A 61,394-nucleotide genomic window follows, 5' to 3' on the forward strand; every position below is an offset into this window, starting at 1 on the left:
TGCCAATGTCCCCCCTGAGCCCTCTCTTCCCCAGGCTGAACACTGTCAGCCCTCTCAGTGTATCCTCATAGGAAAGATGCTCCAGTCCCTACTGATCACAGTCCAGTATCTTTCTTTTATTGGGGAGCCCAGAAGTGGAGTGAGCGCTTCAGAGGTCACCTCAGCAGTATTGAGTGGAGAGGATCAGGTCCTTTGTCCTGCTGGTTGACTCTCTTCCTACTGCAGCCCAGGCTGCTGTTGGCCTTCCTTGCCATGAGGGTCCATTGCCACAGCAGACACAGGAACTCCCCAGAGCTGCTGAAACTGAGCAGGACACAGCAGTGAGTATTCAGGAGAAGTATCCCAGCTGCTTGTCCAGCTCTTACTCTTCCCTCAGCATGCAGCAATGTCCACTGTTGGAAAACAGGAGTCTTGTTAGGAGATGTGGCCTCCTGTGTCTTTACCTACTTGCAAAAAAAACAAACAAACAAAGCAAGACAAAACAAAAAAACAGAACACTGAGGGGAAGGTAAATGTTTTCCTAGCCCTGCATCTGGGGATCAGTGAAAGTCTCAACATGCAAGCAAGACCAGTCAGTCAGGCACTGAACAAGAGTTTCTGTTCAAATATTTGACCTGTTGCTTTGCTCTTCATGTCTCTCTTCTGGCTCTGAGGGCTCACCGGTGCTTTGCTGGGAGGATTACACCGTGCCTCTGTTGTTCTTTGCCTGACAGAAAATGGCTGCTGGTTGTATTTCTGGGGTGTGTGTTTCTGGGTCTATTTTTCCCCTCTGTGCATGTGTCTCATTATACTCAATCTGTTTTGGAAAGCAAAGAGCTGGACCTGGAGAACATCTTTGGTGGAAGCTGACAAAAGCAGCCATGGTGACAGGCCAATATACTGTGCTTAATGGACTGATGTCACATCAGTAAACCCTGATGGCTGGTGTTTGCAATGAGGCCTTCTGAGGTGACAAAGAAATCTCAGCTTTTGTGGAAGAGAGAGAGTGGGTGATACGTGCAAAGGAGTCATGGGCCAAAGGGAAAGAGAAGTAGGCTGTCACAGAGGCACCCCAAAGTCAGTTTTAGGTGGATCACAAGTTCCAAAACAGACTTTATTCTAGCCAGAAAAGTGCAGACAATAAACCTTCCAGAAACAGGGTTTATACTCTTAGTTAGCACTCCGACAACAGAAAATACCGGTTTGGATATCAGTTGAGGACATTACTCGGGTAGAGCAAAATAAGAATAATGAGGATCCACAGCATGCATGCACACACTCAAAAGAAACAAAACCAGAGCCCCCTGACTCCAGGGTACTGACTAGAAATATTCGCTTGCCTGGGTTAGGCAAGGACTCATTCAAGGATAAATCCAGTAAATCACTACTCACCCAAATGAGGAGGTGAGGCATTCTCAATCCCAGGAAGTTTCCTTAGATGGTGTCACGGAGGCACCCCAAGGTTAGTTTAAGGGGCAACAGGGTCCAAAACAACTTTTATTAAATCAGTGAGAAACAGGGTTTTAGCACTCCAAGAGTGACTTAAATAAAGGTTCAGATATCAGTTGATGAAAATTATTAAGGGGCAGCAACTGATACAACAGGAGGTCCACAGAGTGCATGCACATGGCCTCACCCAAAACAATGCCGGAGCCATCCCTGAGTCCTGGAAGAGTCCACACTTGCCTGAACATGGTGTGGAATTATTTTAAAGAGATACAAGTACTTGTGTTGAGTACGGAAAGTGTACACCCACAATTCTGCGAGGGTAAATTTATAATACACTCGCAGTCCTGCGAGGAGAAATACATGTGCAAATATGCACGGAATATTACACGTGCTTATGTGGGAGCATGGGAGGAAAATACACTTGTGATTGTGTGGGGAAATAATTTATACATGTGCTTGTATTCAGCACGGAAAGTTACACATGCAAATGTGCACTGAAAGTAGATACACTGGCAGTCCTGCGAAGGTTTATTTTACACGTGCTTGTATTAAGCACGGAAAGCACACATGCAAATGAGCATGGAAAGTTACACATACTTATGTGGAAGCACTGGTGGAAAATACACCTGCGATTATGCGAGGATTTATTTTACACGTGCTCATATTGAGCATGGAAAGTACCTGTGCATATGTGCACGGAAAGTATAAATATACTCGCAATCCTGCAAGGAGAAATTTTACTCACACAGGCAGCAGCAAGGCAAGCAGAGTCTCCATCCCAGGGGGAGCTCTCGCCGGCAGCATCTCGTTCTGCTCCAAGAGTCCCGCGACAATGGGCAGAGTCTCGTCGAGAGTCACGTTTTTTATTGGCTGATCAGATCTGACTGTAGGCATTCCAGAAGATTCTCTTCACTCCCACCCTGGCTGTGGGGTGCCCCTGAAGCTTCCAAACATCCCCCACACGGGCCGCCAGCGCCCAGCGCCTCGGCACTCCCTTCTCCTAACGGCCCTGGCGAGTGTGCTCTGGGGCCAAACAAAAGAAGCTGTCAGCCTCAAGTAGCAGAGAGAGGGAGAGATGTGTCTACCCCTTCCATGATGAAGAAGCGAGCGGGAGAGACGGGGTTTACATCCTGCCACAGATGGTGTCCCAGTCTAAGGAGAGGCCTCCAGTTCACAGAGCCAATGCTCTGAGAAGGCCACTCCAAACGAGGCCTTCGACAGGAACCCTGTTTTATAGTCTGGTCAGATCTGGCTGTGGGCATTACAACATGGTCCAGTGCACTCTGGGCACCTCCTCTGCTAACGACCCTGTCAATTGACTTAGGGTCCTGTCAAGGACCCTGTCAATAAACAGAGATTCACACCCCTCCTGCCCCTTCAGCTGGTGGAGGTGAAGTCACCCTGCCCCAGGTACCTCAGTACCACCCTATGTGTGTACATGGGGAGAGGTACAGTGGGGCACAAAAGGTGCTAAAAGGGAGACAAGGAGGAAGACCAGAGCTCTGCAGCCTCTAATTGATGGGTCATTGGGCTACTGCAGGTGTAGCTTTGTAGTGGGACAGGCTGAGCTTTGTAAGTGACAGGAAGCGACAAGAAGAACAGGAGGATTCCCATGTTTGAGATGGGTCCTGTGGGACTAGACAACACTTCTTAAGGCATGTGTAGGGGAAGGGTCAAAGATGGGGGGAAAGAGGAGACTGGGGAGGATCAAGGGGAGGCAAAAGAGAGGGGGAAGAATAAAAGGTTGTACACGCACCTAAGCAGGAGTTGCTCAGTGCAATTGTTGAGGTGCTCCCTGTGCCTGACCACTACAGTCGCCCCTGTCTTGTTATTAAATCCTTTCTTAAGCAAGAAAGGGAAAGGCTGTGTAAACCTGGAGATCCTCTACATCTCTAGGAACATCCTTTCACATCATGAGGTCCAGCACATCATCTGTGAGGACATGAGGTGAGGACTCCACTGTGAGCAGACCAGGAACAGCCCCTTCCCATGATGAGGTTTCCTCAGTTACCAGAGCATCTCATTTTGTAACTGTTTAGAATGCCGAGTGAGCCACACATGTTCTTGCTGGAGGAGGGAGAAACCCAGAATGAGAATTTCAGCACAGGAAGAACAGATCGCTTCTCTTCCCCACTTGTACATTTGCTCCCCCACCAGAGTGGTTTCCGGCAGCTCTGGTATCTTGGGGCTGGGAGGTGCTTTTGTCAGTCTCTCACCCAACAAACAAGCAGTCTGTTGTCGGCATGCACCTTGGGTATCTGGTCCTCACTGCCTTCCTGGGGCAACTGCTGGGTAAGTCTTTGCTTTCTATAAATTCATCCTTCTTCTTCTTCTCCCAAGGAAACTCCCACCAACCTTTTCAGGACCATGCAGGGAACTACTCATGATTAAAGGGAAAACACAAGGTAATGTCACCTCACATTTGAGGATTTGCACCAGTTTTCTAAAGATCCTCTTCATGTTGTAAGAGAGGGAGAGGGAGAGGGAGAGATACCTCTGATCTCTTCTTTCCCTATTCTCTCCTGCTTGATCAATCTCTCTGCCTTTGCCTTCTGACCAACCTACTGTCACCATAGGAGGTCACAGCTGTCTCTGCACTTCCACTTTTCTCACTTTCCAACACAAATGGTGTCCTGTTCTGCTTCCAGCTGGTACATGTCTGACATGGCCTCCACTTTTCTCCTGTTTGTCAGCACTGCCAGAGCTCCCTCTTTCCAATATTCAGCTCAGCTGTGTGTTGACTCCGGAGCCCTCACAAATGACAGTGTTTGAGAATCAGGATGAATCTTTTTGTCATACCTCTGCACGTTTCTCATTCTGCTAGTGGGGTGCTGGTTCCAGCACACGAAGGTCAGGCATGACAGGCTGTTCCCTGGTCCTCTGGGCAGTAGGAGCAGGAGCAGAGAGGAGGAACAAGGACACAGCACAGGTTTCCTCAGATTCCAGCACTGAGTTCCTGCCCAGAACTACTCTCCACTGTCCCCAGGCATCAGGATTTTGCTGCACGATGAGGGATGAGAAGCCTTCCCCTGGAGGGCATTGTATTCATACCTGGTTTGCTTTCCAGAGCCTTTCCCTGCAAAATTCCTGACCTTCACTTTCTTCCAGGCACCATGGGACAGGTCACTGTCACCCAGCAAGAAGGACAAGTCACAGTGAAGCAGAAAGACACCTTCCAAACAACCTGCACATACCAGACACCCAACTTTTATGGCTTGCTCTGGTACCAGCAGAGGAAAGGCCAAGCTCCCCAGCTGGTCTCATATCACGCAGGACCTGGCCTCAAGCGCAGTGACCGTCTCAGCACAACTCTGAACACCACGGGGAAATACAGCGTCCTGCAGGTGGAGGAAGTCGAGGTGTCTGACAGTGCCTTGTACCTCTGTGCTGTGCAAGACACCCTGGTGCAGGGAGCTTCCTCGACTGTGCAAGAACCCCGGGGAGGGAGGGGATGTGTCTGTGCAAGGCTGAGCTTGTGGGAAGGGGCCCTGAGCTGTGCCCTGGCAGTGCTGCTTCCCCTGTGCCCCCAGGGATCTGCAGGGGAAAATCCTTTAATATAATGTTTTCTGTCCATTCCAGACACCATTTATGGAGACATGATCTTCAATATTCCCATACCACACTAAGTCAAGGCAATATCTTCCTCTTGCCAATGCATGGGAAGCTCCACTTTTTGAGAAAGTGCAAGCAGCACACACAATAGCCATTGCATTGACATATTAGTCCTTTGTTCATCTTGACCACTAGCAATAGCCACATGCACATCTGTCCTCCCTGGCAGTAGTAGGGTTTTTCTTGTCTTGAGGAAACACCTTATTACTATTTCCATTGTTCATGGCAGGTGTTTTTAAGAGGTGTTGGACCTCTTCTTTCTCCTATTGATATGCCAGTAAACCACGCCACATACAGACAAAGGAAAGTGCAAGTGAGGTAGGTCCCAGCATGGGCCATCCATGGGCCATCGAGCACCTGTTCTGCCTGGGGAGGCAGCAAAAGCCTCAGCCTCATTTCAGCAGGTGTCTGGTCTCTGCCACTGGAACAGTCGGTTGCGGGAAGTTTTTCTCCCCATTTACTGTACCCTGGTGAGGCTGCACCTGGAGTAATGTGTCCAGTATTGGGTTCCCCAGTTTAAGAAGGACAAGGAATTGCTGGAGAGACTTCAGCAGAGGGACACAAAGATAGTGAGGGGTCTGTAGCATCTTTTTATGAGGAAAGACTGTAAGAGCTGTGTCTGTTCATTCTGCAGAAAAGAAGACTGAGGGGGGATCTTATTTATGCTTATAAATATCTCAGGGTGGTGTCAAGAGGATTGTCCAGACACTTTTCAGTCATGCCCAATGATAGCATGAGGGGCAGTAGGTACAGACTGCAACACAGGAGGTTCCATCTAAACATGAGGAGAAACTTCTTTACTTTGAGGGTGACAGAGCCCTGCACCAGGCTGCCCAGAGAGATTGTCGAGTTACCTTCTCTGAAGACTTTCAAAACTTCCCTGGATCCAATCTTGTGTGATCTCTTTTAGGTGAAACTGCTTAAGTGTGTGGTTTGGACTAGATGATCTCCAGAAATACCTTCCAGCTGTAGCCATTCTGTGATTCAGCAAATCTATGTGCCTGGCAAAATTATGGAGAAGGTTATTCTGGGACTTATTGAAGAACATCTGAATGACAATGCAGTCATTTGTCACAGCCAGCATGGGTTCCTGGGTGGAAAGTCCTGCTTGACTGGCTTACTTTGTTTCTACAAGGTTACCCACTTAGTTGACCAAGGGAAGCCTGTTAATGTGATCTTTTTGGGTTACAGTAAAGCCTTTGATACTGTCTCTCACAGTATCCTCCTGCAGAAGGTGTCCAACATACAGATGGATAATCACACAATGCAGTGGGTGAACAATTGGATGATGGGCCGGGCTCAAAAGGTTCTAGTAAATGCAGTTATGCTGGGCTGCTGACCAGTCACTAGTGGAGTTCTGCAGGGATCCATCTTAGGGCCAGTCCTCTTTCATGTCTTTAGAAATGACTTCGACTCAGGACTTGAGGGATTTCTTAGTAAGTTTGCTGATGACACAAAATCAGGGGGAGCTGTCGACACTCTTGAGGGCAGAGAGGCCCTGCAGAGGTATCTGGATGAATCGGAGGACTGGACAGTCACCAACCACATGAAGTTCCACAAGAGCAAGTGCCGGATTTTGCACCTGGGACACCGCAACCCTGGCTGTACATACAGACTGAGGGACAAGATGCTGGAGAGCAGCTCTGCTGAGAAGGGTTCTGGGGGTTCTGGTTGACAGCAAATTGAACATGAGCCAACAGTGTCCCTGGAGCCAAGAAGGACCCATGTCCTGGGTACATCCAGCACAGCATGGCCAGTCAGGCACGGAGGGCATTGTCCAGCTCTGCTCTGTGCTGGGGCGGGCTCACCTGAGGCACTGGGGACAGTTCTGGACACCACAGGATAAAAAGGTTATGAAGCTACTGGAGAGTGTCCAGAAGAGGGCTACAAAGTTGATGATGGGTTTGGAGGAGAAGCTGCATAATAAGGGGCTAAAGTCACTTGGTTTGTTCATCCTGGAGAAGAGGAGACTGAGGGGAGGATTCATGGTGGTCTACAGCTTCCTCACAAGGGGAAGACGAGGGACAGAGGCTGAGTTCTTCTCTCTGGTGACCAATGACTGGACCCATGGGAATGGCAGGAAGATGTGCCAGAGGAGGTTTAGGTTGCGTATTAGGAAAAGATTCTTCCCCCAGGTCATTTTAGTTGGGCAGGCAAAGCAGGAATCACACCAAGAGCCAGTAGCAGCCCTCTGGCAGCACTTTAGCCAAAGGTTTCTCTCACATGTCAGGAGGAATGCCATCCCTCCCTCTTCTACAAGACAAATATAGATGGTATCATCATTGCAAAGGACCTGAGGTACCTGGTGCTCATTGCAAGGTTAAGCGCAGTAGGGTCAGGAAGTGCATCTGTCCTGCCATTGATGATAGTTATTAAAGTATGACTAAGGCAAAGACATTTGACATTCAATTGAAATGTGCTTACGAAGCCTTTGGCATTCAGTCATTCTGAGATCTGCTTCATTTGGCATAATTCCCTGGTGGAGGACAGTGCTATGGGGTTATCTGCCCTCCCACTTGTATACCTTCGGGAGGACAACTGGTGGTTCATGCAGGAAACAGGATATGAGTCTGTAGTGGCTGTCAAGAGACATTTCCACTGATCAAAAGGGCTGAGATTAAAATGTAAAAGAAACATTTTCTCCCAGAATGGCAGCCAATTCCTGAGCACAAACTCAGCCCACCTGCAGCTCTCTTGGCATGTGCAACCAGTACTCCCGCGCCTGCTGATCTTCATATTCTCCTTTATGCTGTGGTCAGAGCAATTTGATCTCCCTCAGAAATGCACCCTTTCACTGTCCCCATTTCTGTGCTGGATGTCCTCACCTCCCACATGTTTAATTACAATTTCAGCCTTGACCCATTCAGCAGCGGGTGTGAATTTTCCCTGCTACTCCTGCCCATGACCATGGGCCATGACCCCTACATTGGGTGATGGAGGGGAGATGAAGGTGCAGCAGCAACTATGGGCCATCCCACGGGCTGCTCCCAGCTTTACTGCTCTTTCCATTCTGCAAAGCAAATCATCTTCCAGAGCTGAATGAGATGGGCTGTGCTTTAGTTTCCAACAGTGCTGCCTTTTCATTTCCAGATTTGTTCCATGCCCATTCCTCAATTAAGCTTTCTTATGATCCCTGGGATGAAAGGCCCGAGGATTTCTCAGGCAGTAACAAAGCAATGCAGGCAGGAGACACAACTGAAGAGTTTGATGGGTCTGGAGCAAACACATGAGATCATCCTGGGATACACTCTTGAGTTTCTTTGATCTGCCATTCTCAGGAAAATTTAATCTTCCTCAGCTGGATGCCCATGGGTTCACATGCATGAGGACGTGCCCAGTCTTTGTCTTTCCTGGCCTCCTCAGATCACCATTATGGTTCATTTTTTTTCCTTCCCAGGTCTGTGTGCTGTGCTGTTTGGTTATGACCCCAGACCCCGTCTTCACTAACACCGCCCAGTCGCTGGGGTCCTCAGCAGAGTCCGTTAATTTCTCTAGCACCACAGTTCATGCTGTTGCTATGCGTGTTCTTTTCTTGTGTGTACTTGCAAGCTGCCAGGTTTGTGCAGAGGCATGTGGGAGCACAGATTTCTCTATAATTCCATGCTAATGAGCATAAATCTTTGTGTGTGTGTGTCCTTGAGTCTTACACGTCACAAGGGAATGTTCTGCTCATGGCTGGGATATTCTCCACCCCTCTGTCTGAGAAACACCACAGAGCAGCAGGGTCCCAGGGTCAGAAGGAGCCTGAGTGCAGCTGAGTGGTGATGGCACCAGCCTGCTGGAGATCTGTCTGGGGAAGAGGCTCTGAAATACAGTCCCTGTCTCCTGAGCCATCATTTTCCTGCCACTCCAAAGTTCTTGCTCCTCTGTTGCTTATTTCAGGCCACAACAAGGATGGTTTCAGTCCAGTTTGAATCCTTGGTTTAACTCAATGTAACAGCATTGGGTGTGTCTCAGCATGGCTGGCAGTCTCCCCTCCCTGCATCTCCAGGCCAGGACACAGCTGCTTTCCTCAGTGTTAGAGAGTTCAAAAGGAGCAGGTTTGATTTGTGGGCAAGGAAGAAGGCTGAGGGATCCTGCACACCATGTGCTGGCCATCACTGAGTCAATCTGCTTCCAATGCACTCTTAAATGTGTCTGAGATGGAACACAACCCACCACATTAGATTTGGGAATGAATCCCCAAGAGCCAGACACTGTCCCTCTTTCTAAACAGGTTTGTGTTTCAGTGGCTGCATTTTCTAAGCCTCCCTTCATGAATGTCCATCAGCTGGATCTCGGATCTGACTTGTAGAACGTGCAATTGTGGAGTTTCCCCCTTCCCTTTATTGACCTCAGCGAGATCAGTGACAGGGAGCTCTATTGGGAGAACTCAGCCAGGGCTGATTCCCCTCTCCATGAAGCTGCTTCTGAGCTGTGGCTCTAGTGATTCTGAGGGTGAACCCCGATGCTTTCTCATGAAGGATGTGGGGTTTTAAGAGAGACCCAGAGGAGCATGAAACAGCAGTGTGCCCTTGCAGCAAAAAGGAGCAACTGCATCCTGTGCTGTATTAGTGAAGTGTTGCCATCAGGTGCAGAAATATGACCCTGTCCCATTTGAGGTCTCATGTGAAGTACTGGTGCCAGTTTGGGATTGCCTGATCCACAAAGGGAGTGAGTACAATAAAGGCAACCATTTATCTTTGGGTGGTGATGAATATGCATGTCAAAGGAGAATGAGAGAACTGGGTCTGCTTTTCTTGGAGATGTCTCAGGGGAGAATTTCTTACTTTTAATGACTACATTTGCAGAGGAAAACAAGAACATGGGAGCAGTCTCTGGAAGTGCCCAGAAGATAGAGGGAAAGCACAAAGGAGTTTGTGCAATTTCTCTCATGAGAAGCATTAGAGAATGGACTGAATGTGACTCTGAGCAACAGCATCTAATGGAATCTGTTCTGAGCAGAGGAGTGATCTAGATGACCTCTGAAGGTCCCTTCTAACCTACATACTGACTCTGTAATTCCTCCCCTCACCTAGTCACACTGACACCTGCACGGCCATGGGCACATGTGTCCCCACACACCCTCTGCCACAAACCAGCTTTCAGTCATTGTGCTGGGACTACACAGAGGCAGCTGAAGTGAGACTCTCAGCCTCCTCACTGCCAACCGCAGGAAATCAGTGGCTGCTGTTTCCAGCCCCTGAGCTCGGGAAGCTGGTCCATCTCCTGGGTCAGGGCTCAGCTGCCCCAGGCTACAGCTGGCGCTGTGCGGGCTTTTTCTTGCTGGAGGAGGGGCAGAGTCCATTTCCCAGAAGCCAATCTGATGGGCGTGCCCAGAGCCCTGTGAGCCCGGGCGAGACCCCGAGCGTCGCTGTGCAGGACTCAGCCCCGGGGCGGAGCTGGTGGCAGAGAGGAGAGGGAGAGGGAGAAGGAGAGGGAGAGGGAGAGGGAGAGGGAGAGGGAGAGGGAGAGGGAGAGGGAGAGGACGCGGCGCAGCTGGAGCAGAGAGCCGGGGCTGGCAGGGGCAGCGAGGCGCGGACGGCGGAGCGGCGGGATGTGGCGGTGCCGGGGCGCAGGGCTGGCGGGACTGGCCGCGGTGCTCCTGGGTGAGCAGGGCTGGCGGTGCTGGGTGGGAGCCGAGTCTCAGCCTGGAGAGTTCCCAGGGGACCTCAGCACTAACACTTCCGTCTCCTTCATCGTGTCCTTCCTTTCCCCCTCCCTGCATCCCTGACATCTTTTACGATCCTTTCCCACCCCTCCATGTCCCCTCTTCCTATTCTCCCTGTCTACTCTTCCTGTCTTCATCCATTGACCCACACATCTTTGGACCCAATTCTCCATGCATCTACTATCTCTACACCCCACTTCATACTCTCTAAAATTCCTCTCTCATCTCCCCCTCTTCTTTCTTTACATCTGTAGGCATGTTTGCTTTCTGCACTGCACCATACATCATGTTATTCCTCTGTTAATTCAGCAATTATTCTTCTGAATTCAGCCCTCGATGTTTCACTGCAATGCAACAAAATCTCCCATCGCCTTCCTCTGTCACCATACACCCATCTCTGCACCTGACTTTCTTTTTGTCTCTCGATGCATCATTTTCAGATTCCATGCCAGCATTCTGCCCTTCCTCAACAGACCCATACCAGTATAAACTGCCAACCATGTCAAGGAGTACATTTTCCCCAGTTGTTCCCGTCTCTCTCTTGCTGACACTGTTCCTAAATATTTCTCAGGGGCAAGTGCCATCAGACCTGGGTGATCTTCAGTGATCTTTGGTCTTTCCTTCTCCTTTCTCTGCAGTGGCCAGAGGCAGAGCCCAGGTGCAGCAGGACCTGTCGGCAGAGACCGCCGAGGGCACCGGCATCAGCATCAACTGCTCACACCCCAACATACAGTCAAGCGAGGTCATCGTCTGGTACCGTCAGCTCCCAGGCCGAGGCCCCGCATTCCTCACACTCGGTCACAAAGGAATGAAAGTGCTGTCGGACCCGCCGGGTTGGCTGTCGGTGGCGGCAGACCGCCGGTCCAGCGCCCTGTGGCTCGAACGGCCCCGGCGCGGGGACGCGGCGGTGTATTACTGCGCCGTGGGAGACACGGGGAGAGGAGCCGGGGCTGCGGCCGGACACGAACCGCCGCGGGCGGGGCCGGGCGGGTGTGGAGGCGGCGGGGAGACAGTCCCAGCCGGGCCCGCCAGGGGGCGCTGCCGCTCCGCCCGCCGGAGCCACCTCGCCACACAAAAATCACAGAATGGTCGGAGTTGGAAGGGACCTCTGGAGATCATCTAGTCCAACCCACCTGCTAAAGCAGGTTCACCAGAGCAGATCACACAGGAATGCATCCAGGTGGGCCTTGAATGGCTCTGGAGAAGGAGACTCCACAACCTCTCTGGGCAGTCTGTTCCTGGGCTCTGTCACCCTCAAAGTAAAGAAGTTTCTCCTCATATTCAGACGGAATCTCCTGTGCTTCATCCTGTGCTCGTTGCCCCTCATCCTATCTCTGGGCACCTCTGAAAAGAGCCTGGTCTCATCCTCTTGACATGCACGCATGAGAGAATTATAAACACTGATGAGATTCCCTCTCAACCTTCTCCTCTCCAGGCTGAATAGACGCAGCTCCCTCAGTTTCTCTTCATAAGAAAGGTGCTCTAGGCCCCTAATCATCTTCATAGATGGACTTTCTGGACTTCCTCCAGTAATTCCTTATCCCTCTTCAAATGGGGAGCCCTGAACTGGAAGCAGTACTGCAGATTCAAATTCACCGTGGCAGAGTAGAGGGGGACGACAACCTCCCTTGATCTGCTGGTCACTCTCTTTATGTACCCCAGGATACCGTTGGCTTTCTTAGCCTCCAGGGCACATTGTTGACTCATGGTCAACCTGTTGTAATTTAGAACTCCCAAGTCCTTCTCTGCACAGCTGCTTTCCAGCAGGTCCACCTCTAAGCTGTACTGGTACCTGGGGTTATTCCTTCCCAGGGGCAGGACCTTACACTTACCCATGTTAAACTTCATCAGTTGTCTGACTAGCACCAGCATCAGAAATGCCAGGGTGTCACAGCTGCCCCCATGCCCCATAGGCCTGGGAGTCGTCCACAGACAAGTCTCCAGACTCTTGTACTGGGCAAAAACATTCTCCTATCTCTCATCCCCCTCCCACTCCTACCAGGATACAGACAGAAAGACCCCATGACAGCGGTGAGGAATTGTGACCGGAGCGGTGCCAGTGTCCCGTGGTGCCCAGGAAGGAGTGATTGCAGCTGCTGCCCTGCTGGCTCATGGCGAGGAGCAGCAAGTTTCTACTCTGCACAGGGAGGCAGGCAACAGTGATCCTTCTGCCCATGGGCAGCCACACAGCCCTTGCTCCCGCTGCACCGACCGGCCACTGCTCCCATGGAACAGAAGGGGTCTGTTCTCCGGCTTTTTCCTTTCCCCACCAGCACAGCCAAGAGATCCCTGAGCAGGTGTTTTCCGCTGGTCTGTAAACAGAAGGACCCCAATGCTACGATGCTAATGCATAATTTGACTTAGAAAACAACAACCAGAAGGGGGTTCACATTTTGTTACTTTGTTGGAGCTTGGGTATGTAGTTTAAAACTGTGTCCTCCAGATACAAGCTTTCAGGGAGATTTCAAAATGTTCCTGCTAGTGTTCCAAAGTCACTGCATGCATGCAGTTCAGGAGTTCAAGCTCCACACAAACCAGGAACAGGGCATGTCAAGGTCACGGGCACCTTCAAGCACTCCCAACTGTGGCTGAGTGTTGAGACCATGAGCTTGTGTGACAGAATTCAGCAGCTCTGTAGCTGCGGCCCAGGAGACAGGGTAAAAGCTTGGAATTGTCACACTGACCACAGCCCTAAGGGATGCCAGGTTCTTACTTGAAGAGTGAGACAGAAAGAGATTGTTAAGCTACCCTAAGGGGCTGGATGTCTGAGGTGAGAGCTGGCACTGAAGCAGGGACCGGTCAGTGAACTTCTAGGGGTGAGCCCTGTGCCTGACCACTACAATCCCCCCCTGCCTTCTTATTAAATCCTTTTTAAGCAAGAAAGAGAAAGACTGTGTCAGCCTGGAGACCCTCTACATCTCTGGGAACCTTTCTTTAAGTTATGAGTAGGTCCAGCACATCCCTGAGTTGAGGACTCCACTGGGAGCAGACCAGGAGCAGCCCCTTCCCATGATGGGACCCCCAGAGGGCACAGGGCATCTCATTTTTGAAATGTCCAGAATGCTGAGGGAGCCACAGATGTTGCTGCTGGAGGACGGAGAAACCCAGAAGGAGCATTTCAGGCACAGGAACAACACATCACTTCCCTCCCCCACTTGTACATTTGCTCCCCCACCAGAGTGGTTTCCCATAGCTCTGGTATCTCAGGGCTGGGAGGTGCTTTTCTACTCTCACTCAGTAAACAAGCAGATTGGTCTCGGCATGCACCTGGGGTATCTCGTCCTCACTGCCTTCCTGGGACAACTGTTGGGTAAGTCCTGGTTTTCTATAAATGCATCATTCTTATTCTTCTCCCAAAGAAACCCCCATGAACCTTATCAAGGTCATGCAGACAACTACTAACGAATAAAAGCAAACTGCTGGGAAATATCACCTCTTATTTCTGTTTGTTCACTGGTTCTCTCTATTACTGTTGGAAATGAGAAGGGAAAGATACCTCAGATCCTTTCTCTGCCTTTTCTCTGCCCTTTAACCAATCTCTCTCTGCCTCTCTCTGCTGACCTACATGCTGTCCCCACAGGCGATCTCACATCTCTCTGCACTCCCACATTTCTCCCTTTACCATCTCAATTATTAACAGCCGATCCTGTCAAAATCATTACACGGAATTTAAAGCTCTCATCCAATTGACATTAACAGGGTGTCGCATTCTACCTCTGGGCTGGTACATGTCTGTCATGACCTCCAGTTTGCTCCTAGTTGTTGACACAGACAGGGCTCCCTCTTTCCAACATTCAACTCAGCTGTGTGTTGACTCAGGGAGCCAGGAACATATGAGATGACAGGGAATCAGGATGAATCTTCTTGTCATACCTCTGCAGGCCCCTCAACCTGCTGAAGGGCTGCAGGCCCCAGCACATGAAGGTCAGGTATGACAGGCTGTTCCCTGGTCCTCTGGGCAGTAGGAGCAGGAGCAGGGACACAGCACAGCTCTCCTCAGAGTCCAGCTCTAATCTCCTGGCCAGAACTACTCTCCACCTTGCTGTCCCCAAGCATCAGGATTCTCCTGCAGGGCAAGGGACAAGGAGACTTCTCCTGGAGAGTTTTGCATTAATTCCTAGTTTGCTTTCCAGAGCCCTTCCCTGCAGAGCTGCTGACCTTCACTGTCTTCCAGGCACCATGGGGCAGGTCACTGTCACCCAGCAAGAAGAACAAGTCACAGTGAAGCAGAAAGACACCTTCCAAACAACCTGCACATACCAGACCTCGTACTTCAAAGGCTTACTCTGGTACCAGCAGAGGAAAGGCCAGGCTCCCCAGCTGGTCTCATATCACGCAGGACCTGGCCTCAAGCGCAGTGACCGTTTTAGCACAACTCTGAACACCACGGGGAAATACAGCGTCCTGCAGGTGGAGGAAGTCGAGGTGTCTGACAGTGCCTTGTACCTCTGTGCTGTGCAAGACACCCTGGTGCAGGGAGCTTCCTTGGCTGTGCAAGAACCCCAGGGAGGGAGGGGATGTGTCTGTGCAAGGCTGAGCTTGTGGGAAGGGGCCCTAAGCTGTGTCCTGGCAGCGCTGCTTCCCCTGTGCCCCCAGGGATCTGCAGGGGAAGATCCTGTGGTGTAACATTTTCTGTCCATTCCAGACACCATTTATGCACACATGGTATTCAGTATTCTCTTACTATACTAAGTCAAGGCAGTATCTTCTTCTTGCCAATGCATGGGAAGCTCCACTGTTTGACAAAGTGCAAGCAGCACACAAGCCATTGCATTGACATGTTAGTGATTTGTTCATCTTGACCACTATCAATACCCACAGGAACATCTGTTCCCTGCAGCAGTATTTGTTTTTGTCTTATCTTAAGATGGAGACAACTTGAACCTGACTGCATTATGTTCTTTCCCTCTTGAACTTCATCCACGACAGTTGATTCTGAGGTGTTTTACCTTTTCCTTCTAATCTCTCTTACTATGACAATAAACCAAAACAAACACAAAGAATAGCTCCTCCCAAGCAGCTCCCAGCTTGGGGAATCCATGGATCTTCATTCCCTTGTTCTCGCTGGGGAGGCAGCAAAAAGCTCAGCCACATATCAGCAAATGTCTCATCTCTGCCACTGGAACATGGACCCAAGGTGTCTCTGGGGATATTAGAAATTCTCATGGGAGCTCGTCAGTTCCTTCTGCTCATGTTGTATTATGAACTGGCACTTCTGGTTGCAAGTGTCCTGTATCTGCTGGATCAGGAATGATGAGCACTGCTCTCTTTCCCTAATGGGATTTTCTGTCCTTTTTTTATTTTGGGCCCACAGGTGTCTCCTCAAGAGAAACATCTCCATGAACAGCAGCGGTTGCAGAAACTCCCAGTGCAGGACCATGCACTGTCCCAGATTCTGCTGGCTCAGGAGGACACATGCAGCACAGCCTCGGCTGTACAGACAGTCCCTCTCCAAGCTTCACATAGTCACATGTGTGACCTCTGAATGCCTGTACCAGCCTGGGCCCCACACCCTGTCCCCTGGGCAAACACAAAGCCTACCCCAGCACAACAGCACAGCCCAGAGAAAGGCTGCATTGCCATTGACCAGAAGGAGTAAATGTCACACCAGCTTTGAAAAGTGTCAAGATTATCCAAAGCAGCTGTTAAATTGTGTGCCCTTGACATGTAACCATTCTCAGTTCCCTTGGGAGCTGCACACCCCGGTCACCAGGAAGGAAACACCAGGCAGCCAGTGACCTGAACCCATAGCAGGAGCCCCTGAATTTCTAAATTTCAGGTGCAGCTGAGTAGGCTAGACCAAGAAAGCAAGAGCAGGAGGCAGGAGTGAGGATGACCCAGACCCCAGACTCCAGCCCAGGTCAGACAGTGCCCACACTAGCAGGGTGCAAGGGTGCGGGTGCCCATGGGTGACTATTACTCTCTCTCTCTCTGCTGCAGGACCAAAATGGATGGGCACAAGCAAACCAGGACATGGATGGGGTGTATCGAAGACAACTTTCTGATGCAGACATTCCGTGAATGGACATGGGGAGAGGCTCTGTTGGACCTGCTACTCACAAATGAGGAAGAACTATTGGATGATGTAGAGTTCAAGGGTAGCCTTGCCTGCAGTGACCAGGAGACTGTGGAGTTCAAGATCTGCAGAGGACTGACTAAGTCAAACACGGCTACTACGTCTCCCACTCCAGGGGAGCACGTCACAGTCTCAACAGGGCTCTACCTCTTGGCAGTGTGCTGTGAGAAACTGTCCTAGAGCTCAGAGGATCCCAGCAGAGCTGGCTGCCCTTCAAGGACAGCCCCATCCGAGCACAAAGATGGTCCTCTGCTATGTGCAGGAAAAAGCACAACTGGAGGGGAAAGCTGCAAGGAGGGTGAAGGGAACCAAGAAAGGAATCTTTGAGCCTATTAGCAGAAAAAGGAAGGGTCAGCCAATTAGGGCTCATTGCTTAATGCGGAAAGACACCTGGTGACAAATGGTAGGAAAAAGGCTGATGTCCTCAATGCCTTATTCTCCTCAGTTTTTTCTCATATGGCATCTCCTCAGGCCTATCACGCCCCTGAACCTCCCACAGATGCTCTAGTAATAAAGCAGTACCCACAGTAGAAGAAGGAACAGAGAAGTTCTTACTGCCAATCGTACATGCCCATGTTCAAGGGCTCACTTCAGAGCCATCCAAGTGTGTTCAAGGAGCTGACTGGACTCAGTCCCTGAAAGGCAGATGGAGCAAATACACTCAGAAATCTCGTTTATACTCATTAAGGGCCAGAAGGGAACTGGGAGCAGCTCACATGGGATTTCTGAGGGTAAATCATGCCTCACCTCCCTCAATACTTTCTATGAGGTGGTGACTGGTGCTATATGGAAGGGGAGGGGCACCAGCTGTGGCGTATCTTGACTTTCGCAAGACTTTTGACATACCTTCATGGGTGCACACGCACGCACACCTATAAGCACACAGAGATCTGAACACTCACAGGCAAAACCACACAGAACGTCTGTTATTTGGAGCTCAGATCCAACTTGCAGGCAGTGCAGTTGAGGGCTTTCCCCCTTCCCTCCTGTGACCTCAGTGAGATCAGTGCCAGGGAGCTCTGCTGGGAGAGCTCAGCCAGGGCTGATTCTCCTCTTCATGAAGCTTCTTCTGAGCTGATGCCCTAGTGCATCTGAGGGTGGCCAATCTCACTGCTTTCTCATGAGGTAACAGGCTCTGTGGACACAGGAAGGAGAGTGGATGTGTGTATCTAGAGCACAACAAGACCTTTGGCAGCTTCTCTATTGTCATTACAAAAGATGAGATGAATGGGTTCAGTGAAAGGAGGATAAGTAGGGTAAAAAATTGCCTGGACTACCAGGCTCAGAGAGGTGTGACCACAGCGCAAAGCCCAGCCGGCTGACACACATCAGTGAGGTCTAATATTCGGGATCAGTAGTAACACCAATACTGTTTGAGGTTTTCATGAATGCCATGAGTGACAGGAAGTCTGTGGATAACAACCAGCAAGGGGAATGGGAAGTAACTGTGAGACATGGCTTTTGTTCAAAGAACCTGGACAGGCTGAAGAAATGGGCTGACTGGAGCCTCACGAATGCCAAAAAGAGAAAGGGCAAGGTTTTGCATATGACAGAGAGATCAGTCCCTGCAGTCATGCAGGCTGGGGCTGGCTGACAGGAAATAGATCAAGAGAAAATGAGGTGGGGTTTTAGGACACACTTAGCTGAACATAAGACAGCAGTGTGCCCTTACAGTAATTAGGACCAACTGTATCCCGAGCTGCATTATTCAAATTGTTGACAGCATGTGCTGGAAAATGATCCTGCCCCTCTGTCCCATTACAGGTCACATCTGGGGTACTGCGTCCAGGTTGGTGGTCTGTGGTCCAAGAGGAATGTTGACATCCTGAAGGGAGTTCAACAAAGTCCACCGTATAAATTAGGGGTCATGAGAAGCTGAGAGAATTGGATCTGTTCACCTTAGTGATGTCTCAGGGGAGAATTTCCTGTTTTCCACAATGACTTGTTCAGAGGAAAACAAGAAGATGGACCTAGTCCACGGAACTGTCCAGGAAGCAGGGGAAATGTCCAGTAAAGGGATCTGCTATAGATGACCTCTGCAGGTCACTTCTCACATACATTCTGAATCTGGGTCCCACCTCCCTGCCCTCCCTGACGTCTGCACAACCATGGGCACGTAGGACCTCACATCCCCTCTGCCACAAACCAACTTTCAGTCATAGTGTTGGAAGTACACAGAGGCAGCTGAAGGGAGGCTCTGAGCCTCCTCACTGCCAACCGCAGGAAATCAGTGGCTGCTGTTTGCAGCCCCTGAGCTCGGGGAAAGCTCTGGGAAGCTGGTCCGTCACCTGGGTCAGGGCTCTGCAGCTGCCCCAGGCTGCAGCTGGTGCCGTGCGGGTTTCTTTTTGCCGGAGGACGGGCCGAGTCCTTTTCCCAGGAGCCGCAGTTGTGGCTGTGCAGAGCCCGGGAGACCTGCGAGCCCGGGCGACACACCGAGCGGCTCTGGGGCAGGACTCAGGTCCGGGGCGGAGCTGGCGGTGGAGAGGAGAGGAGAGGAGAGGAGAGGAGAGGAGAGGAGAGGAGAGGAGAGGAGAGGAGAGGAGAGGAGAGGAGAGGAGAGGAGAGGAGAGGAGAGGAGAGGAGAGGAGAGGAGAGGAGGAGGAGAGGAGGAGGAGAGGAGGAGGAGAGGAGGAGGAAGACGAGGGGTAGGAGGAGGCAGAGGAGGGGTAGGAGGAGGTGGCGCGTCCGGAGCAGAGAGCCGGGGCTGCCGGGCAGCAGCCTGGCGCGTGCGGCGGAGCGGCGGGATGCGGCGGTGCCGGGGCTCAGGGCTGGCGGGACTGACCGCGGTGCTGCTGGGTGCGTGGGGCTGGCGGGGCTGGGTGGACGCCCAGGCTTTGCCCGGTGTATTCCCTTGGGACCCACCACAAACTCTTCCTTCTCCTTTTTGTCTCTGTCCTCTCTCGTTCCCCTTTAACAGATCTTTTGAGTCGCCTCTGGGTAGTCTCCCTCTTTTCCATTGTATCTGTGATTGCAAGACTGCTTGCGGGTACTCCTACCTTTCCATACACGCGCTATTTTCTCTGTAAATTCAACAGTTCTTATTTACCTGATTTCAGCCCACTTTCATTGTAACACTCAGTCTTGCTCTCCACTCTTCCTACCTTCGTTCATCTCCCCACTCCTCTTTCTACTTATCTCTCCAGGCCACTTCCATCAGTAACCACTCTTCCTACTCTCTGAAGACCCTCTGCTCTCTCCCTCTGCTTCCTTCATATTTGTAGGAGCAAGTTTGCTTTCCTGCACCTCTCAGTTATGCAAATACATGGTCTAATCCCCTCATGCTTTCAGCATAAATTATTTTTTCTGAATCCAACCCTCCAATCCTCACTGTAACACACCCATTCTCCTCTCTCCTCATCCCCTCCTCATCCATCCATCCATCCATTATTCTGACTTTCTTTCTGTGTCAGGGTACATCAATTCCAAAATCCCCCCAAACTTATTCTCTCGCTCCACTCACATCCAGCACATGACCACTCTCCATCCCTGTTCATGGGTACATCTTCCCATCCTTTCTGGTCCAACTCCTTCTCACTGCCATTCTACCTAACAATTTCTTGGGGAAAACCCGAGCTGGGAGACTTTTGATGATCTTTGGTCTTTTTTCCTTCTTTCTCTGCAGTGACTGTGGGCAGAGCCCAGGTGCAGCAGGAGCCGTTGGCAGAGACCACCGAGGGCACCGGCATCAGCATCAACTGCTCACACCCCAATATACAATCATATGACTACATCGCCTGGTACCGTCAGCTACCGGGCCGACGTCCCGAATTCCTCGTGAACAGTCTTAGAGGCTCCAAAACGCTGTCGGAGCCGCGGGGGCGGCTGTCGGTGGCGGCAGACCGCCGGTCCAGCGCCCTGTGGCTCGAACGGCCCCGGCGCGGGGACGCGGCGGTGTATTACTGCGCCTTGGATGACACGGTGAGAGAAGCCGGATCTGCGGTCGGGCACGAACCGCCGCGGGCGGGGTAGGGGGGAGCGGGTGAACAACACCGGTCGGATCCGCCAGGGGGCGCTGCCGCTCCACCCGCCGCTGCCCACTTGTCCCACCCGGCCCATGGCGGTTCCGTTGCCCGAACGGCACCGGCACCAGCTTCAGCATCAACATCGGTATCGCCATTGACATTTCCGTTGTCACCCCCCGCGGGACGGAGACAGACATACCCCGTCACATCACGGTGGAATCGTGATCGGAGCAGTGTCGGTGTCCGGTGGTGGCCGGGAAAGAGCGACTGCAGCCGCCGGCCCCGCGGCTCCCGTCGAGGAGCAGCGACATTCTGCTCTGCAGAGTGGGGCGGGCAGAGAGATCCTCCTGCCCACGGGCAGCTGCACAGCCCTTGCTCCTGCTGCAATGACCCTCCCATGGAACACACGGGAGCTCTTCTTGGGCTTTTGGTTTTCCCCAGCAGCACAGCCAAGGGACCCCTGAGCAGGTGCGTTCCTCTGCTCTGTAAACAGAGGGACTCCTGCGCTAAAGTGCTAATGCAAAATTTGACTTAGAAAACAACAAGCAGAAGGGGTTTCATGTGTTGCTACTTTGTTAAAGCTCAGATATGCAATTTAAAACTGTGTCCTCCAGCTACACACTTTCAGGGAGATTTCATACATTTCCTGTTAGTGTTACAAAGTCATTGCATGGAGTTAGGAGCTCAAGCTCCACATCAACCAGGAACAGGGGATGTCAAGGTCACAGGCACCTTCAAACACTCCCCACAGTGGCTCATTATTGAGACCACGAGCTTGTGTGTCAGGAGTCAGAAGCTTGGCAGCTGAGGCCCAGGAGACAGCACAAAGCTTGCACTGGTCCCACTGACCGCAGCCCCAAGTGATGCCAGGTTTCTACTTGAAGAGTGGGACAGAAAGACATCGGCTAAGTTGCCCTGGGCGACTGGAGATCTGAGGTGAGTGAGAGATGGCAGGAGGCCTCTGGGAAGAGACTGTGGGCTCCAGCCAGTCCCCAGGGGCATCTGTATGGCTCGAGTAGCTGACAGAGCTGTTCACAGCCCATGGTCAGAGGTTACAGAGGCACACAGTGAAGGATCAGCCCTGCTCTCTGTCACAGCTGGACTTTCTAACTGTGTTCCCAGGACAAATAAGGCAGAGCAACAGACATGGCCAGTCCAGCACACAGATCTGCCACATGCTCACATGGTATTGACACCTCTTCTCACTGCCTTCTTCTGCCTTCCCACTCTTGCTCCCGGCCAAACTACCTTTCCTGGTCTCAGCTCCTTCACCTAAACAAAGCAGGCTTGCAAAATCACCAAATGCTTTTCCATTGCATCCCATAATGAGGTCTGATACTGATGTATTCAGAAACATTGATGAGTCTATATGATGGTATTCTCACCCTTCTGAATGGCAGGAGAAGATCACCATGGACAGTTGTCCCTTGCTTGGGGGTGGTTGGACTTTCTATGATCTCCAGAAGGAGGAAAAAGCTGTAGTTGATCTCTCCATAGGGCCTCTTCATGGCAGAAGTGGGGACTCTCAGGGACATCCAACTGAGAAGACTCGCTTCTTCATTCCCTCCCATCAGCTCTGTACACACATTCCAAGATCCCCCCTGAACCCTCTCTTCCCCAAGCTGGACACTGTCAGCCCTCTCAGCGTATCCTCATAGGAAAGATGCTCCAGTCCCTGCACCATTTTGCTGGTCTTGACACAGTATCTTTCTTGTATCAGGAGACCCAGAACTGGAGCCAGAGCTCCAGAGTTGGCCTCACCAGCGGTGAGTAGAGAGGAAGGGTCAGGTCGCTTGTTCTACTGGAGATGCACTTCCTACTGCAGCCCAGGCTGCTGTTGGTCTTCCTTGCCATGAGGGTCCATTGCCACAGCAGACACAGGAACTCCCCAGAGCTGCTGAAACTGAGCAGGACACAGCAGTGAGTATTCAGGAGAAGTATCCCAGCTGCTTGTCCAGCTCTTACTCTTCCCTCAGCATGCAGCAATGTCCACTGTTGGAAAAGAGGACTCTTGATAGAAGATGTGACTCCTCCTGTGCTTTTACCTCCTTTCCAAAAAAATCCCTAAAGAGATAAAGTGTCCTCGTAGCCCTGCATGTGGGGATAAGTGAAAGCTTCAACATGTGAGCAAGACCCGTCAGCCAGGCACTGGACAAGAGTTTCTGTTGAACACCTGGAATTGTCTCCCTGCTCTTCCTGTGTCTCCTCCAGCTTAGGGACTGACCAGTGCTTTCCCGGGGGCTGCGGTGGAGTCCCTGTGTCCCCGTGGGTTCTCTGCCCAACAGAAAAGTGCTGATGGCTGTACTTCTAGGATGTGTCTTTCTGGGATCTTATTTACACCAGGAACAAGAAACTTTCAGCATTTTGAGGAACTCACTCACCTGAGCAAGTTCAGCAGAGGCCCCTGTAAGGGTGTGTGGAATTTGAGAGCAGCTGGTTCACTAAGGCTGGCTGATCAAGTCCCTTTTCCTTTCTAAGGGAAGAACAAGGAAAAGGGAAAGCGATAAACAAAGCATACAATGACACCAGTCTCTCAGTAAGTGATAAGGGATGCAGGGAAGGAGACCAGAGCTCTGCAGCCTCTAATTGATGAGCCATTGGTAAACTGCAGGTGTAGATTTGAAGTGGAACAGGCTGAGCTGTGTAAGTGACGGGAAGTGACAAGAGCAACATGAGGATTCTGGATGTTTGAGAGGGTTGTGCAGGACTAGAGAACACTTCTGAAGGCATGTGTAGGGGAAGGGTCAAAGGAAGGGGGAAAGAGAAGACTGGAGAGGAGCAAGGGGACTGAACAGAAAGGAGGAAGAAAATAGAAGGCAGTACCTGCATCTGAGGCAGGACTGGTCAGTGCATTTGTTGGGATGATCCCTATGCCTGACCACTACAGTCCTCCTGCTTTCTTATTAAATCATTTCTTAACCATCCTTCTGTGTAATGTCCCATGTTCGAGTTCCAGTAGTTGGGGAGAGCGGTGTGAAAGAGAGAACTGGGTGCCAGTAACTGGATGGACTGTGCTGTGTGCAGCAAGACCTCCAGCCAGCAGCTGGAGAAGAGACGTCTGCTCCCAGGGTCTGTCAGTCTCTGTGTCAGTAGCTGGAGGAACAACATCGCACATGCACGTGTGAGAAGTCATTGGAGGGATCTCAGTGTTTGTTGGTGTTCTTTCTGAATTTAAGTTGATGCTCACGTGTGTTTGTGGAATTTTTTGGCATATTGCAAACTTGCTTGCCCTGTGAGTGGGAGGAAAAGTTGTATCTAAAGCCAAAGTCAATGTTGGGTAAGGTGGCCCAAGGCCAGCACATGACTGCTCAACAGACTGATACTACCAAGCTGTGGTAATGTTTGAGGGATCCAAGAGTTTGGAGATAAGTGTGAGACGAGTAGGTGATTGTGTGCATCTCTTTGTCAGTGAACACCAGACTGGCCATGCCAGGGAGAAGGAGGAGCCCCAGGTGCTGGGTCAGAGGGCCCTGGCTCCAGGCAGGGCTATGAGATGGGCTGAGGGCCCATGCTGATATTTGAGGGGTGCAGGAATGCGGGTGTGCTGGTGACTCCAGAGGGTGAGGGGGGGTGTGTTTGCACTATGGAAATGTATGACCCAGGCATAATGGAGACAGTCCAATAAAGGGACACTTAGATGATGAAGAGACTGGAGCATCTCTGACATTGTGATAGACCGAGAAGCCTGGGACTGCTCAGCACAGAGAAATCTCAGGGAGATCTCATAAGTGTCTGCAATTATCTGAAGGGAGATTGTGAAGAACATGAAGCCAGGCTCTTCCCCATGGTGTCCAGTGACAGGACAAGAGGCACTTGGCACAAAGGGAAACAGGGGAGACCCTCTCTGAACACCAGGAAACACTCTTTCACTGTGAGGGTGAGTGAGCTCTGGCACAGGATGTCCAGAGTGGTTGTGGAGTCTCCATCCTTGGAGAACTTGCCTTCTTCAGTATCCCAAAGAGAAGCTGTGAAGAGAAAGATTTTTGATGCTTCTAGCACTTGACTGCAGGTTGAGGAGCCAGATGGAGCCAAACTCTGCTTGAGCACATTGCAAAAGGCAATGGACCTGGTTGGGAAAAGGAAAAATTCCTCCTGGAAACTTGGATTTGTGTTTTTTTAATGATAAAGGTGGAGCATGGATGGAGATGGATCTCAGTTAGAATGAGACTCTGACTCTGCAGAATGTTGATTAAAATACTGGAGATAAAACAAGAGTGTAAAAGGGGATGGCACAGGTGATGTGATGCCCTTTCAATCGTGGGAACCCTGAGTTATGGAGCATGATGTGGATCTCCAATTGGGTTTTAGCACATAGTGCAAATCCCAGCCATGCAGAGATTTGCTGGTATTGTCATCTTTTCAGTTTTCATGGGACATTCTTGGAAATACAACACTCCTAAATTCTAGTGTTGAGTGAAAGGACGTTTATATGAAAGACCAGTGCTTCACTCCCAGATCAACACAAGGACGTGTTTGTGGCAACATTGCCAAATTCTGAGGGAGCCACAGGTGTTGCTGCTGGAGGAGGGAGAAACCCAGAAGGAGCATCTGAGGCACAGGAAGAACAGATCAGTTGTCTTCCCCACTTCTACATTTGCTCCCCCACCAGAGTGGTTTCCGGTAGCTCTGGTATCTCAGGGCTGGGAGGTGCTTTTCTGACTCTCTCACTCAACAGGCAGGTCGGTCTTGTCATGCACCTCGGGTATCTCGTCCTCACTGCCTGTCTGGGGCAACTGCTGGGTAAGTCTTGGATTTTCCTCAACACAGTCTTTCTTCCTCTGTAGAAACCCTCACCAGCCTTATCAGGTCCATATGGGAAAATATTCTTGAATTATAGGAGAACGTTGGGACAGATTAGCTCACATTTGTGTTTTTGCATTGGCTCTCTCAAGTAATTTTTACTGTTCAAAAAGGGAGAGAACATCTCAGACCTCTTCTCCTGCTTTTCTACTGCCTTCAATCCTTCTCTCTCTGTCTCTCTTCTCTGATCCACAGGCTGTCTTCTTGGGAGATCCCAGCTGTCTCTACACTCTCACATTTCTCCGTTTTCAACAGAAATTAGCAGATCTTGTCAAAGCTGCCCCAGGGACTATAAAGCTCTCATGCGATTGACATTAATAGGGGTTCCATTCTGCCTCCTGGCTGGCACATCAGCCATGGCTTCCAGTTTTCTCTTTTTTGTTGTTGTCATAGCCAGGGTTCCCTTATTTCAAGCTCAGCATTTTGTATACTCAGGGAGCCACGAACCCTCTAAGAGAAATATGGGGAAGAAAGGTGATTTTTTTTTTTTATAGCTCCATGGATGGCTCAGCCTGCTGGAGGGGTGCTGGTCCCCAGACATGAAGGTCAGGCATGACAGGCTGTTCCCTGGTCCTCTGGGCACTAGGAGCAGGCACACAGCACAGCTGTCCTCAGAATCCACACTTCCTTGTGAGAACCAACCTCCTGCCCAGAACTACTGTCTACCTCTCTGTCCCCTGGCATAAGGATTTTCCTGTAGGGCAAGGGACAAGGAACCTTCTACAGGAGGGTTTTGCATCCATTCCTGATTTGCTTCCCAGGGCCCTTCCCTGCAGAGCTGCTGACCTTCACTGTCTTCCAGGCACCATGGGGCAGGTCACTGTCACCCAGCAAGAAGGACAAGTCATAGTGAAGCAGAAAGACACCTTCCAAACAACATGCACATACCAGACACCCACCTTTAATGGCTTGCTCTGGTACCAGCAGAGGAAAGGCCAAGCTCCCCAGCTGGTCTCATATCACGCAGGACCTGGCCTCAAGCGCAGTGACCGTTTCAGCACAACTCTGAACATCACGGGGAAATACAGCGTCCTGCAGGTGGAGGAAGTCGAGGTGTCTGACAGTGCCTTGTACCTCTGTGCTGTGCAAGACACCCTGGTGCAGGGAGCTTCCTTGGCTGTGCAAGAACCCCGGGGAGGGAGGGGATGTGTCTGTGCAAGGCTGAGCTTGTGGGAAGGGGCCCTGAGCTGTGCCCTGGCAGTGCTGCTTCCCCTGAGCCCCCAGGGATATGCAGCGGAAGATCCTCTAATATAATGTTTTTTGTCCATTCCAGACACCATTTATGAACACATGGTATTCAATATTCTCATACCACAGTAGGTGAAGGCAGTATCCTCTTCTTGTCAATACATGGAAAGCTCCAGTTTCTGATAAAGTGCAAGCAGCACACATGAACATTTCTATTGACATATTAACAATTTGTTCATCTTGAGCACTGGTCATAAACACAGGAACATCTCTCATCTCCAACAATATCTCGTTTAGTCTTGTCTTGAGGTGGACACACATTCAAACTGGTTTCATTGTATTATTCCCCTCCTGATCTTCAGCCATTGCAGTTGATGTTAAGAGGCGCTGTAACTTTTCTGTCCCCTCTTGTGCCAGATTCACTCCACCCCCGGCCCAGCCAAACCAGCAGCACTTTGGCCCAGGCTCCAAAGGAGGTAAAGGCCTGAGCTGCAGCCAGGCCAATAAGTCCTTTTAGGAAACCCACAAGGAAGCAGAATAGCAAACGAACACTGACAAATTGTGGGTGCACGAATATCATACAGACCTTTCCCACTGTCTGCAATTTGACTAGGAGTCAACCACCTCATTTTATAAATATGACAGCCCACTTTGAGCTCTCTCTGCTAAATAAGCTGGTTGTACAGCAAAGGTTTTACTGCTCACAGGTCAGTGGATGATCACCATTTAAATTTCTGATTAATCATTTACCTGAAGTAAAGGCACACTGAATATAAGGAATCAACTAGAAGTATACACTTGTGTTATTTTTTATACGCTCTCTGCTTCACGTTACTTAGTAAGATGCATTTGTTGCAATTCTTAAGCTGTAAAGTTCCACTCTTATTTACCAAAATCAACTATAAACTACACTGAACACGTACAAGATAAGGTCTAGTTCGCACTTTGCTGGAAGGAATGAATTTGACTGAGGAAAAAATAATGATCCCAAGGGTAACACCGAGACATTACAGACATCTGCAAAACGGGGCCTGTTTTGCACTCCACTGAGAAGAAAAGTATTTATTCAAACAAAAGAGTGCCTGCAAAGCTGTGGACTATGAACAATATTTATAACTAAACAAAACAAAGGCACATGTGAGATCAGTGGAAAAGATCCAATGAGAAGCAAGAAGACCCCAAACTGCTCTTGGACAGAAACGTGGTACGAATGGTCTTTAAAGACATGGAAGTTTGTGGTTTTCTATGTTCAGGCTGGAACTCTGAGCAGGTACCCAGATTGAGTCAGCCCTCCTGCTATTCTACTCCTTTTCTTAAAAGAAAAAAAAAAAAAAAATCTGAGAATTTTGTTTCCTGAAAGTTTCCTCCATGAATTGACATCAGGCCTCCCCTGAAAGTCTGGCTCTGGATGTCTAAAACACAGACTTAGGACCGAATGTTTATCAGGGAGGAAAGATGCCTGAAATTTTGCTCCACAAATGGGTATCAGGCTCCTGTGGAGAAGGGAAGCAGCATTCGGCTTGCCATATTTCCTCCATGCGGTAAATAATGGAGTGAACCTGTCACCAAAATCTTTTAAGGCACACTTTTCTTTGAGAAACCTTAACATTGTTCTGCAGTAAGCAGAGCCCTAAATAACTCCCCTGTGACATCTATCCCTTGGTGTGATAATAAACCAAAACAAATACAGACAAAGAAAAGTGCAGCTCCCAGCGTGAGACATCCATGGGTCTTCATTCCCCTGTTCTCCCTGGGGAGGCAGCAAAAGGCTCAGCCTCATTTCAGCAGGTGTCTCGTCTTTGCCACCAGAACAGTAGGTTGAGGGAAGGTTTCCTCCCCCTCTACTCTGCCCTGGTGGGTCCGCACCTGGAGTAATGTGTCCAGTTCTGGGTTCCCCAATTTAAGAAGGACAAGGAATTACTGGAGAAAGTCCAGCGGAGGGACACAAAGATGATGAGGGGGCTGGAGCATCTCTCTTATGAGAAGAGACTGAGAGAGCTGTGTCTGTTCATCCTGGAGAAAAGAAGGCTGAGAGGGGATCTTATTCATGCTTATAAATACCTCAAGCTTGGTTGTCAAGGTGATTGGGCCAGACTCTTTTCAGTGGTGCCCAATGATGACAGGCAATGGGCAAAGACTAAAACACAGGAGGTTCCATCTAAACATGAGGAGAAACTTCTTTACTTTGAGGGTGACAGAGCCCAGGAACAGGCTGCCCAGAGTGGGTGTGGAGTCTCCTTCTCTGGAGACATTCAAAACCCGCCTGGACACAATCCTGCGTGGTCTGCTCTGGTGACCATGCTTTAGCAGGTGGGTTGGACTAGATGATCTCCAGGCATCCCTGCAACCCCAGCCATTCTGTGATTCTGTGATCATCACCCCAAGGAATCCATGTAGACATTCAGTTTTCTAGTGGGAGCTGGTCAGTTCCTTCTGCTCATATTGTGCTATGAACTGGCACTTGTGACAGCAAGTGTCCTGTGTCTGCTTCATCAGGAATGAACTTCACTGCTCTCTTTCTCTAATAGGTTTTTCTTTTTGTTTTTTGTTTGTTTGTTTGTTTGATTGATTGGTTGGTTTTGTTTGTTTGTTTGCTTGTTTGTTTTTCCCTGAGCACAGAAGTGGCTCCTCAGGAGAAACATCTCCATGAACAGCAGCTGCTGCAGAAACTCCACATACAGGGCCAGGTGCTGTCCCTCACTCTGCTGGCTCAGGGGGAACAGATGCAGCACATCCTCTGCTTTACAGACAACCCCTATCCAAGCTTCTCCCGGTCACACGTGTGACATCCCAGTGCCTTTGCCAGCCTGGACCCCACACCCTGTCCCCTGAGGAAACACAAGACCTACCCCAGCACAACAGCACAGCCCAGAGAAAGGCAGCATTGCCATTGACCAACAGGAGCAAATGTCACACCAACTTTGAAAAGTGTCAAGATTGTCCAAAGCAGCTGTAACATTGAGTGCCCTTGATGTGTAACCATCCTTGTCCCCTTGGGAGCTGCACACCCCAGTCCCCAGGAAGGAAACACCAGGCAGAGAGTGCAGGAGTACCTGAGTTTCTCAATTTCAGGTATAACTTGTTAGGCTAGATCAAGAAAGCAAGAGCAGGGAGGCAGGAGTGAGGATGACCTAGACCACAGCCTTGGTCAGTCAGTGCCCACACCAGCAGGGTTCAGGTGCCCATGGGCAACTTTTCTGACCTCATTCTCTGCTGCAGGACAAAAATAGAGGGGGACAAGCAAAGCAGGACATGGATGGGGTGTATGGAGGGCAAATTTTTGATGCAGGCAATCCATGAATGGAACAGAGGAGAGGCTGTGTTGGACATGCTACTCACAAATGAAGAACAGTTGGATGATGTAGAGTTCAAGGGCAGCCTTGCCTGCATTGGCCAAAAGGCTGTGGAGCTCAAGATCCTGAGAGGACTGACCAAGACAAACAGGATGACTACTGCCCTGGACTACAGAAGAGCCCATCTGACTCTTGTCAGGGACCTACCTGCTTGGCAGGGTGCCATGGGAAACTGTGCTGTAGTGCAGAGGGCACCAGGACAGCTGGATGCCCCTCAAGAACATCCTCTTCAGAGCACAAGGATGGTCCTCTGCAATGTGGCAGCAGGGTGACACTGTGGGGTGCTGTGGAGGGGTTTTGATAGATAAAGATTTGTTGCTGAATTAGTCAGGCTCAAAGGAACCTCAAGGCCGCTTTGAGAAGCTGAGAACAGAATCTGCTGTGAGAAAGAGGGGCGTTCCTCAATCAGCAGGGTCCTGGCGTGGCGTGAATCATCAGACGTATCATCAGTGAGACTCCAGTGCATGGACAGCCCATGATACTAATTTAGTGAATCCATGCTTGGAGCGTGGACGCGTGATTAGAATATAGTTGCATATATAAGGAGGCTGGTTTCTGTAATAAATGGCTTTAGCGTGATTCACATTGAATCGAATTGTGTGCTGAGTCCTTTATCGCTCCAACAGGGTGCAACCACAGCCCCATGGGGACACACATCCCCCAAACCCAGTAACATACAGGCACAATCCTCCCTACTGCAAGCTGAGCAAATACGAAAGGAATATTTCCCCCCACTGGATATTAAGTCTTTCCTGTTAATGTATCATGGCCTATGACATAACGAGGTGCTCTTGGAGCCCATCCCAAGCTTTAAGCAGTTGGTACCTTCCTGCCTGCAAGGTTAGAAAGACTTTCTGAGAAAATTTTTCCACCTCTCCCTCAGAGTTTGAGACAGCAGTGTGCTCTTGCAGTAACAGGAGCAGCTGCATCCTGAGCTGTGTTAAAGTGTTGCCAGCAGGTGCAAGAAAATTACCTTCTCCGTCTGGACCATTTGAGATAATATCTGGAGTACTGCTGCCAAACTGGGGCTTCCTGCTCAAGGAAGAGTATCAACATACCAAAGTTGAACAAAAGCCACTGTACATGTTAGGCAGTTGATGAACATGACATGCAGGGAGAGCATGAGAGAACTGGGTCTGTTCATCTTTGACAAGAGATATCTCAGGAGAATTTCTTTCTTTCTACAACTACTTATTCAGAGGAACACAAGAAGATGGACCACGTCTCCAGAAGTGCCCAGAAGACAGAGGGAAAGTGCCCAGGAGTTTTTGCAATTTCTATCCTGAGAGGTGCTCAAGAATGGACTGAATGTGATTGTGAGAAACACGATCTAATGGGATCCGTTCTGAGTGATGATGTAGATGCCCCCTGCAGGCACCTTCTCACCTACATTCTGACTCGATGATTCTACCCTCTCTTGCCCACCCTCTCCCCTGCATGCCCATGGGTACACTTGTCCTCACACGCATTCTAACACAAACCAACTTTCAGGCATGGTGCTGGGACTACTCAGAAGCAGCTGAAGGGAGGCTCTCAGCCTCCTCACTGCCAACTGCAGGAAACCAGTGGCTGCTGTTTCCAGCCCTGAGCTCAGAGACAGCTCTGGGAAGCTGGTCCATCTCCTGGGTCAGGGCTGCAGCTGCCCCAGGCTGCAGCTGGCGCTGTGAGGGCTTCTTCTTGCTGGAGGAAGAGAAGAGTCCATTTCCCAGGAGCCAAAGTTCCGGCCGTGCCGAGCCCCGGAGCCCTGTGAGCCCGGGCGACGCACCGAGCGGCGCAGGCGCAGGACTCAGGTCCAGGGCGGAGCTGGCGGTGGAGAGAAAGAGGGAGAGGAAGAAGAATAGGGTGAGGAGGAAGACGACGACGAGGAGGAGGAGGAGGAGGAGGAGGAGGAGGAGGAGGCGGCGGCGGCGGCGGCGGCGCGGCCGGAGCAGGGAGCCGGGCTGGCAGAGGCAGCAAGGCGCGAGCGGAGCGGCGGGATGCGGCGGTGTCGGGGCGCAGGGCTGACGGGACTGGCCGCGGTGCTCCTGGGTGCGCGGGACTGGCGGGGCTGGATGCGGGACAGGGCTGAGCCTCGGGTGCCTCCTGCAGGTCCCTCGATGCTGTCGTCCGATCTGGCTTCCTCATGGATCTCTGGCTCCGAACCTGCCTTCCGTTCATCCCCCATTTTCTGATAAAACTCATCTCTCCGTTCTTGGTCCAACCCTGCCTGTTTCTTTACTCTGTGGATACCTATATCAGTCATGCAGCCATTCCTTACTACTTTATTTCTCATTCCTTTGTGTTCCCTTTATTTCCTCAGTGTTACCACCCACCATTCATGCATCGACTATTAATGGACACTTCCATTACTGCACATACTGACAACTTCTGGAAATTTTTCTCCTTGTGATCTCTGTATGCTCCTCACTGCTTCTGCGGGATTTCTGGGAAACAGGGGGCAGGGCTGTGCAGTTTATCAGGTATATTTCTTCTTTTTCTCCCCGGCAGTGGCTTCGGGAAGAGCCCAAGTGCAGCAGGAGCCGTCGGCAGAGACCTCCGAGGGCACCGAAATCAGCATCAACTGCTCGCATGCCAACATACAATCATACGATTTCATCTTCTGGTACCGTCTTCTCCCGGGCCGAGGTCCCGAACTCCTCGTGAGCAGCCATAAAGGAACCAAAGCGCTGTCGGACCCGCCAGGACGGTTGTCGGTGGCGGCAGACCGCCGGTCCAGCGCCCTGTGGCTCGAACGGCCCCGGCGCGGGGACGCGGCGGTGTATTACTGCGCCGTGGGAGACACGGAGAGAGAAGCCGGGGCTGTGGCCGGACACGAACCGCCGCGGGCGGGGCCGGGCGGGTGTGGCGGGGGCGGAGATACATTCCCAGCCGGGTCCACCAGGGGGCGCTGCCCCTCTGCCCGCCGGGGCCGCTTTTCCTTGTCTCTGCTTCTGCCACTGACCATCCCTCTCCTGCACACTCCCCAAATAATTTTCACTGCATCCCCTAAGAATTCTGATTCCCTGTAATCAGAAACATCCCTCAGTTTATATGACTGTAACGGGGGCACCTCAAAGACAGTTTTAGGTGGATAAGTTCCAAAACAGACTTTATTCTAGCTGGAAAAGTGTAGCAAATAAATGGACTAGGAACAGGGTTCATACACTTAGTTAGTACTCCGACAACATAAAATACAGTTTTGGATATCAGTTGAGGAGATTATTGGGGTACAACAACATAAGAATAATGAGGATCCACAATGCACATGCACACACACTCATAAGAAACAAAACAAGAGTTCTCTGCCTCCAGGGTATCCACAAGAAATAATCACTCGCTTGGGTTAGACGAGGGTTTACACTTCCCTGGTTAGTCAAGGACTCACATTTGCCTGGGTTAGGTAAGCGCTCATTCAAGGATATATCCAGTAAATATCCACTCACCCAAACGAGGAGGTGAGGTGCTCTCAATCCCCGATAACCTCCTTAGACGACGTACCAGGCTAAGGGGAAGGGTCCAGTTCACAGACCTGCTGCTCTGAGAAGAACACTCCAAAAGCACCTTCTGTGGGAAACAGGTCAAATATGAGTGTGGTCATTACAATGTAGACCAGAAGCTTCACAGCTACTCTGGGCACCTCCTTTGTTAAGGACCCAGTCAATTGACCAAGGGTCCCACCCCTCCTGCCCCACCAGCTGGTAGAGGTGGAGTCACCCTGTCCCAGGCTAGGGGAGGATGGGACTATCAGCACATTGGTACCACCCTAGATGTGTATGTGGGCCAGGGAAAGCGGGACACAAAAGGTGCTGAAGAGCCATCAGCTGCCACTTTGAAGGCTCCAGATCTCAGGGGGATGTGCAACTCCCACAATTACGATCACCTCACCCTTATGGGAGGTGTTATCCCCACACAAGGGGATGATTGCAGTACCCTAAGGGTTAGTGAGAAGATCATGATAAACAGGCTTGTGCTGGATGTCTTCCTGCCAAATAGAAGCCGTGTGTCTGACTCTGGGTAGGAGTGTTTGCAGCTGGTGCTGTTCCCAGACATTTTGCCTTGAGGTGACTCATCCATGGCCTTGGAGGAGGGGGCAGTAAACCCCTGTGGGGAGAGGGACTCATGCTGACTCCTGCTTCCAGGTACCTTGGTCTGTGCCTCATTCTGCCTCCTACCAAGGGACAAGGAGGACATAGGTGGTCTTTCTCCCCCTTAATATATTGAAAGACCACACAGAGGTCTCTCTGCAGCCTTCTCTTCAGCTGTTCTTCATCAGACAGCTGTTCCAGTACTTGAATTGTTTTTTTGTGGCCATCCCCTGGAGGGCCTACTCTAACAGGTCCATGTCTTTTTTTATTGGGAAGCCCAAAACTGGTCAAAGTCCTTCAGGTAGGGTGTCACGAGAACCAAGAACAGGGGAGAATCACTTCCCTTCACCTGCTGGCTGCACTTCTTTTGATGCAGCCAAGGATACAATTGGCTTTCTGGGCAGCAAGCACACATTGCTGTCTCATGTCCAAGTTGTCAACCACCAGTGTCACCGAGTCCTTCTCCAGAGGGCTGGTCTCAATTCCTTCATTGCCCAACCTGTATTGATACTGGGAATTGCCCTGACCCAGGTGCAGGACCTTGCACTTTGCCTTGCTGAACCTTAAGAGCCCACTTAAGCTCTCTTTTCCTGATTGTGTGATCCCTTCCTGGAACATCACCCCAGGCCCTTTGCTCATCAGCTGTGTTCATCAGTCCCTCACAGGGCTGCTGGATACTCTCTCCCTCCCACATCATTCCTAGTAGAAAGTCCTCCTTATCAGGTCAGCTATCTTAATCACAAAGGCAACTTTCCCTACTTGGTGAGGTGGATCCCACCTCTCCTGAGCAGATGCTGCTCTGCAAACAGGATCCCATGGCTGTGGGACCTTAAACCCTGTCAGCAGCTCCAGCCAATTTTTGACCTGCATTATCAATTCCCTTCTACTCACACCGCCAGGACTGAGGACAACACCACTTGGGCCCCCATGCCCTTGACTACCTTTCTGCAGAGCTTTGTAATTTCTTTTGGTATTGTCCAGGTTTCCCCTAGTAGTATCATTCACAGTATCACAGTATGTTTGGGATTGGAAGGGACCTCAAAAGATCATCTAGCCCAATCCCCCTGCAGTAGGGGGTAACAGTCAGAGAGCCAAGTGAGGTTCGTCAGTTCCTCCACATCATCCCAGACATGAGCCCCTGGGAGATAGGAAACCTCTATAGATGATAGGGCAGGTTGGTGTCTCTGTCCCCTGCAACACAAAATCACCCATAAGGATCACTCACTGCTTCCTTCTGATAGCCATGCGTGGTTTAGGGTCAGGTGGACCAGGTGCTTTGCTTCAAGGCACATCTGGCCCTTCTTTAATGTTGAAGGCAGTGAACTTATTCTGTAATTGTAAGCCCTTGGGTGGGGCAGGAGCCCCACTTGGTCCCAGAAGTCCTCAGATTGCTCTCTGTGAATCTACTTTTGAAGGCTTTAGAATCCACAAGTGGTGGTTGTTTTTAAGAACTGCCTTTAAAAATCACTGGAGCAGGCAATTCCATTGTATCCTAACTTAAGAAAGCATGGCAGAAGACTAGCTTGGTTGAACAGGAAACTCCTTGTAGAACTCAAGAGAAAAAAGAAATCGTGCAGTCTCTGTGTTTCACAGGAAGATTACAGAGCTGTGGTTTACCTATCCAGGGAGAAGACAGGAAAAGCCAGAGCTCAATTAGAGTCGGAATTGGCCGTGTTGTTTCAGGCAACAAGAAAGACCTTTTTAAGTACAATAGTAACAAGACAAAGTTTAAAGGAAACATTGGACCGATCCTTGTTGAAGATGGCCACTTGACTAATAGGGGTGAAGTAAAAGTGGAGGCATTAAATGCTTTTTTGCCTTTGTCTTTAATACTATATGTTGCCCATGCTCGTCAAGTAATGGGCCCACGTTATTTTTTGTTTGCCTTTAACTTATTTTTATAAATCCTTTTTACTGCCCCTCACAGTGCTGAAGAGCAGTTCCTGGTCCTGAAGATCATTGTCCCTGTGTTACCACCCGACCCAGCACTCACTCCCACAGAACCTGGCCTGGGGACAGGTGTCCCTAGTCCTCACCCCAGGCAGGAATCACTCTGTCTTCTGCCTCAGTCCTGTGGCATGTGGGGTCTGTGTGAGGGCAAACCCAGCACCACAGAGTCTGCAGTTGTGGGAAGGCCTTGTCCAGTCTGTGGGGAGCAGCCATTCTGCACAGAGCACAAGGGCCGCTTCAGCCTCAGAGCCCTGGGAATGCTGAAGGACTTGGGTTCCTGAGAGAAAGCACCTCAAGGTGTGCCCTGTGGTTGTGCTGGTGTGTGCCCTGTGCATTCAGGGACAGCTCACAGATCCTGCTGAGTGTGGAATCAAATCCCTCTGTCACTGCTGTGTCCTAATGGAGCTGGGAGATTCTACTCTCACACAGAAACTTTCTGGGCCAGAGCTGGGTTGTGACACTTGTGGGACTGCAGAGTTCCTGGGCCTCAGAAAAGTTGTGCTTGAGGAAGCGCTGTGGTTTAACCCCAGCCAGTAACTAAGCACCACACAGCCACCTGCTCACTCTTCCCGCAGTGGGATGGGGGGAGAATCAGAAGACAAGGCAGCACAAAGTAGTTTTGCAAGTTCAGGCACCAGTCACTGTCCTAGGGCTGCCTTCACCCACAGAGATCATGGGTTCACAGGGACAGAGGACTCCCATGTGTGGCCCGCTGCAGCTGGTACCAGAACTGACTTGTCAACACCTCAGCCCTACATAAGTTGGTGTAGACATTACCACTTAAAAGAATGTATCAGTCAGCAATTGCTAACCTTTAGATATGTAAACCCCCTCAGATTAAGGTCAGTCTATTCCTCTAACAAGGGAAAGAGTGACTTAAAAAACACCTAATCAGAAACTACAGTGACCTTGCAGCTTTAGACGTTCTGGAGCTTGCACAATTAACTGAGTCTTCTTTCAATGTATATCTTGAGACTGTTAGATAAAGTGTCCTTTACCTGAATATTGCTCATTGTATACTAAAATGGTTATGTAACAAATATGGAAATGTGTAACTAGTTGGCTCTTAAGAACTACCCTGAAAGTGTGAATACATTGGTAAGGTTTTGAATGCAATAACTGTTATTTTTCCTTCTGTCATACTGGATTTTTTCCCGTATCTGGATTTGTGCAACTCTGTAAGAAACAATATCTCATCTCTGTGTGTAGAATCTGGTTCAGCTGTGCCCCAGAAAACAACCTTGGTTTTGGAAAAATAATCAGCAACATGTGGGCCATGCAAGATGGTCTGCTGAAGGGTGATACAGCTGCATGGGGATGCTGTCCCTGCTGTCCATGCACAGACGTGCTGGTCTTGGTTCCTGATTGGGTGATGGGTGGAAAGGGCACATGGAGTATAGACGGTGGGCCATCCCCAAGGCTACTTACCCTTTACCAATTCCAGCCATCCTTTGCCAATTTCTTCTTCTGAGCCACCTTGCCCAGCACAGCTGCACACCAAGCAAGAGGAGTGCTCTTCCCCAAGAGTCTCTGGGACTGCTGACCTCCCTGGGGCCTCCCAAATGCCCACAAATCCTCTCTGGAGGACAGCAGTTGTCAGCATTCCTGTTCACATCACATTCTCCAGTGTCAATGGGGTATTTCTTAGCAGAATTGCAACAAGGCAAGGACTGGTGGCCATTGGCTGTGCAGTAACCAGGGTTGTCTTCCTCACTTTCAAGAGGCAGTGCCAGGAAGAGAAGCCACTGTAATGTGTCCCACTTTCCAGTGCTATAGGAGTGACGAATTAGGTATGCTTCCACCAAATCCATAGAATCGTAGAATGTCCTGTGTTGGAAGGGACCCTCAAGGGTCATCGAGTCCAACTCCTGTTCCCTGCATATGACAACCCCATAGTTCTCACCATGAGTGTGAGGGTGTTGTCCAGTCGCTTCTTGAACACTGTCGAGCTTTTGGCCGTGACACCACCCTGGGGAGCCTGTTCTAGAGCTCCACCACTCCCTGCATGAAGAATCTTTTCCTAATGCACAACCTAAACCTCCTCTGGCACATCTTCTTGCCATTCCCTTGGGTTCTGTCATTGGCCACCAGAGAGAAGAGATCAGTGTCTGCCCCTTGTCTTCCCCTTGTGAGGAAGCCGTAGACCATGATGAGGTCTACCCTCAGTGTCTTCTTCTCCAGACTCAACAGACATAGTGACTTTAGCCACTCCTCTTACAGCTTCCACTCAAAACCCTTCAGCAACTTCAAGGGCCTCCTCTGGACACTCTCCTGAAGCTTTATATCCTTTTCAGATTGTGGCTCCCAGACCTGCACACGGTATTTCCACAAAGCAATGGCTTTCTCCCTCAGCAGGCAGTATGTAGGTGGAAAGACAACGTATGAGACACAGGCAGGCTTGCAGAATTCTTTAATGAGCCTAAAGAGGGAAATAAGTTCACTCCAGCTGGAGGCCCCAGTATGGCAAGGAGCAGGAACAGCCAAGAATCTGTTCCCCTTTTCCTGTCCAGCTGTTCCAAAAGAGGGGACAGCTTAGCAGCTCACCCCAGGTTGGATTCTGGGGTCCTCATAGCAGGATTTGAGGGGAGCACAAAAGAAAGAAGAGAAAAAAAGGGTGAGTGGAAGAGAGGAAAAGTACACATTTTCCATGTGTTCAGAAAGGCACCTTTCAGCCTGCCCTTGAAGGACAAGCCAGAGATGACCTGAAAACAACGTCTGGAAACAACAGCATGAAGTTTGATTGTCTGTCCGGCACCATGATCTGAGTTCCTAGGGGTCCATAGCCAAGGCCATTGCCAACATCTTTAGCATGGGGGGCATCTGCTGCAGCTGGAAATGCAGGACAGGTCACAGCAGCCAGAGTTGATGGGCACTCCATCACAGCTGAGGATTCTGCCAACAGCAGCAGAGGTGGAGGAGCCCACAACAGTGTTCTGAGGGAAGGAGCTGAGGATGGGGCCAGGCAGGGTCACCACCACAGGGGCGGGCTGGATGACGATGGTGGAGCTCTGGCACTGCCTGACACAGGGCTCAGTGCAGCTGTTGGCCAGTGGGGTGGGGCCACAGGGCTGGCAGGACTGGCACTGGTCATTGCAGGACATGTCTTGAGTCTGGAGCTGCACCTGGAGAGGGGGCATTGAGGAAGCAAAATGTGAGAATGAGTGAGGAGCAGCCCAGCCCCACACTATGGGGGAGCCAAAGAACATGAAGGGACAGGAGGCCGAGGCTGTGAAAAGACTTATGAGGGCTTCTTAGCTTAGTTGTGCCAGGTCCAAAGAGAGATATCAACTCCTATGAAGCTACTGGTTAGTCCCTGAGTCTGGAAGCCACCTCACTACAGTCCCAGCATCCCTCCATGTCTAACCTTCTCCCCAGCTCCCTCTCTCATAACAAGCTGCCCCATGATCTGGCAAAGAACAAAGCTGGTATCAGCTAAGAGGTCCCTTGAGGTGAGACTTCCTTTTAGAGAAAGCAGAGAAAGAGAAGAGGCTTCAAAGTCACCTGACTCCCAAGGAGAAGGAGGCAAGAGAAGTGGATGAGAGAGTGAGGAGCTGGGCTGACTTTTATCACGCACCCTTACTGCCCCAGGCTGACAGAGGCATCCCTTGCAGAGGTGATTAATCACTGACAAGCTCATCTTGAATGCAAAACATCCCAGCTAATGCTATGGGCTGTGTTTTGGCTTCTTCAGCTGCTGTCTTTCCATTTCCTGCTGTATGCCAAGCACATTCCCTAGTGAAGGCATCTTTTGTGTGACCGGATGAGAGGCTCATGCATTTCCTATGCAAAACACATCATTGTGGGCAGAGGACTCAGCTCCCATGATGGAAGAGTCTAGTAACGGGCACCTGACATACACTCAACAGGCAACACAAATACATACACACATATGTCTAGACCTCTAGTCATCTAGAGTTAATTGAGAAGCCTCAGGACACCCAATGTGGGGCTGTCTACACTGTGCACAGTCACTACACAGGTGTTGGAATTAGGAGACTCACCTTCTGCATTCCTGTTTCCAAGGGTTCAGTGTGGTTGAGGGAAGTCTGATCTCTGCCCATCCTGAGCCCATTCACCATCATGAAAATCCTTTTCCTTCTCTCTGTCTGTCCCTGAGTACCGTGGACATGGATATGGGCTGTAACCATGGGATGGAACAGCTTGTAGGCTCTGGTAGGACAGCCTGTGGGTTCATTTCCCATCGTATGATGAAGCAAGCCATGCCAACAGCAGATCTGCAGGGTTAACCACAACCTTATGCCAGCTGGAGGGAAACTACAATCGATAATTGCAGGATCTGTCCCCAGAAAGATTATTTGTTCCATTTACAGTGCATGACTTCTTTGGGATGGGATAAGTCCTGTATGTGAGCTGATGTCTCTTCTCAGACTGTGGAAATAGTCTGTAGAGTCTATTAAGAGTGAGTTCAGAGGGGACTGCGAAAATGACCAGGGGCTTGGAGCACCTCCCCTATGAAGAAAGTCTGAGAGAGGTGGAGTTGTTCAGCCTGAAGTAGAGAAAGCTCTGGGGAGGTGTAATATCACCCATTCAGTACCTAAAGGGGGCTTATAAGTAAGACAAAGAAATATATTTTACGAGGTCCTGTAATGAAAGAACGAGAAGCTATGGTCGTGTCCTGGTTTTGTTAAAAAACAAGTTTCTCTTTTAGTGAATTTGCCTGTCAGTTAAAGCTTCACATTAGCTGCATTTTCCTGGAGAACCAGATCCATGTTTTGGCAAACATAGCAATGGAATGCAAATATTGATAACCACAGATTCACATCTCGTGAGAGAAGCAACGAGAAGCAGGTGACCAAAAAACTGACCAACGGAGTATAACATCCCATTCACATGAATACTTCATATAAAAGTGGCAGATCATGAGGATCTCGTCCCTTTCTTCCCTTTTCCTTATGGCAGACATTAGGAGAGGACCTTGCTAGTCGTCCCTGTGAACTGAGGCCTAATGAGAGACTGAATCCAGCTCCGGTTGGCTACAGAGTCCAATCCAGGACTTCGGGTGCCAGCTCTGCAATTGCTGGGACTTTCAAGCTTGGTTTTGTATATTTTGTAGTGTTTTCTCTATTCTTATTAGTAGTATTAGCAAAACATTTTTGATTTTTCCAACTCTCTTCTCTTTGTCCTTCTTTCCCTCCTGATCGCCTGTGCTGAGTGGGAAGGGGGGAGAGGGAGGGGCAAGAGAAGGGGGAGAGGGGGAAAGAGGGGGTTGACAATGCATCTGCCATGGTTTTATTGTCACCCCGCAATCAAAACCCTCAACAGGTTGTAAGCTGTAAAAAGTAGGTTTAGATTGGACGTAAGGATGACAATTTTTCCAGTGAGGGTGGTGAGACGCTGGAAGAGGTTGCCCAGAGATGTTGTAGATGCCCCATCACTGGAAGTGTTCCAGGTCAGGTTAGATGGGGCTTTAAGCAATCTGATCAAATGGGAGATGTCTCTGGCCATGGCAGTGGAATTGGACTAGATGGTCTTTCAATGTCCATTCCAATGCAAATGATTCTATGAATTATGCTGGTAACAAAGGTTGGTCTGTGAGGCCCTTTCCCCCAGACCACTGAGTCTGGGCTGAAAGAGCCTCCACACAAGGATGCCTCCGGAATCTGAGTAGGTCCTGCAAGGCTAGAAGGATATGTTCCCTGAAGGGATCTTGATCCATTTTGCTCATTACCCCTTGATTACTTGTATTTACTGAGACACAAAGCAAGGCACAGAAGTAATAAAAGAACCCTCCTCCCTTAAGAGTTAATTTGGCCAACCTGCATGGCAGCAGTGGTATGTGGAATGGTGAGGCAAGAGAGTCTTTGCAAACACTCGCTAAACTAGGAAGAAGGAGGTTAAAGTAGGTCTGGAGGGGAACATCTACCAGAGACTAAAGAGATGTCAGAGTAGAAGTGGTATGCAGGGGGGACAGCATGTCAGGGGAGGCTCGCACACTTCCCCTGTGACCCAGTGCAATGACAGCATTGGAGTTCTGGCACTGCCTGACACAAGATTATTGCGGTTGTTGGCCAGTGGGATAGGGCTGCAGGTCTGACAGGGCAGGCACTGGTCATTGCAAGATATTTCCTGGGACCAGAAATGCACCTGGGAGAGAATCAGGGGGGAATGGGTGAGATGAGGAGCAACCTGGTTTCCCTGTCACAAAGAGCCAAGACCAATTTTGAGTGGGGAGCTGGAATCTGTGCCCAGAGCCTCATCCTCTTCCTTGCACAAGGGGCAGCCAGGCACAGGGAGGATCTCTCCAAATTAATAAAGCAACTTCCCCTCAACCATATACTCTCTAAGGAGACCTTCTCCCTGCTTCCTTCAATGATGGCAAGAAACTCCAGGGGCAAGAAGAGGACAAACAAATATGAGATGAGCTTTCCATCGAGGAGAGATTGCACTTTCAAAGAGGAGGAGAAGAGGCTTCAGATTCAGCTGGTGTCCAAGTAGAAGGAGGCAAGAGAAGTGGATGAGGAAGCAGGAACTTGGCTTTGATTTATATCACTGCCTCCTATTTATTTCCAGGCATGTGCCATGTCTGTTCCTCAATAAAAACTTCTTCTGATCCCTGGGATGAAAGGCCCCAGGATTTCTAAGTCAGGAACGAGCAGGGCAGGCAGAAGATTCAGTTGAAGTGCTGGATGCATTCAGAGCAGGCAAATTGAGTCAGCATGGGTCGTTCTGTTAGGGCTGTTTGCAGTGTCACCCTCAGGAAGGAGTTCCAACTGTTTGCAGCTGGAAGCCCAAGGGTTAACATGTATGAGGATGTGCCACATCTATCTCTTTCCTTCATTCTTCAGCTCTACCTCAATGGCCACTTCTTGTTTCCTCCCCAGGTGTGTGCATTGTGCTACTGGTTTTGACCCCATCACGCCTACCACTGCTCTTAGGAAAAATAACTTCCATGTTTCTCTCTGTGCAGTCTGTGAGTAGAGAATCAATGCCATGGGCTTTCCTGGGACCTTGTCCTTCCCCAGAATGCTCTGATCCTGCTACAATTTTCCCCAGGTGTCCTCAGCAGATTCCATGGTTGGTTGTGTTCGTATGTGTGTTCTTGTCATGTGTGCTGTTGTGAGCCACTGTGTTTGTGTGAATTCACGTGAGAGCACTAATTGGTGCATGATTATATGCTGATGTGCATGAGCTGGTGTGTGAGTGTCTTCGTGTGTCAGTAATCACAAGGGAATGTGCTGTTTACAACCGAGAAACTCTCTACTGCTGTCCCCATGAGCACCAGAGAACAGCAGGTTCCCAGGGTCAGAAGGAGCCTGAGTGCAGCTGAATGGTTGCGGCACCAGCCTGCTGGAGATCTGTCCAGGGAAGAGGCAATGACATGAAATCCCTGTCTCCTGAGCCCTGTTTCCTGCCAACCCAAAATTCTCATTCCTTTGCTGCTGATTTCAGATCCCAACAAGAATGTTTTGCTCCAGCTTGAATCCTTACTTTAATGCATTTTGACAACATTGGGAGTGTCTCAACATGGCTGGCAGCCCGTCCATGCCATTTCTGCAGGCCAAGACACAGCTGCTCTCCCCAGCGCAAGAGAGTTCAGACGGATGGGGTTTGCTTTATGGATAAGACGAAAAGCTGAGGGATCCTGCTGACCATGGTCTGGCCAAGACTGAGTGGATCTACTTTCAATACTATATCAATGGTGTCTGGGTGTGACAGAGCCCCCTCTCCTCTCTAAGCCCAGGACAAATGTCCTTGTGAGCCCATTGACCAGGTGTTGTGTCAGGCAGGTGCTGAGTCCTCACCTTGAACAGGTATTGAGTGGAAGGAACATGGAGTCCGATGATGCTGTGCTCCGAGTGAAAGAACTTGCACAGGAAAGCCAAAGCAATGAGGTCGGCACATGCTGCAAGTTTAGAAATGACACTAAACTGCAGGGAATGGGCAGTACAGGGATCTCTGTTAGGCAAGTTGTTACCAGCAAGTCCAGGAACTGCATGTTCAAGGGGAAAAGATAGACTATACTGTAGAAGTCCTCTGCAACAGATGTACAAGCAGTGCTCTGGAACATGGGGAGACCTACTTAAGCAACAGGCTAAAAGAAACAAATTAGAATAGGAAAGGATTTCTCTGAGACCTTCTGTAATCTTCATCCTGGAGCAGCCAGGAAACCAGTGGCTGCTGTTTCCGCGGCCGGAGCAGAGAGCCGGGGCGGGCGGGGGAAGTGAGGCGCGGGTGGCGGAGCAGCGGGATGCGGCGGTGCTGGGGTGCAGGGCTAGCGGGACTGGCCGCGGTGCTGCTGGGTCTGGGGTCAACTAGCAGTTCCCTCGATGCTGTCGACACCTCTGGCTCCCTTTTGGATCTCTGCCCCTAACCAAGCCCCGCTTCATCCGATATTTCCTCAGAAAACTCATCGCTCTATTCTTTGTCCAATCCTCCCTGTTTCCTTTCTTATCTCTGTGTCTCTCCCTAGAACTCACGCAGTCATTCCTTCCCCTTGCCACTTTTTGGTTATTAGTCTTTTATCCCCCTTACTTTCTTAAGTGATTCCACCCTTCCGCCTTTCATTCATGCATTCATCTCTCCACCAAACGTAGTGGGCACTACCCTTACTCGTGTATGCACACCTTCTAGAAACCCGTCCCATCATCTCTTTTAGTTTCTGCGGGATTTTTTCCAGGAAGCAGTAAGCAGGGATTTGAGGAGTTTTGAGGTTCTGAGGACTTTTTCTTCTTTTTCTCCCCAGCAGTGACCACGGGAAGGGCCCAGGTGCAGCAGGAGCCGTCGGCAGAGACCTCCGAGGGCACCGGCATCTGCATCAACTGCTCACACCCCAACAATACAAACTAGTAATTTCATCCTCTTGTACCGTCTCCTCCCGGGCCGAGGTCCCGAACTCCTCGCGAGCGGACATAAAGGAATCAAAGCTCTGTCGGACCCGCCGGGTTGGCTGTCGGTGGCGGCAGACCGCCGGTCCAGCGCCCTGTGGCTCGAACGTCCCCGGCGCGGGGACGCGGCGGTGTATTACTGCGCCGTGGGAGACACGGGGAGACGAGCCGGGGCTGCGGCCGCGGGCGGGGCCGGGCGGGTGTGGCTGGGCGGGAGAACCGCTGGCTGGGCCCGCCAGGGGGCGCTGCCGCTCTGCCCGCCTCGCCCCGCCTGACCCCGGGGAGGTTTCCCCGCCTGATCGGCAGCGGGATCGCATCGGCACGAGCCGCACTCCCTCCGGGATGCCTGCAGGAATAACGGCCGCGATATCATAACCGTGTGAAGGCAGCACAATCCCTTGTCCCATAATTCGATATTTGCATGAATGGCTAAATGAGCTCTTCACTGTCTCTTAGAGATCATCAGTGAAATTGTTCTTCTTGTGCAAAAGCAGGAATAAACACATAAGATGAGAAGGCCTCGTGAAACTTAAAAACCAGCTGCCAACACACAATGGAGTTAATCCTACCAGGCTCGCTGCCCACTGACCCACATTTTTTGTTTGGGGTGACTTTGGAAAAAAACAGACCTTCCAAAAGTAAGAGCACATCTCTTAACCAAGAGCAACCCCTCAGTGTTCTAATAGCATCCAGACACAAAATAATCGATCAATAGACTAAGCTTCCCCAGGGAGAACAATGCATTCCTCTCCAAGAGCCCATATCGATGAGGCGGTTTGCAACACCACTTATGGGTCAGGACATCATGATGGTGCAGCCGTTATTAAGGTTTTATGAAAGCACTGGAACTGTGAGGCCAATACTACAAGCATGCCTCCTCTCTAAGTAACGACTTCAACCAAATTACCAAAAGACCACCCACAACCACCCTTGTGTTAGAAATGGACTGCTAGTGTGACAGAGTTTGGTAAATCCTCTCCCTCCCTTTCTCATTTACCTGCGACTCAATGTCCTGCCCTAATTTACTCTACGATATCCGTGTCATACACCATACCAATCCCAATAGCTGTAGTGTTCTTATCACTAGTGCAATGGAAGGACCTAAGCTACATGCAAGCCTGAAAAAGTCCAAACATTGTAGGACCTTTTGGGCTACTACAACCAGTAGCAGACAGAGTAAAGCTATTTCTTAAAGACTTCATTAGAACTCCCATACTAGTCTTCCCTAGCAGGCAAATCTCTGAAATCTCCTTCCCCTCCCCTTCTCTTATTGACCTAAATCTAGGGCTCCTCTTCCTCCAAGCTCTGTCAAATTAAGCACTGTACTGAACCTTATGGTCCAGCTGGGCCTCAAACTCAAAATATGCTTTAACTGGAGCACTACAAGCAGTGGCACAAACCATCTCTTATTGTGAAAAATGCAGTTGTGATTCGTGCTAAGATGTTTAATGTTTACAGGTATAACCAAATGAGGCACGGACTCTGAACTTGGAAAAGGGAAAGGTGGTCAAGATCTATGTAAAAAGTTAGGAAACTTGTTTAGGAAGTTATACTGATAGAGCGAACTAACATTTTAAGGGTTAAGCAACTATATAATAAGGGCCTACTAACAAGCTAACATTTTAAACCACATAATTAATATCTAGTTTAGAGCTGTATGTAACTAACTGTGCTAAAAAAAAAAAAAGCAGGACTTCATTAAATGCCGAGATAAGAAGTTTTACAGCACCAGCTGCAACCTTGAGGAGACAAGATAGCCAAGATTTACAGCAAAAAGGAGGCACCAGTCTGGTTCCAGTCGGTTTGGTAGCTTGGATTCCAGCCAGTTCCTTCTAATGAGCCAAAGGTAAAAAGTCCACTGTGACGAAGCTGAAGGAGCCTTCATCCAAAGACCCCTAAAGACCCTTCCTCAAATTCACCAAGTGACATTGTGCAGGCGCAACAGGGGAGGGTCAAGGAGGGGAATATTTAAATGGTTATCTGAGACTCATTTTAATAAAAAGCGGAAAAGGTCATGAATATGTATAGGCATTTCTGGGGTCATTATGAATATGTAATACCATACTGTATTTAAGCACACTTCTTATTGTTAAAAGTGTGCGTGTTGGGCGGAGTGAATCCCCTGCGCACCCAGCGCTGTTTTGCTTATGCTCTAATGAACACGTGTTTAAGGAATACAAGGAATTGGATTAAATGTTGTTTATCCATAGAAAAAGTGTAAGTTATTTATTTCATTATGAAGCACCACTAGTCATTGTTCTCCTCTCCACAGTCACACTGAGCAAAAGCTATGCCTTAAATGCCATTAACCAAGAGCCATCATACCTCATTTTCTCCTCCAGACCCCTTACAATAATATGATACATCTCTAGGCTTGTTGAAACAAACTGTTCTTCATTCAACCTTACACAAGGGGAATCCCAACTAGTCTCAGGCTTCAATGTAGAATACACTGCAGGACCATTCATTTGGTTCATCCTAGCTGAGTATTCAAACATCATACTGATAAATGCTTTAACTACCTTGCTATTTCTTCACCCACGCTCACTTGGTCAACATTCAGAGCTCTTCCCAAGGTATGATTCATAAAAGAGGAGCCACTGCCGAATGTTCCAACCTCCCATTCCTCTGTCAATGGAGAAGGATCTCCTTGCGCCCTCACCCCCTTCCACCCCAGGGTAACCCCTGTCCAGGTTTAACCTGAGCTAGCAATACAACAACAATAGCTACTTACTCACTGATTCCCATCCCCTAAACAGGGGAGAAAATTGGACTGAGATAAACACAGCTTGTATGAAATAACACAATAATAATACACTACCAAAAATATATATACATATATATAATAGAAATAGAGAACAAAATAAAAGATAATGCAATTCCTCACAAATTCCATCCACACCAAGCAACCACTCCCAGAAAACAGCACCTGGTCCCAAAGACAATCCCAGAGAGACAAAAGAGGGGGGAAAAAAAAGGGCAAAAACATCCAGAGGCCTTTGCAAATGTGCAGGATGGCATACGGCCAAACTAACGAAACTAAGGAACAGAATTCTTCCAGCTCTGACAAAAAGAGCAAAGCAAGAAGAACGCGAGAGAGACCAGAATAACCCAACGCCCCTTAAATATGAAGCATGACACTAATGGGATGAAACACTGTTATTGACCAATCTGGATGTCAGTTGAGGTCTCCCCCACCAATGCCCCCTTTCTCAATGCCCCACACGTGTGGGCAGAGCTCAGAACGTCCTTGACTCTCAGACAAGAACAATTGAAAACATAGACTCTGTCCTGGGTTGTTATTCCTTGTTCTCAAACTAAGTCCAAATAATGACCATGCTGGCTATGAAAAAGAAAGGTTTCTAACTGCATTAAGAAAATTAACTCATTTTCAGTCAAACCAGCACACACCCTTCTCCTTTGGCAGCGTGGGGAGTGTCCACAGAGGGAATGACCACATGGAGACCAGGCTTGAATGCAGCAGAACTTTAATGAGCCAGAAGAGGCAAACAAAGTCCCTCCAAGTGGAGGACAGCAGTGCAGGAATCCCCAAAGGAACCCAAAAGTCTGCAGTCTGTGGTCGTGAAGAAGTTTGTGCATGATGTTCATCTGCCTTCTCAATACAGGGAGATGAGACAGATGATTCCCACCAGAATGACCCTGGGAGAGACTCGTTGCCAAGGGGAACCAAAGCAATCAAAAGAAAAAGGAAAGAAATGCAAAGCCATCCAGCTGTACTGAAAATGTAACCAAAATCTAGATCCTTTGTCCAACACCATGTTTTGAGTTCCTCAAGGTGTCTCCCTGGGGCTTTGCTGGCAAATTTATTAGTGCAGGTACCTTCTGCCAAAGTAGCGGCTGGAAATGCCAGAGAGGTCACAGCAGCCAGAGTTGATGGGCACTCCATCACAGCTGAGGATTCTGCCAACAGCAGCAGAGGTGGAGGAGCCCACAACAGTGTTCTGAGGGAAGGAGCGGAGGATGGGGCCAGGCAGGGTCACCACCACAGCAGGAGGCTCAATGATGATGGTAGAGTCCTGGCACTGCCTGACACAGGGCTCATTGCAGCTGTTGACCAGTGGGGTGGGGCCACAGGGCCGGCAGGGCAGGCACTCTGTTGTAGCAGGACATGTCTTGAGGGTGGAGATGAAGCTGGGAGAGAGGGCAAGAAGAAAGCAGAGCATAAAAGTGTGTGAGAAGCAGCCTGGTTACCCGTTGGCAAAGGAGCCAAGGCCACTTCTGAGTGGGAGCTGGCAGATGTGCCAGGAGACACAAAATCTGCTTTGCCCTACAGGCAGCAGGCTTGCACAAGGAGTCCCTCTCCTAGTGTGTAAACCAAAAGACCCCTCTGCCATGTCCCAGCCTCAGTCTTAGCAGATTTTCTGCCTGTTTCCCTCTCCAGTGACAGGAAGATGCAAACCCAAGGACAGGACATAGCCAATATGAGCAGAGATGTCCAACAATGAGAAATGTAAGGTCTACACAGGAGGAGAAGAGGTTTCAGACTCACCTGGTTCCCAGTCATAAGGATGTAAGAGAAGTGGATGAAAGAGCAGAGACTTGGACTGCCTTTTATATCTGCTCTTCATTGCTGCAGGACCAGAGGCACCCTTGGTAGAGGTAACAATTTTCTGGCAAGCTCATCTTGAATGCAAACCATCACAGCTAATGAGATGGACTGTGCTTTAGTTTCCAAGACTGCTGCCTTTTCATTTCCAGGTTTGTTCCATGCCCATTCCCCAATGAAGGTTTCTTATAATCCCTGGGATGAAAGGCCCAAGGATTTCTAGGGCAGGATTGTAGCAGTGTGTAAGAGTTGGTCCGAGGAACAGTATTTGCCTGAACATTGCGATCAGGGACAGATGCCCTGATAGAAAGAATTCGAGAATGACTTGGAGAAAAGCCTGAGGAGAAGAATTGTGTTGCACAGGTCTCTCTGACCTGGGGACTACTGGTAACAATAGTTGCTGTGTGGACTTCACCTGCTGCCTCCACGAAACTTGCCCCCACCTCCTAAAAGGAATGGTGTTATATGGGTCTCTCTGACCTAGGAACAATAACTGCTGTCTGGAAGATGGATTTTCACCTGCTGCTTAACCAAACTTGCCCCCCACCTTTTCTCTGTTACTAAGGCCAATGAAGAAAAGCATGTGCAGAGGACAGAGTAAATATGCCCAGGAGTCTATGCATTTTCCATCCTGAAATGTGTTCAAGAATGGACTGAATGTGACTTCAAGCAACATGATCGAATGGGATCTGTTCTGAGCACAAGGGTGATGTAGAAGACCTCTGGAGTTGACTTCTCACCTACATTCTGACTCTGTAATCCCCACCCTCCCCTGCCCTCCCTGACCCCTTCATGTCCATGATCACAATAATCCTCACATAACCTCTGCCACAAAACTGAAGGGAGGCTCTCAGCCTCCTCACTGCCAACCACAGGAAATCAGTGGCTGCTGTTTCCCGCCCATGAGCTTGGAGACAGCTCTGGGAAGCTGGTCCATCTCCTGGGTCAGGGCCCTGCTGTTCCCCAGGCTGCAGTTGGCGCTGTGCGAGCTTCTTCTTGCTGGAGGAGGAGGCGAGTCCATTTCCCAGGAGCCAAAGTTGTGGCCGTGCAGAGCCCTGTAGCGAGACCCCGCTCCAAAAAGGGGTTTTTGGAGAGCGAGACCCTGAGCAGCGCTGGCTCAGGGCTCAGGTCCGGGGCGGAGCTGGTGGCGGAGAGGAGAGGAGAGGAGAGGAGAGGAGAGGAGAGGAGAGGAGAGGAGAGGAGAGGAGAGGAGAGGAGAGGAGAGGAGAGGAAAAGGGACAGGGACAGGGACAGGGACAGGGACAGGGACAGGGACAGGAAGAGGAGGAGGAGGAGCAGGAGCCCCTGGGGCTGCCGGGGCGGAGCAGGGCGCGGGCGGTGGAGCGGCGGGATGCGGCGGTGCCGGAGGGCAGGGCTGGCCGGACTGGCCGCGGTGCTCCTGGGTGCGTGAGGCTGGCGGGGCTGGATGGGGGCCGGGGCTGAGCCTGGGTTGTCCCCCGCAGGTCCCTCGATGCTGTCGTCCCCTCTGGCTTCCTCACGGATCTCTGGTCCTGAACCTGCCTCACGTCCTCCCCACATTGCCTCTACAAAACTCATTGCTCTCTTTTTGTCCAGGCCTCCCGGTTTCCTTTCTTTCCTCTGCGTCTTTTCTTATACCTCCTGTAGTCGTTTCTTCATCTTGCTTCTTTCTTTCTGTCATTCCTTTGCCCCACTCTTTATACACCCATCATTCATGCATTCAACTCTTTACCAACTATTAATGAACACTTCCATTACTGCACGTGTTGACATCTGCTGGACACTTTTTCCACATCACATCTATGTTCCTGACTGCTTCTGCAGGACTTGTCCTGAGAAACAGTAGACAGGGCTGGGCAGAAAGCATGTTCTGACGATTTTTTTCTTCTTTCTCTCCTCGACAGTGACTGCGGGCAGAGCCCAGGTGCACCAGGAGCCATCGGCAGAAACCACCCAGGGCACCGGCATCAGCATCAACTGTTCACATCCCAACATACAGACCACTGATTTAATCCTCTGGTACCGTCAAATCTCCCGACGTGGCCCCGCATTCCTCGTGAGGGGTATTAAAGTCTCCTAAGCGCTGTCGGACCCGCCGGGGCAGCTGTCGGTGGCGGCAGACCGCCGGTCCAGCGCCCTGTGGCTCGAACGGCCCTGGCGCGGGGACGCGGCGGTGTATTACTGCGCCGTGGGAGACACGGGGAGAGGAGCCGGGGCTGCGGCCGCGCACGAACCACCGCGGGCGGGACGGGGCGCGTGTGGCGGGGGCGGGGGACAGTCCTGGTCAGGGGGCGCTGCCGCTCTGCCCGCCGGGGCCGCTTTTCCTTGTCTCTGCTCCTTCCCATGAACATTCTTGCCCTGCACACTCCCCAAATAATTTTCACTGCTTCCCCTAAGGAGTCTCATTCCCTGTGGCCAGAAATACCCCGCAGTTTATATGATGATCACCTCACCTTTATGGGAGGTGTCATCCCCACACAAGGGGACGATTGTAATAACCTAACGGTTAGTGAGAAGCTCATGGTAAACAGGCTTGTGCTGGATGTCCTCCTGCCAAATAGAAGCTGTGTGTCTGAACCTGGGTAGAAGTGTTTGCAGCTGGTGCTGTTCCCAGACATTTTGCCTTGAGGTGACTCATCCATGGCCTTGGAGGAGGGGGCAGTAAACCCCTGTGGGGAGAGGGACTCATGCTGACTCCTGCTTCCAGGTACCGTGGTCTGTGCCTCATTCTGCCTCCTACCAAGGGACAAGGAGGACGTAGGTGGTCTTTCTCCCCCTTAATATATTGAAAGACCACACAGAGGTCTCTCTGCAGCCTTCTCTTCAGCTTTTCTTCATCAGACTAGTACTTCTAGTTCAGTTTTCTTCGTCAGACTAGTTCTTCATCAGTTCTAGTTCTTGAATTGTTTTTTTGTGGCCATCTCCTGGAGGGCCTACTCTAACAGGTCCATGTCTTTTTTATTGGGAAGCCCAGAACTGGTCAAAGTCCTCCAGGAAGGGTGTCACGAGAGCCAAGTCCAGGGGAGAATCACTTCCCTTCACCTGCTGGCTGCACTTCTTTTTATGCAGCCAAGGATACAATTGGCTTTCTGGGCTGCAAGCACACATTGCTGGCTTATGTCGAAGTTGTCAACCACCAGTGTCACCAAGTCCTTCTCCAGAAGGTTGCTCTCAATCCCTTCATTGCCCTGCCTGTATCGATACTGGGAATTGCCCTGACCCAGGTGCAGGACCTTGTGCTTGGCTCTGTTGAACCTCATGGGACTGCTTAAGCTCTCTTTTTGTTGATCTTGTGATCTTTTCTTGGAACATCACCCCAGGCCCATTGCTCATCAGCTGTGTTCATCAATCCCTCACAGGGCTGCTGGATACTCTCTCCCTCCCACGTAATTCCTAGTATAAAGGCCTCCTTATCAGGTCAGCCATCCTAATCACAAAGGCAACTTTGCCTCACTTGGTGAGGTGGATCCCACCTCTCCTGAGCAGATGCTGCTCTGCATATAGGTCTTTCTAAGTATGGTAATAACAGGAGGAATTCTAAGGAAAACATTGGACTGAACCTTGTTGAAGATAGCCACCTAACTTACAGGGATGAAGTAAAAGTGGAGGCATTCAACGCTTTTTTTGCCTCTGTCTTTCATACTATATGGTGCCCATGCTCATCAAGTAATGGGCCAATGTTATTTCTTGTTTGCCTTTTTCCATTAACATATTTTTTAAAAGCCCTTTTTATTGCCCCTCACAGTACTGGCCAGCTTCAATTCTAATCAAGCTATGGCCACACAATTTCCATCCCTACAGTGCTGAGCAGGATCTCTCTAGTCCTCCCATGACTCCTGATCTTGCTTCCACTGACCATATGCTTTCTTATTTTGTGTTAGCTCAAGAAGAAGATCTCTGTTCAGCCAAGCTGACTTTTTTGCCTCACCTGCTAGATTTTCATCATTAGGGGATTGCCTGGTCCCACACTTTCAGGAGGTGGCACTTAAGAAGTGACCAACACTGATGGACACCAGCACCTTCAAAAGCTTCTTCCCAGAGGATCTAAGTAGTTCTCTTGCTGCCTATTATGCCTAAGAATACCCTGTGGTGTTTGAGCTCTGGGAAGCTGCTGTATCGGGAAGTGCTCTGGAATGATCCCTTTGTCAAAGTTGTCAAGGAATTAAGTTTTTCTCTTCTGCTCATTGACAGGGCTTTTTCATAAAATTATATGGTGGATTATATGGAAAAAATGTTACTGGTGCCTGCAAATTAGCTGGAGCAGCTGTGGGTGCTGCCATTACTCAGGGGAGACATGAGGGCTGATACAGTTCTCTCTTTGGAAGCTGAAATGAGGGCCAATCTCCAGAAACCAGGATTGGTGGCACACAAGAAAGCAAAGGGGTGTATGACGGCTCTTCAAAAGTTCTTATCCCATGAGGAGCAGAGTGATCAGAAAAGGGGAAAAATAATTCCTGCTTTTCCAGAAGAAAACAAGAGATAGGTGGAAAAGCCCTTGGAGATTCCTGAAGACTGCAGCCCTGTTTTCCAGGAAGCACCTGATAATGTGCATCCATGATATTAGATGACTGCACAAGTAGTCTGAGGTAAACTAGGGCAGCACAAGCATATTTCTTCTTGGAAGAAACAGGGAAGTTCTGAATTCAAAGGAGATGGTATTAAGAGGTCCTGCCTGCCTGATTTAGTCCAAAGTGTCCTCCAACTTTGTGGCCCATCTGAGAAGACCTAAAGGCTGGAATGTTTTTGTGAAAGCCATGTCTGTGATGAATGTCCTGTCTTTTTTCATGGGTCATACCAAGCCCAGGGTCTCTAGAGAAAACTAAAAGTAACTGAGGAGGGCTGAGAAGCAGCACACACACCACCTAATGAGAAGATACCTAAAACCCAGTGACACACGGAATCACAGAATGTTAGGGATTGGAAGGGACCTCAAAAGATCATCTAGTCCAATCCACCCTGTGAAGTTTACTGTTGAAACAAAAATATGCATAGGATCATGGAATCATAGGACGGTTTTGGTTTGAAGGGACCTTTAAAAGGTCATTTAGACCAACCCTCCCTGCCATGGAGGATTTATATTCAGAAAATAATTAAACTTTACTGTCTGTACTGTACACTAAAATTAAAAAAAAACAAAACACTTGTTGGTATGGGGTGGGCTGGGCTGAGGTTAAGGAGCACACACTCAACCTTGGAGATGGCTTGTAAATTTTATTAACAGAACACATTGATGAAAATTGCTGCAAGACGTGCTGGTCTGGGTCTTCTGAAACATATTTTGAAAGGCTGTGGCTGTGAAGAAATCTCCATCTTCATATTTTACAAAGCAAATCAGTCTCTAATAATTTTGTACTAGGTTGTTAGAATACAGTTCTGAAATCTGTTATGGTTATGTGGATGCATATTCTCAACCATGCCCATTTGTCTTGGGGAAACATGGGCTTGAAAGAGCCAGTTGGTTCGTTAAGCACCTGGAAATGTTTCGTTGATGTTGTGCTCCACTGAGAAAAAAAAAAAAACAAACAAACAGGAGAGATGGTCCATCTCAGACCTCTGTCTTTCACATGAGACTATCTAGGAGCCTAGCCAGGCCAGGAGGACAACAGTATACCAAGCAAGAAACAGGCATAGATATGGCAGGGCTGGAGAGGCCTGCACTAGCCCTGAGCTCTCATAGACACCCAGGGCCAGGGGCCAAGCCAGAGCTGAGAATCATGGTTGCACTGTGTCTGGGTGGGCTTGGTCTTGAAGATCATTGTCCCTGTGTTACCACCTGACCCAGCACTGAGACCTACAGAACCTGGCGGGGGAGAGGTGTCCCCAGTCCTCACCCTCCAGCATCTGGACTTGTGCAACTCTGTAATAAATAACATCTCATCTCTGTGTGTAAAATCTGACTCAACTTTGCCCTGGAAAAGAACCTTTGTATTGGGAAAACATTTGCAACAGATGCTCTGCTGAAGGGTGATACAGCTGCATGGGGATGCTGTCTCTGCTGTCTATGCACAGACGTGCTGGTCATGGCCCCTGATTGGGTGATGGGTGGAAGAGGCACACGGAGTATAGACAGTGGGCCATCCCCAGGCTATTTACTCTTTCCCAATTCCAACCATCCTTTTGCCAATTTCTTCTTCTGAGCCACCTTGCCCACCACAGCTGTGTCCAAAGCAAGAGGAGTGCTCTTCCCCAAGAGTCTCTGGGACTGCTGACCTCCCTGAGGCCTCCCACATGCCCACACATCCTCTCCAGAGGACAGTAGTTGTCAGCATTCTCCAGTGTCAATGGGGTGTTTCTTAGCAGAATTGCAACAAGACAAGGACTGTGCAGTAACCAGGGCTGTCTTTCTCACTTACAAGAGGCAGTGCCAGGAAGAGGAGCCACTGTAATGTGTCCCACCTTCTAGTGCTTCTAGCAGTCATGAATTAGGTGTGCCCCTATCCAATCCATAGAACGTCCTGTATTGGAAGGGACCCTCAAGGATCATCGAGTCCAACTCATGTCCCTATATATGACAACCCCACAGGTCTTACCATGAGTCTGAGAGTGTTGTCCTGTTGCTTCTTGAACACTGTCAGGTTTTGTCTGTGACACCTCCCTGGGGAGCCTGTTCCAGTGCTCCACTACTTTCTGGGTGAAGAACCTTTTCCTAATATCTGGCCTAAACCTGCCCTGGCACATCTTCTTGCCTTTCACCCTGGGCTCTGTCGTTGGCCACCGGAGAGAAGAAATCAGTGTCTGTCCCTCATCTTCCCCTTGTGGGGAAGCTGTAGATCATGATGAGCTCTCCTCTCAGTGTCTTCTTCTCCAGACTCAACAGACATAGTGTCTTTAGCCACTCCTCTTACAGCTTCCACTCAAAACCCTTCAGCAACTTCAAGGGCCTCCTCTGGACACTCTCCTGAAGCTTTATATCCTTTTCAGATTGTGGCTCCCAGACCTGCACACGGTATTTCCACAAAGCAATGGCTTTCTCCCTCAGCAGGCAGTATGTAGGTGGAAAGACAACGTATGAGACACAGGCAGGCTTGCAGAATTCTTTAATGAGTCTAAAGAGGGAAATAAGTTCACTCCAGCTGGAGGCCCCAGTATGGCAAGGAGCAGGAACAGCCAAGAATCTGTTCCCCTTTTCCTGTCCAGCTGTTCCAAAAGAGGGGACAGCTTAGCAGCTCACTCCAGGTTGGATTCTGGAGTCCTCATAGCAGGATTTGAGGGGAGCACAAAAGAAAGAAGAGAAGAAAAGGGTGAGTGGAAGAGAGGAAAAGTACACATTTTCCATGTGTTCAGAAAGGCACCTTTCAGCCTGCCCTTGAAGGATAAGCTAGAGATGACCTGAAAACAACGTCTGGAAACAACACCATGAAGTTTGATTGTCTGTCCGGCACCATGATCTGAGTTCCTAGGGGTCCGTAGCCGAGGCTGTTGCCAACATCTTTAGCATGGGGGGCATCTGCTGCAGCTGGAAATGCAGGACAGGTCACAGCAGCCAGAGTTGATGGGCACTCCATCAGAGCTGAGGATTCTGCCAACAGCAGCAGAGGTGGAGGAGCCCACAACAGTGTTCTGAGGGAAGGAGCTGAGGATGGGGCCAGGCAGGGTCACCACCACAGGTGCGGGCTGGATGACGATGGTGGAGCTCTGGCACTGCCTGACACAGGGCTCAGTGCAGCTGTTGGCCAGTGGGGTGGGGCCACAGGGCTGGCAGGACTGGCACTGGTCATAGCAGGACATGTCTTGAGTCTGGAGCTGCAGCTGGAGAGGGGTCAGGGAGGAAGCAAAATGTGAGAATGAGTGAGGAGCAGCCCAGCCCCACACTATGGGGGAGCCAAAGAACATGAAGGAACAGGAGGAAGAGGCTGTGAAAAGACTTATGAGGGCTTCTTAGCTTAGTTGTGCCAGGTCCAAAGAGAGATATCAACTCCTATGAAGCTACTGGTTAGTCCCTGAGTCTGGAAGCCACCTCACTACAGTCCCAGCATCCCTCCATGTCTAGCCTTTTCCCCAGCTCCCTCTCTCATAACAAGCTGCCCCGTGATCTGACACAGAACAAAGCTGGTGTCAGCTAAGAGGTCCCTTGAGGTGAGACTTCCTTTTAGAGAAAGCAGAGAAAGAGAAGAGGCTTCAAACTCACCTGACTCCCAAGGAGAAGGAGGCAAGAGAAGTGGATGAGAGAGTGAGGAGCTGGGCTGACTTTTATCACGCACCCTTACTGCCCCAGGCTGACAGAGGCATCCCTTGCAGAGGTGATTAATCACTGACAAGCTCATCTTGAATGCAAAACATCCCAGCTAATGCTATGGGCTGTGTTTTGGCTTCTTCAGCTGCTGTCTTTCCATTTCCTGCTGTATGCCAAGCACATTCCCTAGTGAAGGCATCTTTTGTGTGACCGGATGAGAGGCTCATGTATTTCCCGTGCAAAACACATCATTGTGGGCAGAGGACTCAGCTCCCATGATGGAAGAGTCCAGTAACGGGCACCTGACATACACTCAACAGGCAACACACATACATACACACATATGTCTAGACCTCTAGTCCTCTAGAGTTAATTGAGAAGCCTCAGGACAGCCAGTGTGGGGCTGTCTACACTGTGCACAGTCACCACACAGGTGTTGGAATTGGGAGACTCACCTTCTGCAAGTCCTGTTTCCAAGGGTTCAGTGTGGCTGAGGGAAGACTGGTCTCTGCCCAGCCTGAGCCCATTCACCATCACGAAAATCCTTTTCCTTCTGTCTGTCTGTTCCTGAGTACCGTGGACATGGATATGGGCTTTAACCATGGGATGGAACTGCTTGTAGGCTCTGGTAGAACAGCCTGTGGGTTCATTTCTCATCGTATGATGAAGCAAGCCATGACAACAGCAGGTCTGCAGGGTTAACCATGACCTTATGCCAGCTGGAGTGAAACCACAATAAGCAATTGCAGGATCTGGGTCTCCAGAAAGATGATTTATCCCATTTACAGTGCACACCTGCTTTGGGATGGGCTGAGTCCTGTGTGTGAGCTGATGTCTCTTCTCTGACTGTAGGAAGAGTCTGTAGAGTCTGTTAAAAGTGAGATTAGAGGAGACCATGAAAATGATCAGAGGTTTGGAACAGCTCTCCTATGCAGAAAGGCTAGAGGTGGAGTCGTTCAGTCTGTAGAGGAGAAGGCTCTGGGGAGACGTAATTTCACTCATTCAATACCTAAACGGAGGTTTATGAGAAAGACAGAGAAAGACATTTTACTAAGGCCTCTAATGACAAGACAAGAGGCTATGGCTGTAAGCAGTAAAAGGTAGACTTAGATTGGACATAAGCATGACAATTTTTTCAATGAGGATGGTGAGACACTGGAAGAGGTTGCCCAGAGATGTTGTATATGCCCCATCACTGGAAGTGTTCCAGGTCAGGTTAGATGGGGCTTTAAGCAATCTGATCCAATGAGAGATGTCTCTGGCCATGGCAGTGGAACTAGACTAGGTGGTCCTTCAATGTCCATTCCAATGCAAATGATTCTATGATTCTATGAATTATGCTGGTAACAAAGGTTGGTCTGTGAGGCCCTTCCCTCCGGACCACTGAGTCTGGGCTGAAAGAGCCTCCACACAAGGATGCCTCTGGAATCTGAGTTGGTCCTGCAGGGCTAGAAGGAGATGTCCCCTAAAGGGATCTTGATCCATTTTGCTCATTACCCCTTGATTACTTGTATTTACTGAGAAGGGAGTTGGGAGCAACTCGTGGGATTTCTGAGGGCAAATCATGCCTCACTAACCTCATTTCTTTCTGTGAGGAGGTGACGGGCAGTGTGGGGAAGCGGAGGGGCACCGGCTGGGCTGTACCTTGATTTAGTGAGACCTTTGACATACCCTTATGGGTGCACACACATGCACACTTATATACACACAGAGGTGTGCACACTTACAGGCATGAACACACACAGATATTCACGCACACACAATCTCATAAACACAGACACAACCACGCATGTAGGCTTGTATACACCCAAAGAGTAACTCAAAGGTGTGCACTTCTAAAGACACAGGTACACACATGTTTCCAAAGAAACCCGTGTGCAGACACAGGCCTAGCCATCTCTCCATACCATGACCCAGCCATGTCTGTGGGTCAGGAATAGCATTAAATCCAGAGAGCATCTGTGTGCTGCAGCCACAAAGGATTCCCATATTACGATTCCAAAAACTCCTTCAGCTTTCAATGCTTCCAGGTGTCCTTAGTGATTTCCTTAAGGTAGCTGTGGGATGGGCTCCAGTTCTGCAGAGGGAGTGGTGCCTCAGTGATGTATTCCCACAGCAGCAGAGCACATTCTGCCTGGGATGAGCCAGTCTCCTCACAGGCTGCAAACACTGAGGCTGGGACACCAGAAATGGTACTGACTGATCCCTGTAAGAAAGTCACTCAGCCTTTCCCAAGCGTTGCTTGAAATGCCATTTATTAGTGTTCAGGCTAAAGAGAAAGAGACGATAATATGGATCATATTATGTCCCCTCAGCTGCTGGGAACATGGAGCTGTTCAGCATCAGCGGCTCTCATAACATGAGAGTATCACAGAACACTTGAGGTTGGGAGGGACCTCTGGACACCACCCTCTCCAACCCCCCTGCTCAAGCAGGGCCACCAAAAGCCAGTTGCCCAGGACCATGTCTAGCTGGGATTTGAATATCTCTAAAAAGGGAGATTCAGCAAACTCCCTGGCTGTGCTCAGTCATGCCCACAGTGCTGTACAATGAGTTTCTTCTTGACAGGACACCGTACACTGTGCAGGTTCCATCTATGGAAGATTTACTCCATTTTTTCAGCTGTGCTTTAGAACATTTTCTAGGAAGGAAACTGTTCTATTCATAATTTCTGAAACATTACAACCCTGACAGTGGTCTGTGGAATGTGAACAAATACCAATAGCTTTCACATTCTTGTTTTTCAGCATGTAAATCAAAGAATTCATCATGGGAGGAAGAATGCCAGAGAGGTCACAGCACCCAGAGTTGATGGGCACTCTGTCACAGCTGAGGGTTCTGTCAACTGCAAAACAGGTGAAGGAGCCCACAGTGGTGTTCTGTGGGAAGAAGCTGAGGATGGGGCCAGGCAGGGTCATCATGACAGGCAGGGACTCAGTGACAACGGGGGAGTTCTGGCACTGCTGACACAGGGCTCATGGCAGCTGTTGGCCAGTGGGGTCAAGCAACCTGGTTTCCCTGTCACAAAGAGCCAAGACCAATTCTGAGTGGGGAGCTGGAATCTCTGCCCAGAGCCTCGTCCTCTTCCTTGCACAAGGGGCAGCCAGGCACAGGGAGGATCTCTCCAAATTAATAAAGCAACTTCCCCTCAACCATATACTCTCTAAGGAGACCTTCTCCCTGCTTCCTTCTCTGATGGAAAGAAGCTCCAGTGGCAAATAGAGGACAAACCCAATATGAGATGAGCTTTCCATCGAGGAGAGACCGTACTTTGAAAGAGGAGGAGAAGAGGCTTCAGATTCAGCTGGTGTCCAAGTAGAAGGAGGCAAGAGAAGTGGATGAGGAAGCAGGAACTTGGCTTTGATTTATATCACTGCCTCCTTTTCATTTCCAGGTGTGTGCTATGTCTGCTCTTCAATAAAAGCTTCTTCTGATTCCTGGGATGAAAGGCCCCAGGATTTCTAGGGTGGGAATGAGCAGGACAGGCAGAAGATTCAGTTGAAGTGCTGGATGCATTCAGAGCAGGCAAATTGAGTCAGCATGGGTCGTTCTGTTAGGGCTGTTTGCAGTGTCACCCTCAGGAAGAAGTTCCAACTGTTCGCAGCTGGAAGCCCAAGGGTTAACATGTATGAGGATGTGCCACATCCATCTCTTTCCTTCATTCTTCAGCTCTACCTCAATGGCCACTTCTTGTTTCCTCCCCAGGTGTGTGCATTGTGCTACTGGTTTTGACCCCATCACGCCTA

At 49.9% G+C, this 61,394-nt stretch overlaps 3 long non-coding RNA genes, 1 other non-coding gene and 1 gene segment (V, D, J or C); 2 read left to right on the forward strand and 3 right to left on the reverse strand.

Annotated features, from left to right (window-relative positions):
• The first annotated feature begins 19,394 nt into the window (after window positions 1-19,394).
• On the forward strand, window positions 19,395-21,658 carry LOC135576223 (T cell receptor alpha variable 26-2-like). The segment is given in 2 exon segments: window positions 19,395-19,562; window positions 20,389-21,658. Coding segments are annotated over 2 exon segments (399 nt in total).
• A 10,273-nt stretch (window positions 21,659-31,931) lies between these two features.
• Window positions 31,932-37,223, forward strand: LOC135576224 (uncharacterized). The gene is made up of 2 exons (XR_010467832.1): window positions 31,932-32,097; window positions 32,557-37,223. It is a non-coding gene; the product is annotated as an uncharacterized LOC135576224 (long non-coding RNA).
• On the reverse strand, window positions 33,141-39,738 carry LOC102084106 (uncharacterized). The gene is made up of 3 exons (XR_010467831.1): window positions 39,585-39,738; window positions 37,512-39,205; window positions 33,141-33,612 (listed from the first exon to the last, which is right to left on the reverse strand). It is a non-coding gene; the product is annotated as an uncharacterized LOC102084106 (transcript).
• Window positions 39,739-48,400: 8,662 nt separating this feature from the next.
• Window positions 48,401-50,641, reverse strand: LOC106145823 (uncharacterized). Its single transcript, XR_010467833.1, has 2 exons — window positions 49,440-50,641; window positions 48,401-49,081 (listed from the first exon to the last, which is right to left on the reverse strand). It is a non-coding gene; the product is annotated as an uncharacterized LOC106145823 (long non-coding RNA).
• Window positions 50,642-54,671: 4,030 nt separating this feature from the next.
• Window positions 54,672-57,728, reverse strand: LOC135576225 (uncharacterized). Its single transcript, XR_010467834.1, has 3 exons — window positions 57,604-57,728; window positions 56,006-57,224; window positions 54,672-54,976 (listed from the first exon to the last, which is right to left on the reverse strand). It is a non-coding gene; the product is annotated as an uncharacterized LOC135576225 (long non-coding RNA).
• Between the last annotated feature and the right edge of the window lie 3,666 nt (window positions 57,729-61,394).

This window comes from Columba livia, chromosome 23 (assembly GCF_036013475.1).
Source record: "Columba livia isolate bColLiv1 breed racing homer chromosome 23, bColLiv1.pat.W.v2, whole genome shotgun sequence".
In the NCBI taxonomy this organism is placed as follows: domain Eukaryota; kingdom Metazoa; phylum Chordata; class Aves; order Columbiformes; family Columbidae; genus Columba; species Columba livia.